This window comes from Macrosteles quadrilineatus, unplaced genomic scaffold (assembly GCF_028750875.1).
Source record: "Macrosteles quadrilineatus isolate MER2022 unplaced genomic scaffold, UCM_ALF_1.0 Scaffold_3__2_contigs__length_128488019, whole genome shotgun sequence".
In the NCBI taxonomy this organism is placed as follows: domain Eukaryota; kingdom Metazoa; phylum Arthropoda; class Insecta; order Hemiptera; family Cicadellidae; genus Macrosteles; species Macrosteles quadrilineatus.
Genome location: NW_026542596.1, coordinates 43,928,574 through 44,000,662, shown reverse-complemented (window position 1 = coordinate 44,000,662; position 72,089 = coordinate 43,928,574). Strand labels below are relative to the sequence as shown.

Here is a 72,089-nt window from a genome sequence, read left to right as displayed (position 1 = left end):
AGTTTATGAAGAAATATCCACTAATTGTAATAGACTGTTCTAGACAGAACGAAACAGTGAAGGAAGGAATTGTTGATATTAAATTAGAGATTGAAACTGCAGAAAATGTACCAGCAAATACATCTGCATATTGTTTAATAATACATGATAAAGTGTTTGAGTACAATCCTTTGTCAAATGAGATAAATAAAATGTAAATAAAAGATGAAAAACATTCAACAAGAATTGGTTGACTCTGCAAATCAAATACGAGAGAAATATAGAGCTTTAAAACGTGGCAAGTTTCTAGAGGCTGAAGAGAGGTTCCAAACATTCCAACCTTTAATAGAGCCATTACAAGAATTAAAGAAAATTGCCAAAACAGAGAGGCCTCGAATGGAGATACTCCCAATGACTCCATCTAGAATATCAATGATACCAAGATTACAACCAATACAACAATCCACTCCACAGAAATTAGATTTTGGTCTTTTAGCATCAGACTATTTAGGAAATTACCTCAGTAAAAGTAGTATGACAGACACTACATATGGTATTAGACGAGAAGCAAATAAATTTTTTATTGGAAATAAGGAAGTTGATATTGCCAATGATGATGTTACAGTTGCAAATAAAACCTACAAGGGGACAAAAGGTTTATGGGAATTGTTAACGTTAAAAGAACCTGAGAACTATACTCAGGCTGATTTGCAAAATTATAAAGAGATTTTGGAAGCTACAAATGGACATTTAAAGAGTTACAAAGATGGTGCACCAATTTCAAGTAATAGACATACTAAATATCTTAATATAATTAAACCTCTATTTAAATCTGTTGGTGAAGGTTTGAGACAAGTGTCTGGTAATAAAATAGACTATATTTATTGGGATGATCCTAATGAGCTTGTAGATAGGTTAAGACTTCTTTGGCTAAGTCGCCAAGCCAGTAACTCAGGAGTGGATAATGAAATAGATTCCATTATTGAGGAATTGAGAGAAAGTGGTATTATTTATTAAATAAAAATATGTTTATAGATAAATTTTATCGTTTATATAATCCATATAATAAGCCTGCAGAACCCAGGGCTAGTAGTGAACCTACTTTGAATTTACAAGACGATAGTTGGAATTGTTTAAACCGTAAAATTGGTAATGTTAAAGATGGAGAGTTTGTAGATGATGTATCAACTTTGGGTCAGACATTAACTAGAAAAGGTGATGTCTTTTTACAAGGTAAAACTAAATATGAGTTTTTAGAATCTAAGAATAAAAATTGGAATGCTAAAAAACAGAAAATTACTAATGTGGAAAAGGGTGAAAGTTTAGATGATGTGCCCACTTTACAACAGACTTTAATACGAAAAGAAGATGGTAAATTTGTACAAGACAATAATAATTATGAATTTTTAGAATCAGAAAATGGTGTTTGGAATGCTAAGAAACGGAAAATTACTAATGTGGAAAAGGGTGAAAGTTTAAATGATGTGCCCACTTTACAACAGACTTTAATACGAAAAGAAGATGGTAAATTTGTACAAGATGATAATAATTATGAATTTTTAGAATCAGAGAATGGTGTTTGGAATGCTAAGAAACAGAAACTTAGCAATTTGATAGACGGTACAGATAGTAAAGATGCTGTGAATGTTTCACAAGTTCCAAAAATGGAAGCAGGCTATTGGAGTTTTAATAGTAAAAGGTTAGTACGTGTTAAACCTGCCATTGATGACACTGACTGTGTTATAAAAGAACATACTATAACTTTTGATAAAAAAGAAAAATGTTGGGATGCCAAAAAACAATTTATAAGAAATCTACCAAAGGGGGAACATTTGGATGATATTTGTCTAATGTCACAATCTATGCATTACGATGGATCAAAATTTGTATATGGAGAAAACAAGTTTAATTTGATGGAATATAATCCTGATTTATTAGTTGCTGACCCAACATCTTTGAGTGGATTTAAGTATATAGATAATAGACCATATATACCAGAAAACTATGTATTTAAAAGAATGGAAGATAATCTTTTGATTGGGGCTAATGGTGATGTATTTAGAGTTACAGGAAAGGATGATGTTATAAAAAATGAATGAAATTGCATATGAACTTCATAAGCCTGCAAGAAAGAATTTCATAAGAAGGTCTTTTAAAGTATTGGGTATAAACGAAACCATACAAATAGATTTAATTGATATGCAAAACTATGCTAGAGACAATTCTGGCAATAAATATATTTTAACTTTAATAGATACATTTTCTAAAAAAGCTTATGCTGCTCCACTAAAGAATAAGACAGGGTTAGTGGTTACAGAAGCCATTAAAACCATTCTACCAAAGGGGGTTAAAAACATTCAATCTGACAATGGAAAAGAATTTTTTAATCAATATTTTAACAAACTAATGAAAAAATTAAATATTAATCACTATCACACATTTTCTACAACTAAGGCTGCAATTGTAGAGAGGTTCCAGAGAACTTTAAAGAATTGGTTATATAGGGAATTTAGTGCTCAGGGGAGTTATAAATGGTTGGATTTACTTCCAAAGTTAATTCGAAAATATAATAATAAGGTGCATAGATCTATAGGAATGAAGCCTAACCAAGTGAATGTTAAGAATAGTAAATATGTGCATGAGAAGTTGACTTCTAAAGTAGTGCAAGTTAAAAAGCCAAGTTATAAGTTAGGTGATAGCGTAAGGATTTCCAAGTATAAACATGTTTTTAGTAAAGGTTATACTCCAAATTGGACAGGAGAACTATTTACAATAGCAGAAGTTAAGAATACAAAGCCTGTGACTTATATCTTGAAAGATGAAAATGGCAATATAATCAGAGGAGGCTTCTATACAGAGGAGTTGTTAAAGACCAAGTATAAGGACATGTATTTGGTAGAGAAGATAATTAGGAAAAAGGGTGATTCATTGTATGTCAAATGGCTTGGGTTCCCAAGTAGCCAGAACTCATGGATTTCCACTAAGGATGTCCAAGGGAGCGCATCATGAGCCAGGAGCACGCCCGGTTCACGTGCAAATCTCGCACTGTCAAGTTGATGATTTTGAGAATATACATGTGGATGGATGTGGATTTGAAATAGTAATGGTTTTATACAATGGTATTGAACATTTATATAGGGGTGTATAGGCCAAGAGCCGGATTTTTAAAAAAGTGGTCAAAAAAAGCTCACCATTTCCAGACGTGTTTTTCAGTATTAAAAAAGTAAAAAATGTATATATGGGTGTATAGGTCGAGAGCTGGGTCCTTAAGAAAAGTGGCCAAAAAAAGCTCCTGGGGCTTCGGACATTTTTTTCGCCGAAAATTTTAAAAGTTCTGGGCCAAAAAATGCCGGAAGTGGGGTCATATTGCCCTATTATATCTACTCTTTTACACCCATATCAATTTCAACGTAACATTGTATGGCTCTGGAAGCATACCATATGCTGATAAAACTTTCTAAACTGCCGTTATTGGAAATACATCAGCGTACTTTAAATATTATCGACATCTGCTTGTAGCCTTCATAGTAATAACAAATTATTTCAGTACTTTGCATTGCAAAAAATTACTAACATCATATTCAACGTATGGGGCTTAGCCACGTCTCGATTTCCCTTCCGCAAGGTGTGCCCTACCCATCTCCATTTTCTTCTTTTTATCTGTACTTCATTAGTTATTTTTTGGCCCACCTTATTCTCAAAAGTCTTCTCAGGCTCTTGTTTACACATGTTTGTAGCGTATTAGTTATTGCTTTGCTAAACTTCAAGTTTCGCACCCATACAGCAGCACACCTTTTACATTTGAATTTATGATTCTTAGTTTGTTTTTAAGTGAAAACTGTTTGTTATCCAATAGTCAAGCCAACAGGCTGGACGGTTCGATGTTACCATACAACGCTGCAGTTCTGTATTAAGAGTCTATGCTTATTAACCTAGGAATTTTTAATACACCATCGACGTCATTCATACTGGAAAAAGTAGTTTCTCGTAGACAGGCAGAGATCTCAGTACTGACTTACATTCAATCCTATATACGTTTTTCGTCGGTAAGTAGGCCTACTTCAAGACGACTGTATTTCAAGAATATACCCATAAAGACCCAATGGACTATACAAATAAGACTTCAGTTAATATTTATTCTGGCTTAAGAAAATCAGACAGCACAAAAATAGACAATTCAGAAATTGGATATTTTGTAATTTAATAGAAAAGTACGTAACAATGAAGCTCAGGACGACGCGTCATTACATAAGTGTTGAATGACAACAAATTTCATTAAGTTCGTAAATTGTTTTGCAAAAAGCAATTCCGTTGTAGCAACGATGCCACGTGTAGTATATGTTGTCATAACCCAGGGATTTCTTTAAGCGGATTTGACATGCAACAGCGGACATAAATAGCCAACATTGTTTCAAAATACTCGCATTTCTACTAATTGTAAAAGTGTCAATTTCATTACTTAATCTAATTTATAGCTTAGAGGTATTTTCAACAGTACATTATGGTGTTTTTATAAGTGAAGACAGAATACAAAATGCATTGACCATTATATTACAAGAACAATAGCAAAGTCGTGATATTATAGTATTAATATTGTAAGATTAACCTTATGCCTCGGTGTGCTTTGACAACTTCATTTCAATCCTTTCTTTAAATTGTTTTGCCAAATTTAAACAAAATTTCATTGAATATATAAATAAAGTCTGCTTCCAACTTCTGCCCACTAAAATGTAAATGCGTGAAATTGATGGATAGTTTTGTAATCGTTTTATCTATCTTACCTACCTAACCTTATACAATATTACCCCTTATATAGTATGTAACTTATATTATTTTATGCTTAACTTGTTATTGTTACTACAATTAAAAGGTCCCACTGCTACCTTCCTAAACAAGAACATCCTTTAAACATGATTTACACTTTAAATTGATCATTCTAGGCTACAATGTATATACTATACCAATTACTAAATTAACTTATTTTTTACCTCTCGGTTATAAACACACAAACCACCGGATTTACGGAATGGAGAGCAGCTCCAAGTACCATAACTTCGTCGCAAGAAGTACTTCTAAAGTTATTGTCTCCATAAAGATTTCAATTTACCTCTATCACCTTTCTGCCTATATTTCCATATTCAAGAGAGCGCTGTGAATTTTGTGACTGTCCTATTATTATAAATATTCTTGACGTTATAGATTAACCATGAATGTATTTATAGATCTATGTTATATGCATTTCACCACCGTAAAGCCTATTAAGTGTATAATTTCAATAAAGCTTCAATCGTTATGGCCACTATATCACTGAATATACTTACTGTAGAAATACCTACTCAGACGAATTGTTTAATGAGTTCTCAATGGTATTACAGTACTTTCGTGTTTCGATGTATGTATGTATTGATATTTTAATTTTAAAGCCGACAACTTGATCTGTGACTTTTTTGGGTTTGAAATAAAATTAATCATACATTAGATCTTCATCCGATGAGTCAAATACTCGAGAGACATACACTTTACAAATACGAGACGAAAACATGTTGACAGAACAGACACGCGCCTTAATTCAACATAAATTTCTAAACGTATTGTTCATGATGTACAAATTTCTTTCTTATATCTATATAATTACTGTGTACATGTTGTTAGGTTCACTGTAAATTAATTGGTAAGATAGTTAATTCTCTGAATTTTTTTAAATTATTACCTTTGCGAACATATTTGATTTACTTAATGTTAACTGAGCGCGGAGCTTCTTTCACTCACTATCACATTATTATTAGAATATGTTTCACACATTTACTTGTTATATATTGTAACTTTGCGCTATGTAACCTAACCACTGATTTTCAGAGCAAAATTATAAAACCTAATGCAATTTTATAAAATATACATTACAATGGTATAAAAATGCAAATGTACATATTATAAAAAAATAAGTACCACATATCAAAAAAGGCACTGTGCACAGAATTCCTTGAAACGCCGTGACATCATTTCGGGCTTGTAGGAAAATAGTAGCACAGACTGTTGGGTTGAGTGGGCCATAACTTTTTGTTACGTCAGGTGAAATTATTTTCTTCCAACCTCTCAGTTTATTTTATATGTTGGTGGGATAATTTAGTCTAAAATTATAACAAATTTAATCAAAAAACTGTTGATTTTAACACACTTTTATTATGATTTTGTTATCTGCAAAATGGTATGGAATGTATCCATAAGCAGATATTAAGTTTTATCACGTTTGTAACACACCTTTTAGTCGATACTCCGTCAGACGGTGAGGCTTTTAACGGTCGTAAAGAATATTCGTTCCAATTACAATTGTTAACCTATACGGTAGCTCTGAGTTTGGTTGTAGATGATCCTCAATTAAATTAAGAAGTAACTCTTAGAGGATTCAAACACCTACCCGTCCATCAACAATTCTGTCTGAAACGTCATGTTGTAAATAGCACGTTACACAGAATAACAATGTAAATACCTTCAACCTAGTCAGCCTATCCAGTACCGTAAATACTGTAAGAAAAGGCACCGCACATTGTGGAGATAAGTTTCGTGTCTGTTCTAAAATCTTCACTTTGTACGATAGCCTTCTCTGGTACACAGGTAAGTATGATAGATATGTGTTTTAGAGGTGGCTATGACTTACCACAACAATTATTTAATGTTCTTTTAACAATGAGGACAATAACGTATGGTTTTGGATTATAAATACATGAAGCAACCGTTGCTATGCTAGCGTAATATTTGCAGTGTTTACTGTTTATTTAACAAAAATACCTGTAATTAAAATTTTATGAATATACTAATGCATTTAAATTCATAATAGATTTTATGAGTTTAATATGGTCTACAAAATAGATAGAAAGCAGTGCCTAAATCAATCTTATAGCTACAATACTAGTTTTAACTAGTTTTACTAGTTTGACATTACTAGTTAGGTATAGACCGTACTCTTTAACAATCCATTTTTCCAACAAATATTCCGATTGTGGCCTTAAAACACGAGTCAACAGTAAGACAATAACATATATTGTTTGCTTGACTACAAGCAATACGTAAGATTAACGTTAGTATTCATAACCCCCCCCCCCCATATTCATATTTTGCCCAATTACAATGTAAATAAATAGTTTTTAGAAAAATCTTCCAGTTCATTAAACATTGTATGAGAGGTATACACAGCACATTAAAAAGCTTAATAGCTTAAGTTGAACATGGTTCATCAATGATAATGAATGTGTGATAAGCTTCACGCAACTTAGTGTTTGTGGAACGTAAGTCAGTCGAATAGTCGGGATTTATTTACAATTCCATTATTTTTAAGAGTTGGATCAATTTATACTAATACACGGTGTTTTTTAGCGAATTTCCCATATAGGGAATAAGCTATTACCGTAGGTCTCATGGTAAGACCTAGACCCGGGACCGATTTACTTTTTCGTTTTGAGGTCCCCAGAGGCCAAAAACACCATCCGTTCAAATTCATATATATATATATATATATATTTTTTTATATATATATATATTTATATATGTGTCCGTTAGCGCGATAACTCGAGCAAAATTGATCCGATTTTGATGAAATTTGGTACAAACGTGTAAACCTACATTTATTCGAACGAATTCGCGAACCAGCATAATCTGACCATGGGATCAGGGGTTTATGGGGGGTTTTATGGGGTAAAAATGGGTTTTTCTCATTTTTGACCCTAAAAACATTAAATTTCTAAATTTCTTTTAGACCATTTTGAAGAGCTTAAAAAAACAAATTATTTAGTATATTGAAGTGTTTTTGAATGTTCATTGACTACGGAGAAAATTAAAAAAATTGTAAATTTAAAATTCCCATGTTATTCTTATGGAGAATAAATAAACTGTTCTAGTTTGCTTGTTTATGGATATATTTTAATCAAATTTGGCAATTTGGTTTATTTCATACTAAACTATCAATATTTCAATTGAAAAAACACACCTCAACATCTTCCCCGTAGCAGCAAACCTAACTACTCACTAAAATTAATGTTACAGTATTTAAATAGGAAATAAATCTGAACATTTACAGGGAATATTTTAGTAGAAATCAAGCCGGGTAAATGGAAATTCGCTTAGTATGCAGGTTTGCTGCGACGGGGGTATTTTTTTTTTTTTTTAACTAAGCTTAAATTACCAAGACAAGCCACTGATAAGAATATACACCATCAAGTGTATAAGTTGGCCACCCTGTTTCCTTTATTTGATTTGCATTTTGTTTCCTTAGTTGATATGCATTTTTTGCATTGCTGTCTACGAGATCTAGTGTTATTGGGGATTTGTTTTAAATACGATGTACTGTAACACGATTTTACCCTGTTGCCTATAGCACCCCATTGTTTAGATTAATTATTATTGCTTTGATTATGATAAAAGTTGTTGCATTCTCTGCATTGCATCTTTACATTTAATTTCTTAAGGATTGTTGATTTATTACGAGCGGAAATCTTACCAGGAAACTTAACTGCAAACCTTTCATGACAACAAACGATTGATTTTCTTATAACGTATTCTTCTACAGTACATATTATTTGAGTTAGAAAAACAAACACAATGTTTTTTTTTACAAGAAATTCCTAAAAACACTAAACCTATAGCCATAATGCGGGTTAATGAAAAAATGCATATCAACTAAACGGCAAGGAGGTAAACGAAGCATGGCTGCCAACTTATGAACTCGTGACGACCCTAAACAGTGATTTTCTGTTCTTTTCATTTGGATTGTTTTATAAAAAATAAAAATAAAATACCTCTATATGAAGCAGTGCATGATATTACGATTACAATATGCCCTCGAGCTGATGTTGTGCGTTCTGATTTAGACAGAAGGATGACACGGGAATGTGATGAAATTATGTCAAACTGGTCAATCCCTACATTTGACTTGTGACTACTTAGTACATGTAGAAGCCGTATAACTTGCACATTAACTTTTGATACATTTCGAGGAATACAATGTTTTTTCACACATTCGTTTTTTTAAATTGGGTCATAAATGGTCTGGTTGGGGCATCAATTTTCCTGTTCTATGTTTTATGTTAAATGTGATGACAATGTTTTTAAATTATAAAGAAACATTTTCTATACAAAAATCGCCCTCTATCTCTTAAAATGTTGAATTTTTCAAGTATCGAGTGTAAATAAATCTAAAATGTATTCTATGTTTTCCAAACATTTATTCACACGATCTGCACTTATCTCTGTCACTTCACTGAACGGAGCCAAACACAGAATGTGACAATATTCAATGTTCAGCTCCGAGACAATCCATTGTATATTGTATCTACCACGTACGTGTCAGTTAGATTACGTACTGGAAATAAATAAAACTATAAACTTATTACACTATTGACTTAACATTCCACTGTCTAAACCACACAAATAGTTTGAAGTTATTACTAGTAGTTGCTGTACACGTGCTTCTCATAGGGGTGAAAATACATTAGAGGTACACCTTGTTGGGACGTAAGTGTTTGTGTGGGCGTCGTTTGGGGCAGTAAAAGTGAAAGTGCTGCAGCTCATGCTGCAGGTACCGGCGACACCACAATGCACATGTTCACATCGATAGTCTCCGTTCACCGGGTAAAACGGTTCTGTTTAATCGAAGAAAGCCGGTCACCTCCTGGGTCGGCTAGAAAAGGCGAAACTCGTTCTCTCGAGTGTGGTGATTCATCACCAGGTGACCCCACGACCCCCGCTCTCTTTGTGTACACTTTGTGTACTCTTTGTGTATCTGATCCCGTCCGTCATTAGAGGGGTTATGTAAACAGGTGGATTTAACACTCTCCGTGGGGGGCAGGACGGCATGAATCATTCTGCCTCCACAACGCTGGATAATCCCCAGTTAGTCTTGGAGCAGACTGGGGCTGGACGAACACTATTCGTAATGGGCTCTTTAAATCTACTGTAAAAATGGTTACACGCCTGCTAATGACTGTAGAGGCACAAATCTATTGTACAGCTTATTTGAAAGAACATCTCTTTCGTTTATCTGTTAGGACTTGGCTAGCTGTCGACAGATTCAAAACAATTTTTCTTTATTGAAATGTAAGTTAAACATATAATATGTTCCCTATTATAAGAATCAAAGAAGAGATACAAGTAAACAAACAACTATAAATATAAAAAAAACATTGTTATAAAAAAAACAATTATAAATAAGTCTATCGAAAAGATTATATTTACTCTCTAGTTTCTCTTAAAGACCTATTATTCAAGGTAGATGTGTGGCCTTACGGGTTTCTCAAAAGTTCGTGATCCATGTTAGCTCTATATATATAAATATTGTTCTTTTACTTGTATCCATCAAATTCTTCACATTTTTAATTTTACCCATTCAGGGTCTATTCACTCAGAGGTCCTAGACACTAATGGAATATACAAGTAGCCCTTAAACATTTTACATATTAATTATTTATTTGGCTGTTATTATTTTTATTTTTATAAATATATAATTTATAAAAAAATATATTCATATATATTTATATCTTTATAAATATATTACTTATATATTTATTAGTTTATTATTTGGTTTGTCAGTGAATTTTGATACTACGGTGGAGAAAATCTCTTGGTGAAAATACATTTTCTACTTTTATAAACACAGTTTGAAAAGCATCGCGGCGAATGAATGGTGACGAGGCTAATGAATAACTAAAGAGGCTATATCGGGACCGACCGTGATGAAAGGTTTCCTAAAAACAAGTTATTTCTTTTATTAAATCCTGATGTTCCGTGTTTGTGTCACTATTCATTGTTATTCGCTTTGCTGTTATTTCACGTTCCTTTTTTTACTAGTTATCTCACCAGGACTAATTCCTTTTATTTTTAGCATATTTGCCATACGGCGAATAAGATATTACCCAAAGTCTTACAGTATCCTAGACCCGAAACGATTTAACTGTTTGTTTGAGGTCCCCACAGGCCGATGAAAAAAAATCAAGTACAATTCCTTTGGATAGTTTGGTTATGGGAGTGTTGAGAAGAAATTATGTTCTCAGAGCTAATATAACAGGAATAACAAATAACCTTTTTATAATTCCTCCTAAAACAATATTTTTCTATTAAATAATTTCCCTTCACTAAACAAACTATGTCTTTAGCCCAGGTTCAGAGTAATTATTTAACTTTTCATTAAGAGGGTGTTTCGTAGAACACAACTTTGAACGAATTGTAGACCATTTAAATTATATACATGGCTATGATGTTATATCAAATTCTCTAAGTGTTTTCCAATTTTGAGGTTTACATTGCATTCCTATTTTAAATTGTACAGTCCCAATAGAAAACTGTCTTGTAAGTTACACGGTCAAACTAAAAAGTTATAAATCTGAAAAGATGTACTGTCTTTTTTAACCATCAAGTAGGATATTTCCTATGTAAAATAATTGATAACTAGAATTACCTATCAGAGATAATTGTATGGTATTAGTTATTGTTATTACGTAATTAAACACCAAACTGGACGCCTATGTATCTGTATGTATACATCAGATGTACAAACTCGGACACTATAAAACAACAAACTGACCTATTGATAGTGCCATATATGACACAACTGATGTATTCATTGCTAGTTACCATCGGGTGAATCAATAAAATGATTTATAGCGTCGGAACTTCATTACAGTATGGTACATAGTCATGTGTATGATTATAAAATACACATAATTGATTATGTGTATTTAATAAAAATAGAGCTTTTGTTTACATTTTTAACAGATTTGTAGATTTTAATTAACAGATTTTCTTCAAATTACCCTTTTAGAAATCGATTAACATGGAAAATCCAGTTTTTAATCTATAAATCGTGGTTTTCCATAATCACCTAACTTTTCCTTAATGTCACTATGAATTCAATGTTTTATGTGATAGTAATAAACTTTTATTACTGACAGAACTTTTATTACTGACGCCGTGAACGAAAAAGTTTATCAATGCCATACGGAACAACATTTAAAAGCTATTCATTCAAAAGTACACGTTAGGCAAATCCCAATGTAAGCAATCTTCATTTCCTAGCTTTTTGAAACAGTACCTTGACTGCTAGTGATAATTTACAGCTTGGAAAATTACTCAAATGCTTTAAAATTCTGACAGTTTTATCAACTTTCTGCAAAATAATACTGATCAACAATTTGTTCTAAAGCTATTACCACTGCAAATATATTATGTAAAGTTTGAATATTAAAGGCTTTAAAATACGCGTAAAATACTTAATTATTGGGATGAAAGGGGCGAGATCCACTAAGCCACCCTCAATAAAAGGGATAATCTGATTTCAGGAAGTATTTCCCCGGACTCGGCTCTAAGGCTCCGTTTAGTGGCGATCTCTCTTAAGAGATAAATTGTATCAGAGATTGATTTAGCATTTTTCTAATGATTGCTTCTTGTCAATCCAAAAGTAAGAAAACAGTTTATTTCATTTACTATTGAGACCATCGATCTATATATACTAAAATATACATCATCATATGTCATACATACATATTCTACAATAAAACTGTAATAAAATCTAACTAGAGTACAAAATATAATAACTAGAGGAACTAGAGGATAAATAATAAAATTTGTGATTTTTTTTGTAAATCAGTATCTTGAGCTTACTGATTTAAACTATTAATGGCTAAAATTAAAGCCTATAATTTAGACCATTTTAAGTCGAAAACATATAAAACCCTGAACAATACAGAAAATATTGATTTGTAATCATAGAAAATCCTTATGAAAAAATGTTATGATGGTTGTTCACCTTGCGATAGCTTGAAAATCGTCCGATTTGAATAACTAATAGATTAAAAGAAAGCCGCTATTTAGTGAGTGGCCGGCTTACTAACTCCATTTAATGAAGGTTCTTAGACCGAAATATAATAGGATTATATAATTATAACAGGTGAAATACATCTTAAATTGAAGTAATCTTAAATTCAAAAATGAATCAAACTATGCCGATGTTTGATGTGAAATCTTTACGTGCATACCTACAATTTGAGACCTCAATCATGAATATCGGTCGGGTAGAAGAGCTAAACGAACTCGGCGAAGAGAAACCAAATTCAACTCCCATAAGAAATACATGGGGAGCAAATTTCGTTTACGTATTAGCCGAGTGGGATTATAAATACAATTATGCCGATGCTTGATGGCAAATTTGTACGTGCATTCCTTCAATTCGAGACGGCAATCATGAAAATCGGTCGGGTAGAAGAGCCAAACGAACTCGGAAAAGAAAAACCAAATTTAACTCCCATAAGGAATACATGGGGAGCAAATTCCGTTTTATAGGTACATTTATGATGTTGTTTGATGGCAAATCTGTGCGTGCTTACCTTCACTTTGAGACCTCAATCATGAAAATCGGTCGCGTAGAAGAACCAAACGAACTCGTAAAAGAAAACCAACTATTTTAAATATATAAGATAGAGTCTTTCCTTTTATTTAATATTTAAATGAGATTCCTTAATGGCACAGTATAGTTAAAGGTTAACTATCATTAGATTCTTCAAACAGTCTTCTAATGGAGTTACTTAAATAAAATAGACAATAACGGTGATTGTATCAGCAGTATTGGTATCAATATAATATATTAAAAAAGAGAGGTAATCTTTATTCCTGTTTTGTTCAACAGAGATTACTGAATTTATTAATTTTCAGTAATAAAGAAAAGCATTTCTGTAAAAATAATTTTCAATTGATAATTTAAACTTAGGAATGCTTAAAACTACTAACTCCATTTAATTGCCAAAATAGAACGTTGGATATACATTTTTACTTAATTATCTTTGAAAAATATTGATTTCCTTGAATATAGGATAATTATATAGGTTGATAGCTATAGTAAATTTTTTTTAAATCTCTATTTCTTCTACTTGGTGGCGCTCTATGACTTTGCTTTTTTCCATGGTTAACAAATCGGTTCTTTCAATGATTTCTCAAGATATACAGTACCATGTCAACTCATTTTTCTTATTTGGTAAAATATATAAAATTGTCCAGGCTTTCTCGATTTTTTACATTGTAATATGTACGATTGTAAATTAAAATAGTAAATATTTAATTTCAACGAAATCAGTAAATGTACCCAATGTGTAAAATGTAAACAATTAAGTTCTCCATAAGGATAACATGGGAACTTTTAAAGCCACTGGGGCAGAGCCCAAGGGACTTAAAAAAAATGTAATGCCAGTTTGCAAATTTACGCGACACGCTCCTTCCAATGAGACGTCAATGGATAAAATCGGTAAAGAAATGGCGGAGGAGTTCAACCGACAAAGTTTCGTGTAGCGTATTAATTATATAGATACGAACATACTTTTTAATACTGCTAATTACTTCATCTACAAAGATATAAACTTAAAAGGCTCATAAAAATAAAAATTAATAAAAATACGGAATATTTCATTGATTATCATGAACTCAACGCGTCCCACTTTATTTAATCAATACTTTTTTATACTATGCGACATTTTTAATCATCGTTAGGTAAACACAGAAAACCCTCAAAGAAGAAACTATACACTTTTATTCACACAACACATTCTTACATTTGGCATACAGTATATTAAAACAAAAAACAAATAACTCGTTTAACAACTTTCATAGTTAAATATACATTACAAAACAATTATACATTTTTTGTCCCGATTTTACACATTTAATTTTTTCACCAAATTGTATAAAAATATTCTAACATAGCCTAGCTAATCTTATTGTTATACATGATTTGGGTATTTCAAATCTTAAGAGTAGCGTAAGGTAGCTGTTATTTATAGTACATCTTGCTGGGTACTTTGGTAATTATTATACCAATCACACCAATAAATCGACTTCCAATTAAGATTTTAATTAGTTTAAATATAAAACAAATCTTCCCAACCCAACTTAACCACCTGTAGGTTAGGTAAGATTAGGTTATAGTTATTAGGTGTGGTCGGTATAAAACGTAAGTACCGATTGGTGTTTTGCTTAAATAAAGACGGAATTTTGTACTGAGGTATTAAGCTCATCGTTTTACATTCATTGGATTGACGCATTTAAAAATGTTCAATACTAAAAACTATTTATTGTTCAGAAACTGTATTCAAAACATGCCCAATAAAGAAATTAATTTTAACTGATTCCTTTCCCTGTGGTGTAGCTTATTTAAGTTATTGTTGTGAAACTCCCCAGCCAGTTTCTGTATGAAACTTAAGAAGAAAGAAACAACCACATGAAGCCAAATAGAATGATGATTAGGAATAATAGCAATTAAGAAATAATTTTCGTTGATGTACGATTTAATTTATGTTCCATTTTAAAAATGACTAAGATTGAGTAGGCCTACATAGCAAGATGACACTGTAGATGTCAGACAAACGCCTCCATCAGACGACTGGGGACAACCATTCTTCAGACAACCTCTCTTGTCTGCGTGTAGCAAGAGGCCGCTGTAGATGTCAGACAAACGCCTCCATCAGACGACTGGGGACAACCATTCTTCAGACAACCTCTCTTGTCTGCGTGTAGCAAGAGGCCGCTGTAGATGTCAGACAAACGCCTCCATCAGACGACTGGGGACAACCATTTTTCAGACAACCTCTATTGTCTGCGTGTAGCAAGAGGTAACTGTAGATGTCAGACAAACACCTCCATCAGACGACTGGGGACAACCATTCTTCAGACAACCTCTCTTGTCTGCATGTAGCAAGAGGCCGCTGTAGATGTCAGACAAACGCCTCCATCAGACGACTGGGGACAACCATTTTTCAGACAACTTCTCTTGTCTGCGTGGCCATTGTCAGGTTTTCGTGAGCCGCATTTCTTCTGTTTAGTCTTCGAAGAACCGCTTTGAAGGCGCTGTGGACGTCAACGTTGGCGAAGCAGAACAGCACAGAGACGCAAAACCCCTGCAAGAGGAATTTTAGTTATTTATTCCAAAATGTTAATATATACCACGGATATAATTTTAAATGTTTTGGGAAGAAATGATTCTACAGCCTCTGAACCAAATCAAGATATAGGGTTTTAGTAGAATTTGTAAATGTGTATAAACACTGGATCACTGTTTATAAGACTTGGGAGTGGTGTAAAATGGTTTACAGCTTAAAGTATTCTTTGCTCAATGCAATTGGTTATTTGCATGATAACCTTTAAAGGTTGAAAGTACAACGAGCAAAAAACGAAAAGGAAAACAGATTTGAAATGTAAAATGGAAACAAACTCGATTTGTCATGGAAATTTATTCATCATCAAGTCGCTGAAGTCATTTATCAATGTATATTGTCCCCTTTATGTATATCACTCTTTCATAAGTTTTGTGGATTTAACCGATTTTACCGACTTGTGCCAAACCTTGTGACAATTGAAATAAAAAAAGTACCGATTTCTTAATAGCACTAAGTAAAACCTTCTAAATAACTATGTAGGTGAATATGTAATCTTGGTTACATAATCACTTTAATGGTTCCACTATACTATTGAACGAATTACTCTTAAACTTATTCCTCATCCAAACACATAATTGACTTATTATAGAACGAATATCAAGAAGTACCTGTGATGACACCATAACGGCGGAGAATATCTGGTACACCTTCTCCCACGAGGAGTGTGGCTCTGGACGGAAGGGGATGAGGATGTGGTGGATGCCGAAGAGTGGAACAAGGATGAGCGCTGCCCGGACCGCCTTGCGTAGACCAATGGGAGCAGGGTTAGCAGAGTTGCAGTGGAGTTTGGTGAGCAATACTCTAACAACGTTGATAAGAAAAGCTAGACTCGCGAGCATCGACAGACACACAGGAACTGTCAGGATCCACTGAGTGTAGCTGTCATTCATCCAGCATCTAGACAGATACAGTTTGGTGAGCAACACTCTGACTACATTGATGAGGAACACTAGACTTGCGAGCATCGGCAGACACACAGGAACTGTCAGGATCCACTGAGTGTAGCTGTCGTTCATCCAGCATCTAGACAGATACAGTTTGGTGAGCAACACTCTGACTACATTGATGAGGAACGCTAGACTTGCGAGCATCGACAGACACGCAGGAACTGTCAGGATCCCCTAAGTGTAGCTGTCGTTCATCCAGCATCTAGACAGATACAGTTTGGTGAGCAATACTCTAACTACATTGATGAGGAACGCTAGACTTGCGAGCATCGGCAGACACACAGGAACTGTCAGGATCCACTGAGTGTAGCTGTCGTTCATCCAGCATCTAGACAGATACAGTTTGGTGAGCAACACTCCGACTACATTGATGAGGAACGCTAGACTTGCGAGCATCGGCAGACACGCAGGAACTGTCAGGATCCCCTAAGTGTAGCTGTCGTTCATCCAGCATCTAGACAGATACAGTTTGGTGAGCAACACTCTGACTACATTGATGAGGAACGCTAGACTTGCGAGCATCGGCAGACACGCAGGAACTGTCAGGATCCCCTGAGTGTAGCTGTCGTTCATCCAGCATCTAGACAGATACAGTTTGGTGAGCAACACTCTGACTACACATTGATGAGGAACACTAGACTTGCGAGCATCGGCAGACACACAGGAACTGTCAGGATCCACTGAGTGTAGCTGTCGTTCATCCAGCATCTAGACAGATACAGTTTGGTGAGCAACACTCTGACTACATTGATGAGGAACGCTAGACTTGCGAGCATCGACAGACACGCAGGAACTGTCAGGATCCCCTAAGTGTAGCTGTCGTTCATCCAGCATCTAGACAGATACAGTTTGGTGAGCAACACTCCGACTACATTGATGAGGAACGCTAGACTTGCGAGCATCGGCAGACACGCAGGAACTGTCAGGATCCCCTAAGTGTAGCTGTCGTTCATCCAGCATCTAGACAGATACAGTTTGGTGAGCAACACTCTGACTACATTGATGAGGAACGCTAGACTTGCGAGCATCGGCAGACACGCAGGAACTGTCAGGATCCCCTGAGTGTAGCTGTCGTTCATCCAGCATCTAGACAGATACAGTTTGGTGAGCAACACTCTGACTACATTGATGAGGAACACTAGACTTGCGATCATCGACAGACACGCAGGAACTGTCAGGATCCCCTGAGTGTAGCTGTCGATCATCCAGCATCTAGACAGATACAGTTTGGTGAGCAACACTCTGACTACATTGATGAGGAACACTAGACTTGCGATCATCGACAGACACGCAGGAACTGTCAGGATCCCCTGAGTGTAGCTGTCGTTCATCCAGCATCTAGACAGATACAGTTTGGTGAGCAACACTCTGACTACATTGATGAGGAACACTAGACTTGCGATCATCGACAGACACACAGGAACTGTCAGGATCCACTGAGTGTAGCTGTCGTTCATCCAGCATCTAGACAGATACAGTTTGGTGAGCAACACTCTGACTACATTGATGAGGAACACTAGACTTGCGAGCATCGGCAGACACGCAGAAACTGTCAGGATCCCCTAAGTGTAGCTGTCGTTCATCCAGCATCTAGACAGATACAGTTTGGTGAGCAACACTCCGACTACATTGATGAGGAACACTAGACTTGCGATCATCGACAGACACGCAGGAACTGTCAGGATCCCCTAAGTGTAGCTGTCGTTCATCCAGCATCTAGACAGATACAGTTTGGTGAGCAACACTCTGACTACATTGATGAGGAACACTAGACTTGCGAGCATCGACAGACACGCAGGAACTGTCAGGACCCACTGAGTGCAGCTGTCGTTCATCCAGCATCTAGACAGATACAGTTTGGTGAGCAACACTCCGACTACATTGATGAGGAACACTAGACTTGCGATCATCGACAGACACGCAGGAACTGTCAGGATCCCCTAAGTGTAGCTGTCGTTCATCCAGCATCTAGACAGATACAGTTTGGTGAGCAACACTCCGACTACATTGATGAGGAACACTAGACTCGCGAGCATCGGCAGACACGCAGGAACTGTCAGGATCCCCTGAGTGTAGCTGTCGTTCATCCAGCATCTAGACAGATACAGTTTGGTGAGCAACACTCTGACTACATTGATGAGGAACACTAGACTTGCGAGCATCGACAGACACACTGGAACTGTCAGGACCCACTGAGTGCAGCTGTCGTTCATCCAGCATCTAGACAGATACAGTTTGGTGAGCAACTCTCTGACTACATTGATGAGGAACACTAGACTTGCGAGCATCGACAGACACGCAGGAACTGTCAGGATCCCCTAAGTGTAGCTGTCGTTCATCCAGCATCTAGACAGATACAGTTTGGTGAGCAACACTCTGACTACATTGATGAGGAACAATAGACTTGCGATCATCGAACAGATACACAGAACTGTCAGGATCCCCTGAGTGTAGCTGTCGTTCATCCAGCATCTAGACAGATACAGTTTGGTGAGCAACACTCTGACTACATTGATGAGGAACACTAGACTTGCGATCATCGACAGACACGCAGGAACTGTCAGGATCCCCTGAGTGTAGCTGTCGTTCATCCAGCATCTAGACAGATACAGTTTGGTGAGCAACACTCTGACTACATTGATGAGGAACACTAGACTTGCGATCATCGACAGACACGCAGGAACTGTCAGGATCCCCTGAGTGTAGCTGTCGTTCATCCAGCATCTAGACAGATACAGTTTGGTGAGCAACACTCTGACTACATTGATGAGGAACACTAGACTTGCGATCATCGACAGACACGCAGGAACTGTCAGGATCCCCTGAGTGTAGCTGTCGTTCATCCAGCATCTAGACAGATACAGTTTGGTGAGCAACACTCTGACTACATTGATGAGGAACACTAGACTTGCGATCATCGACAGACACACAGGAACTGTCAGGATCCACTGAGTGTAGCTGTCGTTCATCCAGCATCTAGACAGATACAGTTTGGTGAGCAACACTCTGACTACATTGATGAGGAACACTAGACTTGCGATCATCGACAGACACGCAGGAACTGTCAGGATCCCCTGAGTGTAGCTGTCGTTCATCCAGCATCTAGACAGATACAGTTTGGTGAGCAACACTCTGACTACATTGATGAGGAACACTAGACTTGCGATCATCGAACAGATACACAGAACTGTCAGGATCCCCTGAGTGTAGCTGTCGTTCATCCAGCATCTAGACAGATACAGTTTGGTGAGCAACACTCTGACTACATTGATGAGGAACACTAGACTTGCGAGCATCGGCAGACACGCAGGAACTGTCAGGATCCCCTAAGTGTAGCTGTCGTTCATCCAGCATCTAGACAGATACAGTTTGGTGAGCAACACTCTGACTACATTGATGAGGAACAATAGACTTGCGAGCATCGGCAGACACGCAGGAACTGTCAGGATCCCCTAAGTGTAGCTGTCGTTCATCCAGCATCTAGACAGATACAGTTTGGTGAGCAACACTCTGACTACATTGATGAGGAACACTAGACTTGCGATCATCGACAGACACGCAGGAACTGTCAGGATCCCCTGAGTGTAGCTGTCGTTCATCCAGCATCTAGACAGATACAGTTTGGTGAGCAACACTCTGACTACATTGATGAGGAACACTAGACTTGCGATCATCGAACAGATATACAGAACTGTCAGGATCCCCTGAGTGTAGCTGTCGTTCATCCAGCATCTAGACAGATACAGTTTGGTGAGCAACACTCTGACTACATTGATGAGGAACAATAGACTTGCGAGCATCGGCAGACACGCAGGAACTGTCAGGATCCCCTAAGTGTAGCTGTCGTTCATCCAGCATCTAGACAGATACAGTTTGGTGAGCAACACTCTGACTACATTGATGAGGAACACTAGACTTGCGATCATCGACAGACACGCAGGAACTGTCAGGATCCCCTAAGTGTAGCTGTCGTTCATCCAGCATCTAGACAGATACAGTTTGGTGAGCAACACTCTGACTACATTGATGAGGAACACTAGACTTGCGATCATCGAACAGATACACAGAACTGTCAGGATCCCCTGAGTGTAGCTGTCGTTCATCCAGCATCTAGACAGATACAGTTTGGTGAGCAACACTCTGACTACATTGATGAGGAACACTAGACTTGCGAGCATCGACAGACACGCAGGAACTGTCAGGATCCCCTAAGTGTAGCTGTCGTTCATCCAGCATCTAGACAGATACAGTTTGGTGAGCAACACTCTGACTACATTGATGAGGAACAATAGACTTGCGAGCATCGACAGACACACTGGAACTGTCAGGACCCACTGAGTGCAGCTGTAGTTCATCCAACATATCAGAGGGATACAGTGTTTGAGTGGCCACAGTGATTTCCCAAGTAAATAAGTTACAAAACTAACACGTGTGATCCTTGTCTGGCTGGTTGGTTTGTAACTTCTCATTTAAACCGTATGCAAGTGATATTATCAGAGATATAGTAATTTAAAACCAGATAACAGATTTTAACTAAATTTACTTCCAGAAATACTTGATCGATATCTTACTGGTAAGTATCCTCGGGCGTCTGATATCTGACGCTGGCGTAGAGAGCAGTGATGAGCACGGGAACGCCCCATCCCAGGAAGTAGAACCACCTCATCGCCCAGTTGTCCTTGACGAATACGACGACCAAGGCGAGGTGAAGGTGCAGACCCTCGCAGAACATCCAGAAGTAGTTGGCCACCATCAGGTACTGTATGACGACATGCAGCACTTGACAGAAGCTCTGTGAATGGAGGAGGAAACGTGGGATAAGTGGAATATACTGTAAGTGGAAAACAATCTTGACGGTGGTAAAATCTGTGAGCGAACGTTGTTTGTAGTACGAGTTCAGTAAGGAAGCAATTACGAAGTTTGATTGAGATTATGAAACTCTTAATACTTATAACGTTTTGAAACTTTGGAAATCATTTAAACAATTTTTAAGGTCTTTAAAAACAGTAAGTTACAAGTATATTTAGTGTTGAACAATAAAAAATATAAACTGACATGGTTGTTTAGTTAATCACCCTTTTTATTTGCTAGTAAATTATAGTACAATTTCAGTTTTTAACATTCAAAATAATTCAAGCATAATTTTAATACTACTTCCTCAAGCATTTTCTACTTACTAAATTCTGACTGATCACTGAAGGGTTTCCAACCACTTTGTGGTACCAGACCAACCACGCGAGATCATTACCAGCGAAACTGAGGAACAGATGGACGTGGATAGCGATCCTGGTACATCGTAGACTTCTGTAACAGAGATTAATATGAGGTTATTATTAATTGAGGATGATTAACTTAGAGGTTACAACTGATCACTTAAGGGTTTCCAACCACTTAGTGTAGACTTCTGTAACAGAAAGTAAAAGTTTTACATACAAAATTTGGATTAATTGCTACCATACAACCTACCTACCTACAACGTTAGGACACACCACTTTTTTCTTATCCCTTAGTATATATTCTAAACATGTTTTGTCCTGTTTTTCGAATCTGCAATTTTAATAGATATTTAATAGGATTGTCTAAGCCTGGGTAACAAATGTGTGGGACGATGTAGATATGACGTGACGATCAATCACTACTGAGAGACTTATGTAGATCCCAACATTAGCATTGTAAAGCGCGGGTTTGTAGTTTGTCACTCAATCTGTAAATGTAGCACTACATTTGTCTACATAATATCGTCATTGTATATTGTTGTGTCTTTAATTAATTTCACACTTAAAATTTTGATAAATTTGGAAATCTATATACAGTATTTAATTACGTAAGGCGATTCTTTGCATCCGAATTGTGGGAGACTGGGAAGTTGTAGAACGATTGGAGAGGGTCCAAATTAAAGTTAACTATTTCTTAACGGCAGGAAAATGTGGAAATTCTCTAAATGAATACAAAATCAGATGTAACGTAAAATGTTCTCCTATAAGGCATTTAAAGTTGATTTTTGTTTACTTAAATTACAGACTATATTCTGTGCTTCAATACAGCTGATCGTGATTTATCATTAATCCAGTACGCAATAGCCTAGTATAACATTTGGATTAATTATTTGCCAGTCAATTCTGTATTGCACCGTATCTGTATACTATATGAAACTAGGGATAATGTTACATATATTTGAGACTTTTTCATCATATATTAGAATGTTGAAACCAATGTTACGTAGTTTGTAAATTTGTGTAAATACTGTATAAGCACACCCTATTATACTTTTTATAATTTTTGGCCCTTGATATTTTTACCTACACATTGCCTTAAAGTCATTTAAAATTAAATCATGTCGTGTCAAACGCAAAATAGAACCCGTGATGATTAGATGTCCACCTCTTTGATGTCCACACCATTTAATATTGACACGAATTACAAAACGGTTTATCCTTGGGCTTTATATCAATGTAGATTAACAATATGCACCATGATGAACTTTAAACGGTTTTAGGACGATTACAAATTATTAACACCATCTTATTGGAGAACCAGGCCGAAATTATTTTTATTTACACAAATTTTGTTTTCTGCTGATTGTTATTCTTCTTTTAATTCCCTTTAAAATGATATAACATTCACATGTTTAATTCAGATGTAAGCCTTTGGAAAAAATAAAACAAAACATCGCAACAGCTAGTTTTCAGTCAGCGTAGCTTCAAAAGTGGAGGTAGTATACTCATAACATTTAAAAAAGAAAATGTCGAGGAATAGGTACAAAGCTGCTGAAAGTATCATGAAGTAGGCTAGAGAAGCTATAAGAAAAAGAAGGCTCATGAGATAGTCGATGAAGAAGAAGCATTATGATCCTCAATATGGACAGGCCTATTTTAAGATAAATATTGCTTGCAGGATGCTACAGGGTTGTACCCTGTTTTCACCGCGTTTTCCGATAGTTCAACTTTTTCATAACAAAGGTACACGTAACTGTGGAACTAATTGACCTAGAGACTTGAAATTGTTTATATATAATTGTTGTGTTATAAGTAACATTTAGACCCATTTTTATTACTGTCACATTGCTGGTTTTGAAGAAAAAAATTTATGTCTTGTAAAATTTATAAACTTTTTGTGTCTTACAAAAAAGAAAATTTAATGTAATACTTAATTGAAAAATTCTTAAACTTGTCCCGACATAAAGGGATGATAATTATAGCCTAAAACTTTGAAAGCCATAGCTTTACACCTTTTGAAGGAAAAAGTACATAAAGATGGCAAATTTATCATTGGCGAGATAGGCCGTTCCCGCTTCCCTAAGATACTACTTGGTTACATAATGAGTAGCCATTTATTAGAATTGTAGTAAGTTTTAAAAGTTACATTAATTTCTACTTTCATACATTTTAGAGGCAAGTGAAAATAAATATAAAAACTATCTGCAGTTCCTAATGTAGTAGCTATTTCAAAACAAAGTGTGTAGAGAATGTTGGTACTACTGTTGTGAACTGTTATTACTCCTTTGTGGTGTTTATTTGCTGAAATAACACATTGTTTGCCAACACAGACTGTTAATTACCACAGTAATGACATCGTTCAAAGGATCTATTGAAGATTGTAATTCAATTGAGTATGATTTTGAAATGCCACTGTATCATTAGAAGATTATTGTACATTTATTTTTAAATAACCATTTTAATATTACATTTTACTATGGTAGGATTTATTCCAAACTCATTTAGTGGATTGGGGAATTGTTAAAAAAGGGTAGATGACAATTGGAACTTCTCCCTATACCGATTGTACCGATTGAGCGAGTAAATATGTTTTTCTTGTGTTGTTCTTAGAACAAAGTTGTAATTATTATAAATAAAATGTACAACTTATTTTATACAAACTAGTTACCACTTGCATTTAAATAGGAAATATATTAATAGTCCAGTCAATGAATGATCTAAAAGTAGGTGTAGAGTGCGTGAGCAGGTAACTAAGCGATTCCTTCAGAAACTTGTTCAGGGGGCTTAGGGTGTTAACATACCAAAAGTCCTGACTCCTAGGTGGTGAGCCAGGGGGTGGAGGGGGGGGAAAAGGGGGGGAAAAAGGTACGCATTTTGGGTTTTTTGATTATATCTCGAAAACTATCAACTTTTTGTATATTATAGTAAATTATAAAATTGAAGAAGATTAAATTTTCTACAAGAAAAGTATATAATGTGTTTATTTTGGTTCAACAGATTACGAGTTATAACATATTTAATTGATATCTTATTAAAATACTCCTTCCATAAGAAATACATGTAAATTAGTATGCGAAATGGGGCGAATCCTATCCGCCCAAAGGAAATATAACTGATATTCTGGAAATCTTGACCAAATTTCCAGTAATTTGACACTTAAATCATGAAATTTTGTCAAAAATTAAAGCGAGGGTGAGCGTTTCAAAATGGGATGATTTAAGGTTTTTTTTATATTTCCAATAAAAAAACACCAAAACTCGACATTTTGTTACCTTGCCCTCACCTTAATTTTGGATCAATTTTAATGATTAAAGTGTCAAATTACTGGAAATTTTGTCAAGATTTCCAGAATATCATTTGTATTTCCTTTGGGCGGATAGGATTCGCCCCATTTCGCATACTAATTTACATGTATTTCTTATGGAAGGAGTATTTTAATAAGATATCAATTAAATAAGTTATAACTCGTAATCTGTTGAACCAAAATAAACACATTATGTACTTTTCTTGTAGAAAATTTAATCTTCTTCAATTTTATAATTTACTATAGTATACAAAAAGTTGATAGTTTTCGAGATATAATCAAAAAACCCAAAATGCGTACCTTTCTCCCCCCCCTTTTTCCCCCTCCACCCCCTGGCTCACCACCTAGGAGTCAGGACTTTTGGTATGTTAACACCCTAAGCCCCCTGAACAAGTTTCTGAAGGAATCGCTTAGTTACCTGCTCACGCACTCTACACCTCATTCCTCGACTGGACTATAACTATTGTTTTTAAATACTAAATTTTTAGTAAACTAAATCAATTTACCTGAATGTAAAGAATATGATGAGAGAGATGAGCAGAGCAGCGAAGGAGATTGAGTATCCAGTGATGTAGAGATTGTTGACAATCTCCCTGAACTAGAAACAAAGAGATTTTACATATTTGTTTACATAAAAAAAATTAGATCGTATGAAAATGACTATGAAAAGTATCTAATCCCGTGATAAAAACGGGTTTTTCTAAAATAGATACCGAAAGTGTTTATTTCTCAAACAATTTTTTTACAAAAGCCCCAATATTTAACTGATTCCCCCTTAAAAACTAAAAATATTACTGCAGAATTATTTCTTAGAAATACACGAACCTAGCTCATCAAGAAGAAATAGATAAATACGTGTCTACTAGTAGAAATCTGTGTTTGGGCTGTACAAATATCCAGAAACATTTAAGGTTATAACTCGCACCATTTTAACAACATGAACTAGTCATTATGTTTAGGTTAGGTTAGGTATATAACTATATAATGTTGAACTGAAACAGGACCAAGCTCTTTTCATTCATATCTGTTGAGTAACTTAAAAGTGGAGGGACAATTTCAATCTCTGTGAGTTTCGAACATGTAAAGTTATACTTAAACTAGCTTCAAACTGAAAACATTGAATTATTACAATCAATATAAATATTTAACCCTTTATATTTTAAATTTACTAGCTGACTGTGTGAAGCATTATCACTGAATCCTTCTCAAATTCCACTTACAGTTAGTACACTGCGCAGTAAGTGCATCATTGATTTAAGAAAATAAACTAACTTCAGGAATAGATATGGGTTTATATTTTAGATGGTTAACCTTTTTTAAATAGCCCTTAAATGTTAAGATATTTATGTTTTTACATATTTACAGGACCTCTTTCAACACTATGTTTAAAGTAATAATATGGCTATATACGGTTTTTGTGTTGATGGCTTTGTTTTTACACAGACACTGTTTTTACTGAAAAGTGTGCCACAAAAACAAACAAGCCACAAAAACACAAAGCCACAAAAACAATATAAATATTTAAACCATTAATATTTTTACCTACGACCGTTTTTTAAAGTAGCCATTTCAGTTTCACTTCTTAGAATTAAAAAGTTTCTCATAACAGCATTGTTTATTTCCATAACAGCATAGTTTTACTCATAACAACACGGGTAACGGACCAATGAGGTTCAAGGATTCAGAGTGAAGAAGTAAAATTCTAATGATTCGAACTTCAACTAATCAGCTGACCACGCCAATTTAATTGTTGAGTGGTGAATTTAATGTTTGATACAATGTTTCGATGCATCACTGTCATTGGCAATGAGAGGTTATAAACGAAAACATAACCTCTCTTAGAAGTTATGGGTAGTAATTTTTAGTAATTAAAACACTGTCATAGGTAAAGTAGTGTACGCAACTCGCGTAAATAGTGTTAACGACACTCGTAGAAGTTTTTAAGGCACGAGCCTTCTACTCGTGTCGTTAACACTAACTTTACGCAATCGTTGCGTAATAGTATATTTCGTACCTAGGGCCGAAAATGAGGTTTTGCCGGCTCGAGATAATTTTTAAGTTCGAGACGAAGTCGAGAACTTAAATCTATCGAGAGCTGCAAAACCATTTCGGTCCGTGGTACGAACGCTATTTTTCACCACACTATACCCTATTACCACTATTCACCACTATAATAATGCACACTGATAGCCAACACAACTATAATTTTAAGGTTATGTGAAGAAATAATTTGAGGAATCAGCAAAAATAAAAATAAATAGTTGCTAGGCAACGGTGACAATAACACAATTCTATTGCAATACTATGGATTTTGATTGTGTATTTAAAATGCATTCATGTTTTAAGTAAGTAAGCGGACAGCTGATTTTGCGGCCCCGGCCTGTAAAAACCTGCTCGGTCCCCAAATTACGATGACAGCTGGCGTGGCCAGCAAAACGTAACTTTCAGCCACCAATTAACGTATGTAATACAGCCAAAAACATCATAGTGTGGTGAAAACTACTATTACCTACGACCGCTTTTTAAAGTATCCGTTTCAGTAGGCCTACAGTTCCTAGAATTGAAAAGTATCTCATAACAGCATTGTTTACTTTCATAACAGCAACAGCATAGTTTTACTCATAACAACACGGGTAACGGACCAATGAGGTTTAAGGATTGAGAGAGGAGAAGCAAAATTGTAATGATTCGAAATTCGTCCAATCAGCTGTTCAGGCCAATTTAATTTGTTGATTGGTGCAATTTAAATTTTCTACTCGTGTTGTTAACACTATCTTTACGCAATCTTAGAGTAAACTACTATAAATGCATTGTATCACCAGTGCAAAATATAATACGAGTAGCTTGGAATTATGTCAATACGAATTATCTTGCCACAGAAAGTACTTTAACTGACAATGAACTTTCATAAAGTTTAGGAACAGTTTGAATAATTAAATTGTGACATATTTCATAAAGATAAAATTGATTTTTAAGGTCAATTACTGAATAGTTTTGACATAGGTATAACCTGACGTATTATAGTATTTTGCGATATCAAAACCTTAGACATTGTAAAATTTTTTTTGTAGACTATTGTAAATTGTCTTTTTTGTTGGTTCACATAATATTGGAAACAGTTAGCCTGGCCTACAAGAATTAGATTATAAATACATTTGTGGAATTGGAAAAATATATGTTCAGCAAAAATATTTATGAAAAAGGATTTTTATCATTTTCCCCAAATTTGGTCTGAGGATAATTGGAGTTTCACTCGAAATCCATCAATATTTTACATTTTTGTAGTCATTTTCACCGATGGGAACATATCTGGGTGTATTTTAACCCTGAACCTAAAAATGAGTGAAGGATGGGTATATAATTGAGAGAGATGCCTTGAGTAGCTTTGCTAAGACCAGCTTTTTTTAGAACCATGTAGGGTCCAATGATCTAGGACAGATATGTCTAGCTCAAACCACAAAAAAGTTGCTCAAAATCGAATTAGCAACCTGATTACCAGGCAAATACTTCAACCACCCAGATACATTAAATTGAGTTTGATTGTTTGATTCAAGAGTTTATTAGTTAAATTATACTAATAAACTCTTGAATATTTACAACTCATAATTAAAAAAAACTCGCATAGTACATTGTGTAGTATTTACCGCCAGATCATGTAGGTCCACACAGGTAGTGTAGTTAGACCAAGGCCTTCCTGTAGAAGGATGTCTGAACCAGGTCCCGTTCTGTAGACAGCTGCGATACGCCGTCCCTGAACAGATTAGAGCCATACAGTTATACAGCTATCAAAACACTTACATTGATCACATTTATCACATTATTCATTTATCACATTGATACAGTACCAATTTACGCTCATCATATTCCAATTATTTTTAATACTTTGTTGTACCTCCAACCAACGGTTTACCAAGTAACATGTGACATTATTTTCAAACTTCCTTTCACTGAAATCTCCGTATTGAGCCATTTCAACCGTTTATAATACATTTTTGGATTGAATAACGAAAAATGTCATATAAAAAGTGTGGTTTAGGTTTTATGAGTTAAACATTTACCAGAATCAGTGGTTTCATGCTTTTTTGCGCAAAACACAGACCAGGAAGGGTGTAATAATCACTTATAATAATATAATATTACGGATAACGGATATTAGCAGTGTTATAGTCATATTTTAGTCATGCTTGGGAAATATCCAAATATTTACTACACATCAAACATCTTTAAGAGTAAGTAACTAATCAAACATTTTAAGACTAAGTACCCTTGATTATTTTGTAGTCATGTTCTTATCTTACTATATCATGATTAACGGTTGCAACCAAATTACCAACTATGACTAGAACGTATCCAATTGGTATTGTAAATGACTATTCAATGAAGGTTTTTGGAAGTTAGAAAGTCTTTATTTCCAGACCAGACGCTTTAACATTAAACCTAATAATAATTCTAAACATTAAACATTCTTAGTGTAGTTGGGAACCTATTGAATCCTGGAACTATGTAATAAACATTTATCAAGGAACGGCCATTTCCAGTCGAGCGATTGTTATAACTTGTACACAAAGGTAATTGAATTTTTCGTCTTTTGTATTGATCAGGAATTTTGTCCAATACATTCTATTGTCAAGTTCTGCCTGCAGCAGAAATGAATTGCGGTTCAACAACGCAGAAGGTATTTCACACAAGTTATTTTTTTTTAATCAATATTTGGAATGTCTAAATCGGCATGCTCTTTTAAAAGAGTGTACTTAATACAGTTTGCTGTATTAAGACATCAATAAGCATTCAAAGACAGATTTTAGCAAACAATTAAATAATAATTTGCAGAAATTTAAATAAATATACATATAAGAATGAATTTTGAAAAATTTTTTTGTTATCAAGTGGTTATTAATTTACAACTCCTTTCTGGGAAAGATTTTCTCAGAAGCTGAAAAACATCATACTTAACAAATAATTCACCTACTTAGCAGTGTCAATCTAGAAACTAATTTAAAGAACACAGTCCGACGTGAATGAATGAATGAATGAATGAATGCATTATCTCTTTATTCCAACAAATTATTTACAAAATATGTACACAAATATTTAAAGGAAGAAAAAAACTTGTGGTTTTTTACGTTGCTTAAAACATATGAAGAACGTGTTAGAAGCTCATTGGGAGTTCATTGTTCAGTGCCAGACCTAAATACGCAGCCCTTTCTACCAAACTGAAGATCTACCTATCATTGGCAAATAAAGAAGTCCTTCCCAAGAACTCTTCAAAACACGTTCTGCCAAACCGAGAGTTTGTTACACAGGAATTGAGGCCATTCATAAATAAGAGCTTTGAGGACCAGGCAGCAGTTTAGTAATATAACATGCAGCTTCTATAGGAATGGAGTTCCGAAATTTTCTGAACGGTTTACTTTTAACACATAATGGACCAGAAAGAAAATAAATTGAAGACTACTGGAACAATGGTTTTATGGGTCGAAATTGGGTTTTCCAACTTTCACCCTATAAACATAGCATTTTGTAATTTCTTTCTGAACCATTTTGAGGGGCTAAAATACAAATAATTTAGTAAAATAAAACATTGTTGTATGTATCAACATTACGGAAAATTCACAAAGGTGTAAACTCAAAATTACCATGTTTTAAGGGAATACTTTAATTAATTATTTAATCTGAAATAATTTAGAGTAATTCCAGCCAGGTAGATGGGAATTCACTTAGTCTGCGTGTTTGCTGCGGTGGGGATTTTTGTATCCTATACATAATCCATTTTAAGATACTGTTACCGTATATGGGATAACTATAGATGACATCTTGTAGACCTAGTAACTAAAAAAGTTTAACTTGGATACAATCAACCAAAATAATAGGTACATTACTAATTTTATATATGCATTAAGTTTATGTAAGTTTGCAGTTGAGTATATTTGTAGACATATCAACTCACGTGCTGGATCAAATCCTGTGACGAATTTAGGACAAGGTACCGTGGCACGAGTACCAGGGGGCGTTGCATCCCAACAGGCCCAACCGTCAAACACTGTGGGGCACCATGGTTCTGCAACAAAATATACGTCAAATACTATTGGGCATCATGGTTCTGTAGCAAAATATACGTCAAACACAATGGGGCACCATGGTTCTGCAACAAAATATACGTCAAACACTGTGTGGCATCATGGTTCTGCGACAAAACACACGTCAAACACTATGGGGCACCATGGTTCTGCAACAAAATATAGTCAAGCACTGTGGGATACCATGGTTCTACAACAAAATATCCGTCAAACACTGTTGGACACCATGTTTCTGCAACAAAATGTAGGACAAACACTGTGGGACACTATGGTTATGCAACAAAATATACTTCAAACACTATGGGGTACAATGGTTCTGCAACAAAATATACGTCAAACCGTAATGGGTATCATGGTTCTGCAGCTAAGTGTAGGTCAAACACTGTAGGGCACTATGGTTCTACAACGTAGTATACCTCAAACACTATGGGGTAAAATAATTCTGCAACAAAAGTTGTCAAGAGTGGGGCACCATGGTTCTGCAACAAAATATACGTCAACCACTGTGGGTCACTATGATTCTGCAACTAAACATAACTCAAATAAACTCAACAAAATAATTTATGATGAATTCTTTATACTTATGGATGTTTTCATATTAAATTTCCCGTATAAATAGAAAAACTCTGTTTTCGTGTTCTGTGTGCTGTAAACCAAAACAAAGTCTGTGGTGTTTGTTTAATCATGATGGGAGAGGACGCAGCGTTACAAATTGTTTAAGCGAACGTTTCTCGTTTCTTCAAAGATTAATTACACTTCACTTCCACCCACTCTGACTTATCTGTGGAAATGTTTTTGTAAGTTTTGATTGAAAATTATTAGTCATATGAAAACCTAATTTTAGTTATAGAATTTTATTTTTTACAAATTAACACATTTCTTTGGAAAATATTGTAATTTACAAGATGAAATAAGTAATAAATATATTAGTATACAAAACAGTCAAGGATTCCTTTGATTTGATTTAATCGTATAACGAAATTCAATATCTTATATTCCAATTGACAGTCCTACGATAGATTTTTTAATCTAAAGCCGGAACCAAAAACACAGCAGAAGACTTTCATATTTTATTAAATAAACTAAATTCAAGTGGAATTCCAAGACCACATTAAACTTTCCAATAAGATACAATGTTGAGGTTTCTTAATTGTCCAACTTGATTGGTATCTAACTTGGGAGGATTTGGTAGTATGAACAGATTTCTCGCTCCTTGCATCTTCAAGTGCTATCCCCTACTAACAGTACACTTGTTAGTATGGGCTGATCATACTCTACAAATTTATAAAGATTATATAAAATCCAAACAGTCTGCATTTTGTTGTTAAACTATAATTAGTTGTCCACCTGTCGTACAATGTAGTTTTTGATAGATTTTATATGCCAACAACGAAACACGCATGCAAATATAGAATAAATATAGGTATATATGTTTTTTAACTTGCAAAAGTATTTTTTCATAACAAAGTTTATTCATCCATTAAGTTTTGGGGACTGCTCGTACTCTAAAAATTTATGAAGATTATAGTAGACATTCACCAACAATGAAACACGCATGCAAATATAAAACAAATTTCTTTTTACTAGCAAAAGTTTTTTTTTCATAACAAAGTTTACTTGTCTAGGAACATGAATTTTACAAATCAGTACTCATAGAAACAATCTATAAAACTAGCAGGGGATTTGGTATTCATAAGTTAGAGGTATATGGCTGTAAGGTTTAGATGTATATTTATTGATTCAAACCTAAATGGTTTTAAACCTTTGTGAATTGTGGTACTCGGGAGAAGACCTCGTCAATGACTTAGCGAAAATAGTAGTTTTTCGAACGATTGCAGCAGTTTTTCTTTGGGACAAGCTACAAGAACACCAAGAAGGATTGAAATGTAGTTCAATCTTTATTCAGTATTTTCAGGAGTTTCACGATACATCATTTATTCTCAAAGGCAAAGATATGATTAGTTATGTGATTGATTTGCATTACTACAAGCATATACTGTAGGATTACCCGTTATATTTAAATTACCTCCAGCATTCTACAATGAATTTAAAATTCACAAAAACAAACTCACCATCAACAGTATAAAACACAAGTTCTTGTCGCTGTTGTCTCCGTCTGTCGTCACAGTCTTGCTTTAGTCTCAACAGAAACTCCACATTTGGGTCTATCGTGGCGTTCACATTCTCCGTTCTTTCTTCTTCCGCCATCTTGAACTATCTGAAAACATATTTTTCCTAACTTATTGACAGTAGAATAGAATATTGCTTGAATGCAATAAAGTAAAACCCCTATTTGGGAATACAACTATTTCTACAAAAACTCACACTACTTTTCAGATTGAAGTTTCTCAAATGGTACAAGTTTCAAACATTCAGTAGCTGTGTGGTTATTGTATGATGGGAGGACTAGGGCTTTCAACAGCTGACGCAACAGTTTGTATTGGAGAGTTTAAATGTTATCTGAGGGCAAGTTTGTGGTTGTGATCTGCAGAAAACTAAAGGCCACCAGTGTTATATTACTTTTATCGTACAATCTACAATTTGTACATTATCATCTGATCACACATCCTTAGATCAACAATAATTCAATGTTGTCTTCATAGTTCCAAGGAGGCTCTTGAATATTTTTTTCATTATTCAAATTACAATATTACCCCTACAAATTGTAAGTCAGGGACCTGGAATTTAGGTAGTAATGTTTCAAAAATCGTTTATTACACTAATTTTTTGAAGCACTCATGTATTCCACCTAAACAACATAAAAAAGTTGACTTTTATTAGGCCCCTAATACGTGTACGCTTGAAAATAAGTTGGCAGTACTAAATGATACTACGACTACGATCAGCTGATGCGGTGTTTCTCATTTCGTCCAACACTTGGATTTAGAGAGTGTTTGAAAGACTAATTATTTCTATGCTTTATAGTAACTGTAGGAAAAATAAAATGTTTCACACGAGCGCAAATTGCCTTTTCTGCACTCGAGAAACTTTTCAGACTCGCCTGTGGTTCGTGCCACTTCGCACATTAGTAACACAAAAATTTATTGTATGTTTTTGTTTTATTACATTTTATGCACAAAGATAACGTCATTCTTAATGTCACACTTAATTATTTATATGAAACTTATATTTTACCACCCACACAGTTACAAAAGTAATAAACGGTATCAGCATTCTGACACATACTTTCTCCCATACGTTTGTCAACAACCATTATCATGTGTAAACGGTGAGAGTGAATATACGGAAATGGGATTTGTACAATTATCTTCAGAAATTAAAGGACTATATCATACTAAATTTTTATCAAAATTGTTCGAGCCAATTTTGGGAAAATCTGATTTTCCGTTATTTTATTGGGTTTTTATGGGGAAATAACATAATTTACCATTATTTTTGAACCGTAATTTTTACAGAAATGGGATTTGTACCATTTTGTTCATAATTTAAAGGGCTACAACATACTAAATTTTTATCAAAATCGTTCGGGCCATTTTTTAGAAAATCTGATTTTTCCGGTTTTTTATGGGTGTTTATGGGAAAATCCCCATTAAAATTCAAAATTTCAAAAAAAAATAAAAAAACAAGGTTTAAAGAGCACAGACCAGTTTCCAGCGTAACCAAAAAAATCCACCTTCGCACAACATTTAATTGACTTTAATCATACAATGGGAAATATTGATGGATGACAGCTTGGAAATTCTACACACTTGCAGAAAAGGGAAAAAGATGGACACTCTAGAGGAGTATGAAATATACAAAAGTTTTAACAACGTTAACAACCGTGAGACTATATTAAATGAAAAACTACAGTTAAGTTCCCACACCATTTTTAATTCACTCATCAATAACTCCGTCCATCCTACAACAGCTGATCCTTGCCCAATATCTCTTTCTCTCTCACACAACTGATAAGCATAAGCTGGTCTAGTCTGTCCCTTGCTACCTGTGCGGTCGGTCATTTTTTGTTAGAACAGGCCTGTTTTTTAAAATGTTTCATTGTTTTATGTATTTATTCGTGTCCGTACTGTGTTTATCTTCTGACGATGTTATCAACTGATCAACTCTACACTATGTGTCTGAAGCTGACGATGGTGTTTTAACACCAAAACATGTCCTGAATAGACATATTTTATTGAGCTGTGACGGGAATTACGTAAGTAATTTAGTCTTACATAAATAAAACGCCTAGAGATACCATGGATTAGAACCTACATACCAAATTTCATCGAAATCGGACCACAGGTGTAGTCTCTAGCTCTGTACACACACAGACACACGCACACACACACACAGACATCACTTCGAAAACCACTTTTTTGGGTCCAGGGGGACCCAAAACGAATATATCCACTCAAAACTCAAACTCGAAAATTTTGACGAAAACAATACTTTCTCCATATACTATGGTATAGGGGGAGAAAGTAATAAGTAAAGTTTTAACTATTTTGCAAAATGCATTTTTTTGATCGCTTAAAATATATTTGTATGGTTAATTAGCTATGTAATAATTTATTAATAGCCAAATGTATTCCACGGTTCGAATTAAATAGATCTTACATGGAATAAAGTTTAATATAGAATATTGGAAGTTCCAATACACAACATATTGTTCAATAGCCGAAGCAAGGAATGCGGAACATCGGAGTGTAGTAAGGCTAAGAACCCTCGCATGTTATATATTCGCTTCACTGTGTACAGTCTTACATGATTTGATCATATATAAAAGATAAAATACTGCGTAGGGATGAAGATATACATGGAATGGGTTATCTCATTCAAAGTTTAACCCCATATTTTAAAGGAAATCCAGCTTATTGAATAAACTGTATCAACAATCTAACACATACTTTCTCCCGTTAGCTTGTCAACACCCTAATTATGGCACATTGGTAAATGGTAACATTGATAATTTATAGGGATAGTGACAACAGTTAAAATAACCTTTGTACCATAATATTTACATCAATGGGGGTTGTAAAATTTTGTTAAAAGTTAAACGGACTATAACATACACACAGTTTAAAATTGGTCAAGTAGTTTTTTATCAGATTTTCTTCTCGTGAATTAACTTTGAGAACATTTTATTTTTTCATTATTTTATGGGTTTTAATAAAAAAAGGCACCGTTTAAATAAAAATGAAAATAAACCCACATACCAAATTTCATCAAAATCGGACCACAGGTGTGATCTTTAGCTCTGTACACATCCATGCACAAAGACATACATCACTTCGAAAACCACTGTTTTGGGTTCAGTGTTGCGCAAAACGTATATTCCGCCCGAAACTCAAACTCGAAAATGTTGACAACAACAATCCTTCCTCCATATACTATGGTATAGAGGGGAAAATTAAAAGTACAGTACGTAATTTCAATAAACATACGGAATATACCTGTCTAATAGAAGTGCAGTATTGTATTGAAACAAAATACTAACTGTGTGTGTTAAAAATAACTCGTTATTTCTCGTGTTATTAATATTAACAAATTACGAAGGCTCTTTTCAATCAAGCTGTATGGGTTGTTTGCAACAATTGTTAGCGCGTGGAAAATCTAGTGGTTCAAATGTCATAAACAACTAAATGGCAAATAACTATGTTACAATGCTATTCTCAGCGGCTCACATTAGACTACAAAATACACATTTTCTACTGAAAGAAGAGTTAAATCTGCTGTTTACAACAATAGCTGTTGACAAAGTTAACCATAGACTTCTCCAAAGTTCTCTTATGACAGACAAAGTAAATTGTTTGACAACGCAGAGACTACAGCAACCTTTACTGACTGACACTGTAACAACCTTTGATGTGTACAAACGTTGTTGGACCAAAATAGGAAGCTAGTTAGGACAAAGTAGGAAGCTAGTTAGGACAAAGTAGGAAGCTAGTTAGGACAAAATAGGAAGCTGAATAAACACCGTAGTAAAAAATGTCCAACATGTCAGCAATGTTGGGCTTCATGTTAAAGTGAGTTAAGTACCGCACAAGTCGCTGATTTGAGACACATTTACATACAGCGCACGTTTGATAAAGGTTGCCTAAGGGTAACAACCCTTTGTGGCATGTAACTGTGCTGTTTGTAGTCAATTAGGGGATACAAAATAAAAATGTTTGCAAAAATAAGTACAGAATAACTGAGTAGACTTTTCGTTATTTTGCCTCATGGAAATATGTACAGTATTTTAGGTAATCGATTAAAATAGGCAGAAAAAATGTATTGTAAGTGATTTCCATTAGGATTAAAAATACAACTGTGTTGAGGTACTAATTAATGATTACATATGCTTGGACTAGAAAATATATATTTTTAATTTTTTTAATAACTGAATGAACAACAGGACAACAGTATTATGCTGCAACAGTTGTCAGGCCGGGCTTTTACGGTGATTTCCCTATAAAAAAGTAACGCATCCTAGACTTCGTTGCGGAACCACCACACTAAATTTATTGTCAGTCGGGGTTTCCATAAAAACCAATAGTCTCAACAATTGATTTGCGTAATATTTCATATGTTTCAAATATTGGTTTTTTTATTGTGTAAACATTTTTTAAACATATTTACACTATTATTTAATTTTCATTCAATTTACGAACAAAATTTCAATTATACTACCGTTTTTTTGTACAGGTAGCTACCACTTATATTTTCTTCTGTTATTTACTTAGACTTAATTAAGCAAACAAAAAATACTTGAAGTCTACTCTTTGTATGCTATTGTAAAATCTAAACCCTTGTTTAACTGTATTTCATGAGTGGTTTCGACTGAGTGTTCTGATGGTAAAATACTAAATTTCACATTCGGACGTTTCTCCAATGCAAAAACTGTAAGAAAGAAGCAGAAAATGGATCTTTAATGATCCTTCATAACCCAACAAAAAAGCAGGAAATGAGTTTGGTGAGTAAAGAAAGCAATTTCCTCATAGGAAAATTATAGTTTACTGGGGTTTTCAGGAATATCTTTAATGTCCCGCGTTAGCTTTGGCTATTGTTGTATTGTAAATTAGTGTTTTCTCAGTAGAAAGAAATTTTGTAATATGGGTTAAATCGGAGGTTTTCAGACTAAAGATAGAAAAGAGTTAATTTCAAAAGTTATTCGTTATCACAATAACAAACTAAATACTAAGGTAGTATTTTATACAACTGTTTATTTTCCTTAAAAGCATTTAAGTTCAGTGATTGGATTAAAAAAAATACTGTGCACATGAGCCGAAAAAATTTATACCGAGCATTCTTTATCTTTATACTTTATATTTGCTTAATTAACTTTGGCGTTTCTGCAATAGTGGCTAAAATTTAATATTTAAACATGTAGCTTTGATGGATTGGGACCATTTATTGTTAAATAGTTTGAATTTCAAACCAATAATTCAGCCGTTTGTATCAGTGCCCACGCACAGTAAGCCTTGTACCATATTACCCACGCAAATATAGTAAATAATTAAAAACAGTTAATAACACTGAAAGTTACAGTAACACATGGTTTCATGAATTGAAAAACCCTGTCTATGGTTAAAATATGTTAAGATTGTATTATGTTAGTCGAATTATAAGTTTTAGACAAATAAAAAATAAATAAAAAAATTACAACTATGCCTAACATTTGACTTGGTAAAATAATTCCCGAACTACATCATAATACTTAAATGCAAACCAATGTTTATCTTCTGACTCATCATATATTTTGCCGTAAGTGAATGCACCATAAAGCCTTTTAGGGGGAGATTAGATTAGATTGATAGCGGATAACGCTATCAAATATTGAGACTTTTTAACACCGATTAAGTTTCTCTTGATCAAATAAATATCGTCGTTATATATAATTACGTAAATTTAAATATTGAAGTTTAAATAAAATGCACATATTTACTACTTTCAGTATATTACTATGAAATAAATGTTTACTTTTACTAAGTTATGTATGTTAATATTATACATTAGAAGTATACAAATGTGTGAAAATAGGCATTAATAAAAAGTTTTTAATCCATCATACTATTTTAAAGTGTAATTAAAAAAATATTAATTATATTAAAATATATATATATATATACAGGGTGTCTCACGAGAGGTGTCTCAAATTGATTACGGAAAAACGGCTTAACTTACAAGGATGAAGTAAAATTATTTCCCGATAAATCGACCCCAAGGAATAACGTAAAAATATTTTTAACTTTTTCCCACTACAGGGTGTGCCAAAAACTGAGGGTCACTAGTTCGAATCTCGGAATTTTCAAATGTAAACATATGTCATGTTATACATCATTTTAAAGGTATTTGATAGGCAAACATTTTGGCGAAAACAGAAATAAGTTATCTTTTCCCGTTTCAAAATGGCGGCAGTTTTTTTTGGAAAAAATCTATATTTTTTTAATACTCTGTTTTTCCTATACAAATGCATTTATCCCTTCTCCGGTTGAAATTTCTTACTCGTTATGAAATTAGCTTTAAAAAATTCCAAAAAAAATTATTTTTGAAAATTTGCAAATGCTCATTTTTCAAAAATTTCAAATAGCAACATATGTCAAGTGGCACATCATTTTATAGGGCTTTTAATTCCTAACAACTTCGTAATTTACACTTACTTCGTATCTCTTTTAGTTTTTGCGTAAATAACAAAAAACCTAATTTTCCCATATCAAATGAATGTAATTTGGGTTTGACGTGGTTTAACATTTAATCTAATTGGGCCTTTAGTGTTAAACCCAAATAACATACATTTGATATAGGAAAATTAGATTTTTTGTTATTTACGCAAAAACTAAAAGAGATACGAAGTAAGTGTAAATTACAAAGTTGTTAGGCATTAAAAAACCTATAAAATGTTGTGCCACTTGACATATGTTGCTATTTGAAATTTTTGAAAAATGAGTATTTGCAAATTTTTAAAAATAAATTTTTTTTGAATTTTTATAATTTCAAAAAACCGTTACTTGTAGCATATCAAAGTAAAGCTAATTTCATAACGAGTAAGAAAATTAAACCGGAGAAGGGATAAATGCATTGGTATAGGAAACACAGAGTATTAAAAAAATATAGATTTTTTCCAAAAAAACTGCCGCCATTTTGAAACGGGAAAAGATAACTTATTTCTGTTTTCGCCAAAAGTTTTGACTATCAAATACCTTTAATATGATGTATAACATGACATTTGAAAATTCCGAGATTCGAACTAGTGACCCTCAGTTTTTGGCACACCCTGTATTGGGAAAAAGTTAAAAATATTTTTACGTTATTCCTTGGGGTCGATTTATCGGGAAATAATTTTACTTCATCCTTGTACGTTAAGCCGTTTTTCCGTAATCAATTTGAGACACCTCTCGTGAGACACCCTGTATATATATATATTATAATTATATTATATACAGGGTGTCCCGGAACTCTCTACCAATATTTTAGGGCATTGATCCTGGGTAAGAAACATAACTAAATATCATATTTAAACTGTCCGGAAGTCCTTAGTTACTCACACAGCCGCCATTTTGTTTTCTTCAGTTTTTAATTTTTTTCTAAAGAATGGTTAAACATACGAAATGGAAACTTTTCACAAACATTAAGGACAACTAGACAAAGCTACCAAAGAATTATCACGATTTTTCAAATTCATAAAACAAAATGGTGGCCATTTAAAATTTTTGTAAAATCAATGGTTTTTTAGTTATTTAAGAAAGAAAATTTTAAATGACCGCCATTTTGTTTTATGAATTTGAAAAATCTTCATAATTTTTTTGTAGCTTTGTCTAGTTGTCATAAATGCTTGTGCAAAGTTTCCATTTCGTATGTTTAACCATTCTTTAGAAAAAATTAATAACTTAAAAAAACAAAATGGCGGCTGTGTGAGTAACTAAGGACTTCCGGACAATTTAAATATGATATTTAGGTACGTTTCTTACCCAGAATCAATGTCCTAAAATATTGGTAGAGAGTTCCGGGACACCCTGTATATATATTATTATATTATATATACAGGGTGTTTGGTACTCAGTGTGAAAAAAAATTTTTGGTGTAAGTACAAAGTAAATGCAGTATGATGATGCATATAAAATGTCCCAAGTCTAAAAATTAGCTTCCCAAAGAAATATTTTATGTTTTTCAAAAATAACTATGTTTTTAAACTTAATACAGCTATTTCTCAATTACCTGTAAATGGATTTGAGTAGACAATGTCATTTTCGTGTTCTACATTAAATTTTGAATAAGAATAATACAAAATGACAGAGGATCAGTTGTAAAAACTCCATCGTAAATAGATTCAAAGATAAAAATTAAGATGTCTGATAAAAATGCAAAAAACATTGGTCAATTGCATTTGTTCACACCCTGTATACAGGAAAGTGTCGGAATATGTTAAAAACTGCTCCATTTTATAAGCTTTCCAACCATATGCTACACTATTGAGGTTTAGATATTTTTTTGTTTATTTTAGTTGTTTGAATGCCAGAAAACAGGGAACTTTTTTACTGTTTTTACTGTTCAAGCTGAAACAAAAATACAACTTTTGCTTAATACATGCTGACTTTCTATGTTTTAAAAGATAAAGACGCCATGCTTTGTAGTCTTCAAACCACGAAAGCGTACATAAGCAGACAGAAAGCTCAATGGTGTAGCATATGGTTGGAAAGCTTATAAAATGGCGCAGTTTTTAACATATTCCGACACTTTCTTGTATACAGGGTGTGAACAAATGCAATTGACCAATGTTTTTTTGAATGTTTACCAAACATCTTAATTTTTATCTTTGAATCTATTTACGATGGAGTTTTTTCAACTGATCCTCTTTCATTTTGTATTATTCTTATTCAAAATTTATTGTAGAACACGAAAATGACATTGTCTACTCAAATCCATTCACAGGTAATTGAGAAATAGCTGTATTAAGTTTAAAAACATAGTAATTTTAAAAAAAATAAAAAAATTCTTTGGGAAGCTAATTTTTAGACTTGGGACATTTTATATGCATCATCATACTGCATTTACTTTGTACTTACACCAAAAAAAATTTTTCACACTGAGTACCAAACACCCTGTATATTGTTATTAAAAAATTTAAAAATATAATAACCTTTATAAGGAAGATAAGTATTATTTTTTTACAGAATACTGTCATAAATAGGCAGGTTGATATAAAACCTTTCTTTTCCTTTTCATTGATGAATGAAATATAATGTCTAACTATAGAAGTCATTCAGAGGCAATATAAATGTTGTTCGAAGTTTTACAATGTTGTGCAATTTATCAAACTGACGCCAAACAATGTGACGTCAAAGATATATTACCTCTTTATTCAAAAGTAAATATTTCTTGCTATACTGAACAATATGTTTGTAAACAATGCAAGAAAATTAGTACATACAGTAAAAAAAATGATTTTAGGATATAATTAGGTATGTAGTTGACTAAATAAGTTAAAATGTTAACTGATAATTAGCTGGATTATATAGTGATAATCGAGGACGCGTTATTGTTTTTGGTTAAATGGGGTCAATTCAAGAGAACTATTTTACTTAAAATTGTAGATTGTGATTATTATAACTACACCAAGCACGCAAAATTGTGATTTGAAAGTGAAGATAAACAACCCCTAACATGAAAACGCATTTAAGTCAAAATGCTTACCAAAAAATAATCTGATCTAAACTCTTAAAGTAACGCTAAAAAACAATTGGTCCATGCTTTAAAACCATTTACTTTTGTTTTGTGTTTTATTGCCAATTAGTTCAGGTTTTTTAAATATCATATACTTAGTATCAATACAAATGTTAAATGAGTTTTTATTAGATTTTGTAAAGGAAGTTCACCGAGTAATCATTATCGTACAGGCTTTACGGAATTGTAAAGATAAAAATGTTCAATGCATAAGAGATTATGAAAATTGTTTGCAGGTTTTCGTTGCAAATACTTTGATAAAATTTAAGTATTATTTAAGTATTATATAAAATTTAATATCAATTATTTGGTAGACCTAGCATTACCAAACTGTGTATAATCAAACTTTTAATTAAAACATAAATGTATACATTTTGTGGAGTAAATTTGTGAAATTATCCTTAATGAAAGAAATTACCACTAAAACCAGGATCTAACCTCAATTTCCTGGAACCGGCAAAATCCTAAAATATTACGATTGTCTTTCTGCACAAATAATTAATGTAAGTAGCTTTCATGTTGCTTGTAGTTTGTTAAAATTAGAAACTAAAAGATTTTCTAGGATTCCTTTTTGGTGTTTGATAAAATATTCATCCTTCAACAATATCTTGTTAAATGACAATGAAGGTTAACAACGTAGTTTTTTAAGAGAAAATTATATTTACTTTTGAAAGCGATTACTAATTTATATTTTACAGCGAATTGTGTCGCTCTAAAATTAGTCTTTAAGATATTGTAAAGGCAAATCAAACAAAGGAATAAAGTACTTATGTTAAGTGCCGATTCTGTTTTCACAAAAGCTCATTTTAAATTACTTTCATGAATGAATAAGTAGAGAGACTAACTTGGCGAGGAAAAACAAACTTTGTTATTTCTGAAACAGCCGTTTATCGTTATTAAATTTTCTCCCATAGTTTCATCGTTCATCAATCTATATTTTGACATGTCATCTTGAAGGATAGATTTAAATTTTCAATAGCGTTTAACTTATACATTTTGGTTCTTGTTAAAGCCCCAGAACTGCAAAAGATTTATTTAGGCATATTTTGTATTTAATTGCAGACATTACAAATCTTAGTACCTATCCAGTTTTAGTGAATAAATAGGTGTTACGATTTATAATTAATTTACTCAGGAATTAATTATTATAACCATTTATAAAAATCATAGGAATCATGACTTTTTTAATACGGGAATTAATAAAAGTAAAAGCAGTTAGGAATTGAATAAAAGAGGTATTAGGGCATTATACGTGTGCCGTTGGTAGTGTCTTTACAGATTCAACATTTATTTGTTCCTAAATGTTGAAGCTGTCACATCATCACATCTAGGAGTAGAGAGTCTCCCTTTTTTCAACAATGGTATGTTTATGAATGTTACTAAATATTTAATTTTACCCTTTTATTAATCTTCATTTTACACATCACACAATATGTATCTTCTATAAAAACATATTCAAGCCCATTTATCAAATATATCACTTTTTTGTCATCATTTGAGATTATAAAATTAATATAAATATTATCAATATTTTTTTAAGTTTTATTTTGTGTACACGATTAGTTTGAAATATTGTCTAAAATTTGAATATTAACCAAAATCAATACATATGTTACAGGTGAGTGAAAATTTGAAAGGGAATTTTGTGCAAACGAGAAGAGCTTGGTCGATAAACGTTTTAGTTTAATTAATGCCATCTTGTCAATCTTGATGAAACAAACTGCACCTATCGATAAAGTGATTTTCATGATTTGATTGAAAACACGTTTTCCTTTAAATCATTATCTATTTTACAGCTACTTCTAAATTTAGTAGTAATTAATTGCTTTAATTTTAAGAATCATAAATAATATCCAGTGAAGATCAAACATATTAACTTCGCCCCACGTGTGTTCTCTGATTTTTATAATAATTAAAAATAATATGAAAAATAATGTTTCCAAATGTATGTGCAAGATTAATATATACTAGAGGTCGTCCAGTGGTCGAAGACTCGACCAAAAATATGTGATGGAGAGACTATTTCCTTCCTAACTGTAAATAAAACATGTGATTGGAATTTCTCCATTTGTTTTGATTTTCTGTTTATATTTCGTTGTTATTTCGTCACCAACATGTCAACCCATAGGGCCCATGTTAATTTTTTTTTATTATAAATTTATTTTTTGTGCTTATTTTTAAGCTTATTTGAATATATAAAGGGATTCTGCACATCTACAGGAACATACTGTATATTTCTAACAATATGCGGAGATTTCCCCTGCGATACACAGGAGCTGAGAAAAAAGGTTTTATAGAAACATACTTGCCTATTAATATATAGATTGACCAACTACAAAAATTGTTTATATTATGTTTTACTTTTATTGTTACAAAGTGATAGCCCCCCCCCCCCCCCCGTTTATTTAAGGAGGCATTATATTTTATTATAATTTTGCATAATCATATATCCAAAATGTTTGATAACTGCGTTGCGTTGCGTTGATATAAAATATAAATTCTAATAAAATATAAGTAGTAAGAGCTTTAGTGGACTGTAAATAATGTATAAATAAAATATGCTTATGAGGAATTAATGACATCAGTCGGAATAGCAATGAGACCAATACCCCCCCAACCCCCCCCCCCCCCCAATACCATGACATTTCTTATTAGTACAGTCCTTATGAAAGGTAGTAAATCTATCAATTTATCAAATTCTAATCAAATAAAATATGATAACAATGGTATTTGACAAGGCAAAAGAAAAATGGCCTTTATAATTATTTCATCAAGCCTAGAGGCTTGATGTAATAAAATAGCTTGACTATATAAAAATTTCATACGTTAATACGTTAATTTGAACATCGCTATGCAATAACAACACATTTCATTATACAAATATTTTAACAATGCGCTCAAGAGGAAAATCCGTCTTTTATTAGGTTAGAATACAATATTTAAGTTTATGATTTAGAATTTTTATGTTGAATTTGGCCCTTTTAATTTTCTTTTCTATTGACATGGATCTACTTTGTTTTTCAACAACATTTTGTCATTTTTAGGAGTAAAGGTAAAAATATCGTTAGAGATATTCGAGGAAATTATAGATAGTAAATATTTTAATGTTACCAAAACTATTAAGCAAATTTAGATGTTCCTTATAAATATCATTATTTTTAACAAGACCGCCAGAGTATGTGGTATGTTTCAGCAGGGTTACATGGTAAATGTATATTATAATTATGTTGTACAAGACTCGCCACTTAATGTGCATCATAGTAAAAGATCTTGTTAGAAGTACTCAGCTATGTATACTCTCTATTGCCTGCCATTTGAATATAAAAACTAAATGTTTTATTAATCGTTATGATCTATTTATATTACTTGTTTACATTTAATCAGTTCTTAAAAAAAAAACATGTTACTCTTTTTTTGTAAAATCTTAACAATCTTACAAACTACTGTATTACTAATCAGATCTAAACGTGATTTTAGCTTGCTGATATTTTGTTAATAAATGCTTTCATTTCTTTTCAGCACAATACACAATACTTTACATATTATCTACCACATTTGTTAGATGGTACAATCTATCATTTTAAAATGATCGATTAGCTCTTTGCGGAGGTAGATTCCCGATTCAAATAAGATTCTTTATCACCTTGGAAAACTAAGTGTGTTTTGCTATATTGGTTGACTTAAGATTGAAATACCAAAGAAGCTATCTAGGCCTAACAGAGAATAAATAAAAAAAAAAGTTATTTGGAACTGAAAGTTTGTTTGAATATGCATACAAGTTAACCGTTGCAGGTTTTAAAAGCATTTGTAAGCTAAATAATCGTATAGAGCCGTTTTTTTAAATTCCTTTTAAGTTTTTTATTCAGCATTAAGAAATTATAAGTGAAGCTCTGTGTTTACTGTTGTCTAAAACAATCAAAAGGGTAATCCAGCACATAAACAACAATGTTTTAAACTTGAAAAATATTCACAGTGCAAAGGGCGCAAATGGGAGAAAGTATCTGTCAGATTGACGGTTTACTTTAAATAAATGTGCATGTGAATTCCTGCGATTCTAGGAAAATGTCTTCTTTGTAATAAATATAAAAATCAAACTTTTATAAAACTTATACACATTTTAGTGCTTATTTTCACCGTGAATCATATATTTCGTTGTGAAAACTAGAACCTAAATCAATCAAATTAGAAGATTTAAAAATATTTTGTATATAACGTTCATCTAAAATTTATGATAGAATCCAAATTATGTAAGTTGAAAGATATAAATGTTGAAGTTTAAGGCTTACTTCTTAACACAACAGTTTGTTTTAAGTTCAAGGTACAATTTGATTTACTCTTTACAAATAAATAATTTATTTGTAAACACACATTAAATACTCGATATTGATACCACTTACACAACATTTCTAGCCAGTTTTTGAATCGCATAATTCATTGCAAAATGTAACTTTATCTTTTCATTTAAATATTGATTTTTTAACATAAGACCTCGACAGAAAATAGCAACGTTTATAATAATATAAAATATTATTTAACAAAAGCTTAAATTTTAAAAGGTTTATTTAGCGATCCCCATATTATAAAGAAGGCGAAAAAGCATAATTGATTATATTTGATAATATGCACATATCCACCTAAACAGGTACCAAATAACAATAACATTTTTTTTAGATGATTTTGTAAGCAATTTATTACTTACATTTCCAAACTATTTCCAAAGAGGTTCTCACAAGCAACACAGCACTAGGGTAGTGAACACCACGACGGCACGGGCGTTACTGAGCGTTAAAGGCTTGGTTTCCTAGACCACGCCAGCGCGACCTGTCCGACGCGGTGTACACTGACGCGGGCGTGATGTCCACTGTCCGCGGGCGTGGTTGTGGTTTCCTAGGCGCGTGATTTATTCGCGGGCCCGGCGATGCAGCGTAGTGATATGTGGTCCTCGTGTGGAGAGATGGCTAAGATTTTGGCTGCAGCTTTGTTGCTTGAAGAAGAAGCTGAGGAAGAAGAATTGATGTTGGCATTATGCTTAAGAGAAGATCACCATACAATCTTTAAACGAAGACCTGATGAAGGGTGTTACCAATTGTTGATCAAACGTCATTTGATAGACGACGAAACCAAATTTAGGGAGTATTTTAGACTTTCGCAAGAAATGTTTAATGAAATTTTGAACGTTATAAAGAATGATATTGAATTGGAGCCCAGCAACAGGGTTGCAGATCCCATCAGTCCTGCCCAAAAGCTTTGTATAACACTGAGGTTAGTGGTGTATTTTCCATAAATTCATAGATAATCAATAATATGTTAACTGTATAATATGATCATGTGTTAACTACTATGTATATTAGAAAACGAATACGTTGGTTACCTTTAAATTTTACTACATTTTTCACGCTCACAGCACGCTTAATTTTATTACATTTTATACTGAAATGAAAGTATATTCCACTGTTTCTTTCTTAACATATTTTTCATTGCAACATCACATACCTCGTAGACATATGCTGAAAAATAATTTAACTAAATTAAATGTGGGGAATTACCAAGTAATTGGAGTAATATATAAATACACATTTTCGTTATTAACCTTTTATTTTAGGAAAATTATTACAATAGTTATTGTAATTATGTTTGTAATTAGGCTATAATTTTTATAATTAAAAAACTGTAACTGGACAAACATTCAAAGATTGGACGAAGAAGTCTATAGCAATTATTTGTCCTAATTGCATTAATGAACAATCACAAGATTTACAGTTTGATGAATGTTTTTGGAATGTTTGCATCTATGTCATCAGGGCCGAAAATATAACTCTGATTAGGGTTTGTTGGAAATGTGGGTGGCAACACCACATCTGCTGAATCCCCAGAACTCAATGTATGGACTGTTAAATTAGGTGTTACAGACCTAGAGGTAACTGTAATCACGTTTTCGGCAGGCCTAGTATTTTCTTGCATGGCTTTCAATTCCAACTCACTCACCACCTGACAAACCTTTAGTCGAGCTTCTGTAATGATATGAGGGGGAAACTGCTTCACGACCTCTGCCATACTCAGGAAAAACATATCAACAGGATGGTCTTTCTGTGGGGGCTTAGTTTCATTTGACAACAAGTTACTCAATAGTTTTGACCGTTCCAGCCGTCCAATCTTTATCTCGTCAAGTACCTTTTCTCTTACATTTTTCTTCTTACCTTTATTAACACCTTTGGCTACGTTTTCTGCGTCAAAAGCTTCATCTATATCATCATCATTATCTAAATCAAAGGAGTTACGTCTAAAGAGTACATCTTCTGCAAACCCTTCTTCATTCATCACTGTGTCTTCGTGATGGCTGATTACTGAAGCGTCGGTTGCCTGGTTCTCTTGAGAGCTTGAAGCGTTGGTTTCCGGTTTCTCTCCTTGATTAGAGGTATTGACAACTTCGACTTGACTTGTCGAAGAAGACGCACTGGACAGGCTTGTTACCACGCTGAAAAAAATACATCAATAAATCACATATAAAAAAGAAACGTTAATAAATCAGCAATAACTCGCCGCAGCAAACCTGCATCTGGAATAAGCATGCAATCCGCCTAATATAACTGATAGTAGCTTAAGTTAGAAAAATTAAAATGGCCGTCGTTTGAACAAAAATTTTAAATATTTTTTTAAACATTAATTATTTTATTACTACCTCAGACACGAAACCAAATTTCATAATGATACCTTAGACAGTTTTGAATGCATGAAATGTTTATGGAAAAAATACAAAATGGCGGATATCTCATTAATAAGGTGTTTTTGGAAAAAGAATATTCTTATTTACTCTTTATTTTGATCCATAGAACCATTCCCAGAGTTTGGCACTTTACTTACTGGACACCCTGTAGAACATTTAGTTAAGTATTATTGCTGCAGAGAAAACTAACTTATTCTATAATATTTACAAAGAACAAACATAATCGTAATGCTAATTAAAGACAGTTTTCTTACTTTCTTTTCTTCGTACATTTCTCCAGGAAGTTTAAGTTTTTATTAATATATTTGGATTTCTGGAATGCAGGAGATCCTGTTTTTGTTTTCTCTTTAAGACGATTCATGTTTCTTCTATATGTGTCTCTGATGGTTTTCCATCTCGTGCGACAGTCCTCCTCTGAAATAAAACACAACCTGTAAAAAGCATAATGCCGATGTCGAGAGCGTAAACCGAACCGTGCTATGTACTTGTGATAAATCAAACACACAATTAAAAATGTTAATTGAATATTAAATACTCTATCTTTTCTAAAAATATTACAATGATATTAACTGTTTTAGGTACATGGCCACTGGTGAAAGCTTCAGATCTCTAGCCTTTCAATTTAGGATTTCGCATTCATGGATAGGAGTTATTATAAAAAAAACAGTGAAATCAATATGCCAAAGATTGATGGACAAAGCACTTCCAGTCCCTAACAAACAGATGCTTAAAGATACAGCCAGAGGATTCGGCCTTCGATGGAATTATCCCAACTGTTGCGGTGCAGTTGATGGTAAACATGTTCGAATCAAGTGCCCTGCAAACTCTGGATCACTGTTCCATAATTTCAAGGATTTCTTTTCTATTGTGCTGTTCGTTTCAGTTGATCATAACTACAAATTTTTGACTGTTGATGTTGGAAACTACGGAAAAGAGGGAGATGCAGGTATTTTCCCAAAATCTGAGTTGGGTAAATCCGTGATTAATGATACTTTTCCTTTCCCAGACCCCGCCCCACTGCCAGGAACTACCCTTGGTATTCCTCACGTACTTCTAGGCGATGAGGCATTCAAACTAACAACAAGGTTTATGCGCCCATACCCCAAGGAACAATCCGGTGTAGATGAAGAGAAGGCGGTTTATAATTATCGACATAGTAGAGCTCGCCGTTGCAGTGAAAATGCATTCGGAATAATGTGTCAGTACTTTAGAGTGTTTTTTACGCCTATCGCTTTACATCCCAGTGATGTAGATCATCTAGTACTGGCGGCTTGTATTCTGCACAACCTTATGAGGTCAGCCAATATCCCGTGTCCAAGAGAAGGAGATGATGTAGCTCTATCCCTTCCCACAGAAAATCTTTTACCACTGCAACCAATCAGAGGAAGAGCCCCCAATCCAGCCTATGAAGTCAGAGAAGCTTTCAAAAACTACTTCTGTAGTGCAAATGGTGCAGTAGATTGGCAGATGGACCGTGTGCGTCTTGCACAATAAATAGCCAAGAAACTTAAATAACCCTTCAATTTTAAATTTTTTGAATGTAGGACGAATATTTTGTATGGAATAATACAATGTATTTATGTTGGTTATTTATTCAATATACGTATAATATTGGAAAAAAATATTAGTTTATTATTTATAATGAATATTACCCCCAAATGCATAACATGTTGGCTGTAAAGTTATTCCATTAATACAATTTTAAATAAGTTTAAAATTATAATTACAAAAACTTACCGTTTTTCCCAAGCTCAGTTGAAATTTTCTTCCAAACATTTTTCTTCACAAGAACATCTTTGTAGTTTTTTTGAGATAAGTCAAAAATTACAGGATTTTCTCGCACCAAATCGATGAGTGCATCATCTTGTTCTGAAGTGAACACCTTTGACTCCATCTCAAGTTCCACTAATAACTTAATTAAGTAAACTTGCTCAATATGACCAACCAAAAACCAAATAACGCTGACTTGTGGTTGGCGCACCGCGCTGAAATCAACTGAAAGATATCTCCGGCGTGGTGCGTCGGGTTGTCGCGTCGGACAGGCGCCGCCGCGTCCGCGCCCACGTCGTGTAGGAAACCACCCTCATTGCCGGCTATACTTTAGATTCTGGCGCGATGACGTAATCACGCTCTCTGTCCGGCGTGATTCGTCCGGCGTGGTCTAGGAAACCAAGGCTTAAGGGCTGCGACGCGCGCACCCTGTACATGTACAATACTTGGACTCAGCTGAGGCACAACTGCGACACGTCTATAGCACAATACTTGGACTCAACTGAGGCACAACTGCGACACGTCTATAGCACAATACTTGGACACAACTATGACAAAAATACATTGACAGGTCTATAGTACGTTTCAATACCTTGATCGTATAGATCACTTTCACTATCATATTGTGTTACCAGTTGCTAAAATCCATCAAATGTAAAATATATATTTTAGAGGCCCCCACTTTGTATGATGGGGGTTGTTATTCAAATTATACTCACTGTAAAAGAATATGATAACTTAGATAAGATAGTTTATAAGATAGTTTAACTAAGATAGTTTATAACATCATTGACTTAAAAGGCAATTGATTATTTGTTATGGTTTTTTACTTCAAGAGGATTGAAAGGAATAATTCAAAATTAGGTAATGTTTTCCATACCATTTGAAATACATTGTTTAGTTATTTGTTTCCTAGAAAGTTTATAAAATAGGATGAAAGTTATATATATCGTGTAGAGCGGAGTCGGAGATTATTAGTTGTCCGCTTGTCTGTTTTTCTGTGTTTTGTTACTCTGTGCCTCTGTGTGTTAGCATCAAAAACTGAAAAAACCGTTGCACTTATAGCGTTCAAATTTTGCACAAATAGTTATGTCATCACTAGGGAGACACCATTAAAATTATAGACGATTCCGTTCAGAAGTATTTATGAAACCCTAAAAATACATGTTTTAATTTGTCCTATAAGAATAACATTAGAAGCTACCTTCTTCTTCTTTTTATTTGCTTACTTTTTGCGACCAACAATTTCGTTGTCTACTTAAGACAAAGAGAACTACTTTTCCTATAAGCTCTTTCATTCATGGAGTAAACAGTTTGACGTCTATGAATATATGCCATTACAATTTCACAACTTTCAGAATAATAAATAGAACTTTACAATATTAGTCGGCAGTTATATACAATTTGTGTTCTGTATTTATTATATATATATATATATATATATATATATATATAGTACTAAGCAGCTTTTTACATTGTTCAATTTAATGTTGGCATTGACTATTAAATAGTCAAAGATGTTAGTATATTTTTATACTAAAATGCTACGCGAAGGGAGGGAAACAGGTCCACGACGTAGGGAGTGGTGAAGGAAGTGGTAAAGGTGAACAGTGCGGAGTGTGGAAATCCTTTGTGACAGTTGTATTTGTAATATAAAAATGTTATAGGAAGGGTGGGAAACAGGTCTACCACGTAGGAAATAGTGAAGGAAGTAGTCAAGGCGAGCATTCCGAAGTGTGACATTCAGATTAATGAATCTGCAATTCTAAAATTTTTCTAGATATGTAATTTAATTTTTCATTAAGCGGTACAAAATACTTCCCCTTTAAATCAAACTTTTATTCTTAACCCTTTGGGTTTTTAAAGCAAACATTTGAGTATATTTTATCTAATTTAAACGTACATTTTGATATATAAATCGGTTTGCACAACAAACGTGTTTGTTATTTTTACAAGTGATGGATTAGTTTGTGTTGAACACACAACCACGTCGTTGAGTCTGGAGAGAGAAACACGACTGCGTCCGTAAAACTGTCTACAATGTCCACATTGTGCAATCTACAACTCTTCTGTAGAAGGTTTACTTGCGAAGGAAGCAAACACAACATCTGGTCTTAGTGTCTATGGCAATTAATTCATGCTATTTTTATAATCCGTTTTACTGTGACAGATTTAACTCCAGATACTTATTGGAAACCTTGAAATATTTTTATTTTTACTTAAAAATATCACCCGAAATCCTAAAAGATCTAAAATTAAGTCTATTTTGTCATTTTTAATTATTATGTTATGTGTATTTTGGTTTTCATGCCGTTTTTATTCTTCAAACTTTCTTTCCATTTGTCAAATCACATTATCTCTTCGACAACAAAATATAATACAGTAAATATCAGTGAACAACAGTTACAAACATTATTAAGTATATTCTAATAACAACTAATATGTTGTTATAACGCATATTTTTTACAGTGGGTTAAAAATATCACGTTGCTGCATGCTCTAGTCTCATTGTAAGGTGTGGCGACAGCACTAGTATACTAAATAAGAGTGACCCCTTTTTCTATGGTATAATACTAAGGTAACATTTTCATACCTATATTATTTAAGCTCTCATGAAAAATATGAAAATTATTCACATAATACATCATTACTCTTCCTGAACCACTAACCAAATATATTATGTTACCAAAGTTTCAAACTGGTTTTCTAAAGAATGTGACATCATAAGGAGGGAATTATGTACAAAGGAATACATAAAATAAACAGCCTAGATGACGTTATTGCTATGAAGTCGATTGTTAAGTGTTTTATCAAAAAAATTAAAATGTTTACATGGACAAAATCCAAACAAAAGCAAGAATTTGATAGGGAAGGTTAATTTTTCTAACGGAACAAGGTCTCTGGGTAACAAAATAACGTAATTTATTTTTTGTTAAGGAATGGAAGAGGTTCATATTTTGTAAAGTGTACGACTATCCTCAGTACTGTCCTGATAATTAGACCAATTAATTATTAACAAGGCAAAAATGTGGTCCGAATTCCACTATAAACTGTAGGTCCCTTAGTTGCCATTAGGTGTATGGGCTATTAATTAACATCTGTAGTAGTGTCAACGTAACAGTTGACCGCCAACAGCTGTCGGGCAGATGTTAGCAGATGTTACAAAGTTAATTATTTTAAAGGGCATTCGGAGGAAATTACGTAAGAGCAGGTGGTTTTGGTCGTACGTCACTTGTGACGTATGTGGGTACTGTTTTAATTGTTTAACGAGCGAAACACAGTTTATACAATTAAATCATGGATTTAGTTAAATTCATAGTCAACAGTACTGTGTAGTATTCTAGTAAGGTCAGCGGGGCGCGGCGCGTTGCGGCATGGGTGACTCACTGCTCGCCGCGGAATTGGGTTAGTTGGACGGAGGAAAGTTTGGTCAGGGTCGCGGCCACGCCCGGCCTTGTTACTCAACCTTCGCGGAGCTGTACCCAGATTTGGATCGTATCCACACAGTTCGCGTTTGGACGTAGTGGCGGAGTGTTGCTATCTGTACGGTGCTGTGTCTACCGTTAGCTGTATCGTGTGCTCGCGTGTGTTTTGGAACTATGTGATATAGCAGCTTTATCTTGTACCCACAAATGAGGTAGGTCTAATGTAAAACCAAATATAATTCTTATCTTATGTTAGAGGTCCTAAAAAAATAACGTAAAATTAAATATTGTTTATATATCTTTAGAAAAATTAGTAGTAGTAGTATATTACGGGTTTTGGAGACCATGTTTATATTTTGTTAAATAGTTTGACAGATTAACCTTTGTGGTCAAAATATGTTTATATAATGGAGTCTTTAGAAAGACTGATACCTTTTGTACGTAAATTATACCCAATTCCATGTGTCCTGACTTGTGTGAATCAAATAAATTAGCTTTCCATCTTCAACGTCAGGAGGATTTGATACGTTTAATTGTGTCGGAAAGCAAACCTCTAAAAACTTGTTGTCATAAAAGAAAATAAATGTTTTACCATTTTCGTTTTGTCTTTGTTCTACTAATTGATAATGTTTGTTTTGTAACAGATATTTAAATGCTACTTTTTCTGTTTCTATTGGACTTACTATTTGAGGAAGCTTCATTTCTTGACATATGGCTTCGGGTGATAATTGATTAGAATAATTTGATCCTGATGCATTCCAATGTAGTGGTAATTTAATTTGCTTCTGAAACTTTAGACGTAGTGACATTGACTTGCGAAAATTGCTAGTTTTAGAAGTAGTAGATTTCTTTAAATTTTCTTTTATTCTCTTTAGTTTATCTTGTGTGATTGTACTTGGCTTATCCATAGTTAACATCAGAACAGAGCTAGCATATGTGAACAGTCTTCGTTGAAGGTTCGACACTGAATGATGTGATGTTGGAGGTTTGGAGACTTCCTTACTTAGTAGGTAGAATTACCCGACAGTAGGGAAATTTACCCGCGAAGCAGGGTAAACCTCCCGACCGGCCCCCTCCCAACTGGCTCGCGGATAAAAGTAGTGGCAGCGAACGGACTGTAGTCAGTCTCACCCAACTGGCACAGCTGACTGGTTGAGTGTAGACTGACTGACTTTTGATTAAAACCTTTCGTTAGATTTGGCCAATCTAACTTAATGTTTTAGTCAAATAGCATGTGCTGCATGTTGTTTTTTTTAGCTTGTATCTTAGATGGTTTTACTTTATGGAGTGCATCGTGTCTTTGGTACTTGAATTGCGCAGAGTGTTGTATTTTTTCTAATCATGTGATATTTCAGCTAACAAAGGATAAAGAAGTCCCCCATTAAAATGAACACTCTTTTGAGACTGTAAATATTCTATATTTAAAATTTAAGTTGACCATTTTGTAATTAGTTGAGAGGTCCAACGGCCTGCATACTATTCTGCATTTGGTTAAATTAAGTTTTAAACTTTTGTTGTCATTGGTAGTTTACTTATGTCAGCTAACAATGAAAACTTTCTTGTGACTATAAATATTCTATCTTTAAAATTTAAGTTGACCACTTTGTAATTAGTTGAGAGGTCCAACGGCCTGCATACTATTCTGCATTTGGTTAAATTAAATTTTAAACTTTTCGTTGTCATTGGTAGTTTACTTATGTCAGCTAACAATGAACCCTTTCTTGTGACTGTAAATATTCTATATTTAAAATTTAAGTTGACCATTTTGTAATTAGTTGAGAGGTCCAACGGCCTGCATACTATTCTGCATTTGGTTAGATTACATTTTAAACTTTTGTTGTCATTGGTAGTTTACCTATGTTAGCTAACAATGAACACTTTCTTGTGACTGTAAATATTCTATAATTAAAATTTAAGTTGACCATTTTGTAATTAGTTGAGAGGTCCAACGGCCTGCATACTATTCTGCATTTGGTTAAATTAAATTTTAAACCTTTGTTGTCATTGGTAGTTTACTTATGTCAGCTAACAATAACACTTTCTTGTGACTGTAAATATTCTATATTTAAAATTTAAGTTGACCATTTTGTAATTAGTTGAGAGGTCCAACGGCCTACATACTATTCTGCATTTGGTTAAATTAAATTTTAAACTTTTCGTTGTCATTGGTAGTTTACTTATGTCAGCTAACAATGAACCCTTTCTTGTGACTGTAAAGATTCTATATTTAAAATTTAAGTTGACCATTTTGTAATTAGTTGAGAGGTCCAATGGCCTGCATACTATTCTGCATTTGGTTAAATTAAATTTTAAACTTTTCGTTGTCATTGGTAGTTTACTTATGTTAGCTAACAATGAAAACTTTCTTGTGACTATAAATATTCTATCTTTAAAATTTAAGTTGACCACTTTGTAATTAGTTGAGAGGTCCAACGGCCTGCATACTATTCTGCATTTGGTTAAATTAAATTTTAAACTTTTCGTTGTCATTGGTAGTTTACTTATGTCAGCTAACAATGAACCCTTTCTTGTGACTGTAAATATTCTATATTTAAAATTTAAATTGACCATTTTGTAATTAGTTGAGAGGTCCAACGGCCTGCATACTATTCTGCATTTGGTTAAATTAAATTTTAAACTTTTCGTTGTCATTGGTAGTTTACTTATGTCAGCTAACAATGAACCCTTTCTTGTGACTGTAAAGATTCTATATTTAAAATTTAAGTTGACCATTTTGTAATTAGTTGAGAGGTCCAATGGCCTGCATACTATTCTGCATTTGGTTAAATTAAATTTTAAACTTTTCGTTGTCATTGGTAGTTTACTTATGTCAGCTAACAATGAAAACTTTCTTGTGACTATAAATATTCTATCTTTAAAATTTAAGTTGACCACTTTGTAATTAGTTGAGAGGTCCAACGGCCTGCATACTATTCTGCATTTGGTTAAATTAAATTTTAAACTTTTCGTTGTCATTGGTAGTTTACTTATGTCAGCTAACAATGAACCCTTTCTTGTGACTGTAAATATTCTATATTTAAAATTTAAGTTGACCATTTTGTAATTAGTTGAGAGGTCCAACGGCCTGCATACTATTCTGCATTTGGTTAGATTAAATTTTAAATCTTTGTTGTCATTGGTAGTTTACTTATGTCAGCTAACAATAACACTTTCTTGTGACTGTAAATATTCTATGTTTAAAATTTAAGTTGACCATTTTGTAATTAGTTGAGAGGTCCAACGGCCTGCATCCTATTCTGCATTTGGTTAAATTAAGTTTTAAACTTTTGTTGTCATTGGTAGTTTACTTATGTCAGCTAACAATGAAAACTTTCTTGTGACTATAAATATTCTATCTTTAAAATTTAAGTTGACCACTTTGTAATTAGTTGAGAGGTCCAACGGCCTGCATACTATTCTGCATTTGGTTAAATTAAATTTTTTAACTTTTCGATGTCATTGGTAGTTTACTTATGTCAGCTAACAATGAAAACTTTCTTGTGACAGTAAATATTCTATATTTAAAATTTAAGTTGACCACTTTGTAATTAGTTGAGAGGTTCAACGGCCTGCATACTATTCTGCATTTGGTTAAAATAAATTTTAAACTTTTCGTTGTCATTGGTAGTTTACTTATGTCAGCTAACAATGAAAACTTTCTTGTGACAGTAAATATTCTATATTTAAAATTTAAGTTGACCACTTTGTAATTAGTTGAGAGGTCCAACGGCCTGCATACTATTCTGCATTTGGTTAAATTAAATTTTAAACTTTTCGTTGTCATTGGTAGTTAACTTATGTCAGCTAACAATGAACACTTTCTTGTGACTGTAAATATTCTATATTTTAAAATTTAAGTTGACCATTTTGTAATTAGTTGAGAGGTCCAACGGCCTGCATACTATTCTGCATTTGGTTAAATTAAATTTTAAGCTTTTGTTGTTATACCTAAACACAGACTCTTTCCTCACTACAACAGAAGGAGAGATAGAGCATGTTTGCTCCATCTCTTCTTTTGGTATTATTTTAAATGACCTTGACCTACTTACAGGACTTTGAAAATATCTTGGAAAAAATATAAAAACGGTAGTAATGGATCTGCCTTGTATATGTTTGAATCCGACCGGGCATATATTCTAGCTAGGGACCTACTATCGCTAGTTAATTTACATAAGCAGGTGCAGCGTTGTTCTACCCCCACCACTCAACCCGAGCGTATAAAAGGGCTGCGAGCAGACGGATGATTGTCAGTCTTGCACAACCGGTGAAGCTGACCGGATGGGCAAACTGGCTAAAGACGAGACCCTTAGTTTAGAGTTGGTACCACTCTAACCTAAGGTTCTTGTCACTTAGTAGTTATTTTAGAAGCATGTTGATTGTAGTATTTGTTGGCTTGTAGTTAGAGGGTGTTTTGCGTATTTGTATCTTTGGTAAGGGTGTTGTATTTCTTAATTATGTGTTGTTCTATTTCAGGTATCAAAATAATAAAGTCCCTATTAGTAATTTTATTTTCAATTTGAGTTGATCATTGTATGTTACAAAGTTCTAAGTGACATTAGTAAGTTGAAAACGTTCACACAAAACAAAAACATGAAACCAATAGTAAATTCATGACATAGAGTTCTCTTTGACATACACACATTTTTATGGGGACAGTTCGTTGACTGCGCTGCTCCGGCTATTGCTAATGAGTCTTTGATCAATACCATGAGGACAGTCCTTTGGCTGCGCTGCCTCTGATCAAAAAGACTGATACATTGGTCTTTAGCCAATTCAGACTTACACACAAACATGAAAATAAAACAAACACTAAGTTCCCCCACTACAACAAAATGAGATAGATGACATTCACACCTTTTTAAGGGGACAGTTCGTTGACTGCGCTGCTCCGGCTATTGCTAATGAGTCTTTGATCAATACCATGAGGACAGTCCTTTGGCTGCGCTGCCTCTGATCAAAAAGACTGATACATTGGTCTTTAGCCAATTCAGACTTACACACAAACACGAAAATAAAACAAACACTAAGTTCCCCCACTACAACAAAAGGAGAGATGGAGCTTATTTTTGCTCCATCTCTCCTTTTGGCATTATTTTGAAATGACCTTGACCTACTTACAGGACTTAGAAAGCTTCCCTTAAAATACATAACAAACACTAAGTTCTCCTATTACAACAAAAGGAGAGATGGAGCCAATTTTTGCTCCATCTCTCCTTTTGGCAATATTTTTAAATGACCTTGACCTACTTACAGGACTTAGAAAGCTTCCTTATAGTACATTATTGGGAACCGAGAACAGTTCTTTTAAGTTAACACCAACGGACACAACATTTCCCCTCCAACCACAAGCTTCCCCCCTCCACCCACAAGCTTCCCCCCTCCACTTGAGTTTTGCTATAAAAGGAGGTTTGCTTCGCAGGCAATCATCATTCAATGGTCTGAAGTAGTCCTAGCTAGCTGAGTCAGCTCCAGTTACTATTCACTGTTTCATTTGCTATCATGGCTTACCTTAGAATTCCCACTAGACCCTCGAAAGTAGTTTCTTCATCTTCAAAGTCTCTTCCTCGATCTATTTTAATTTCATCGCATGCGTCAGATCCAAAATTGGTTCTTCGAGAAATACTACAGTCAGAAGGTGCAAGTCCTGGAGCAGAAGAACAATACACCTTCCGGACCAGTGGTGATCAATCTCCTCCGCTGATAGATATATTGTCTTCATCTTCATCTTCACAATCAAGCTTGTCTTGTTGGGTCGCCGGAATGGTCGCCCCCGGAAACATCACCCCCCAGGCTAAACGTGACGTCACGAAACCAGACAACCAGCTGGTATAAAATCTATGTCCGCGACCGGAATCGTTCCCCCCCAAGGGCTTGACAAGTAATTTATCAAAATCTAGTTGATATGAACTAATTATGTTATTAATTTTAATTCAAACAAGTAGAAACGGAAAGGTCTTCCCCGGCAAGGTATCCCCTATGTACACCCCGGAATCGTCCCCCCCTGAAACGCTACCCCTAGTAGGGCTGGGCTGCTCGGCAGCCTACCTGCTGCCCGTCCTCCTCAGTCCATTGTTCTGAGGGTCGGCCGCTCGTTCATTATTATTGTCACTTGGACAACAGCTTTTCCACAGAAGAAAATTGCAGACGCTGTGGTGGAATATCAATCAGTAGATTTAGATGTGTATAAACTTCTAAGACAACTAAATAATGCGAGCAAAGATTGACTTTAAAAAATGATTCTTTTATACCGGTACTTAATTCATAACCAACGATAATGCGTAAAGTATACATTTTTTCTGTTGCATTAAATGGTAGTTATACTTATCAACATCAGTAAACTTACCTTACACCCTATGGTAATTGTTAAGCAACACATTTGTTAAAAATATAATCATTTCTAAATGTATTAAAAATGAATCGCATTGCTTTAGGTTTGGCCCCGATTTAATTAATAATTTGAAAATTAGAAACAGATTATTAAATAAGAATAAACATAATGATATCTTTTAGGGGATTAATCCCTTAAACTTATCGAAATAATTAATTGTTAGTAATTACAAATATGTAAATGATACTATTCTAAAGGTTATGCCAAAAAGTACCTTAATTCAGAAACAGCCTAGGCTAGTTTCATATCACTGGAATAGAGTCAAAATATAATGAAAGTATAATCAAAATATCAGAATCACTTTAAATCGAGAAGAGGACTTGCAATCAGTGTTGATATACCAATAAATTAGTTTTGTTATAAGATGTATATGTTTAGAAAACCTTTTTGCTACTGAAGTTTGCAAAATTATGTTTCATAATTACTAAGGGGAAAATATACGTGAGTTCAAATTTTTAATATGTAATCAAAATTTGAAATGTTGAGCTGTAAACTTGTATTACATCACTTAACCGATAGTAACATTCGTATATACTTCAATTAATGTATCACAAAGTGCCAATGAAAACCTTTTAAAAATGCCCAATTTTGGTATTTTATAATAGGTATTAAAAATACCCCCGACACAGCAAACCTGCAGACTAAGCGAATTTCCACTTGCCTGATTGGATTTACGCTAAAAAGTCTCTGTAAAAATATCACATTTATTCCCTATTTAAATAACATTAGTTCAATATATATCAATATCAATATCAATTGATATGGGGACGCCACCTAGGTGCGTATTTTAACCCAAATATGAGTGTAGAATGGTGTGAGATGATCTGTGTAGCTTTGTTACTGACTAAGATCAGCTGTTTCATTAGCCAGGACCATTTATTTAAAGCCCAATGATCAGGAACAGCTGGGTCCAGTTTTGAACCATCAAAGTATAACGAGTACTTAGGTTTGCTGCAACAGGGAGGGTAAAAAGGTGTTTTTTTTTTGTAAAATGATAATAGTTTAGTATGAAATGAATGCATTTTCCAAATTTGATTAAAATATGTATATAAACAAGCAAACTACAACAGTTTACTTATTCTAAGTATAACATGGAAATTTTAAATTTACAGATTTTTGGAATTTTCTCCGTAACAATTAGGCGCATAATTAACGCTTCAATATACTAAATTATTTGTTTTTTAAGCTCTACAAAATGGTTTATAAAGAAATTGCTAAATTTTAAGTTTTTAGTGTCAAAAATGGGAAAACCCAATTTTTACCCCATAAAAAACCCCCATAAACCCCCGTTCCCTTGGTTCGATCATGCTGGTTCGCGAACTCGTTCGAATAAACGTAGGTTTACACGCTTGTACCAAATTTCATGAAATTTATGAATTTGAACGGATGGTGTTTTTGGCATCTAGGGACCTCAAAACGAAAAAGTAAATCGGTCCCGGGTCCAGGTCTTACCATGAGTACTACGGTAATAGCTAATTCCCTATAGGGGAAATTCGCTAACACAAATTTAGGATTTTGTAACAAAGTTTGGAAGACAGGTACTTAAATTGAGAAATAAATACACACAATGAGTACTAAATCGTCTAATAGGCCTATACATTTTAATTATGGAAAGAAAATACAAAAATATAACTGAATAACAATTTAATATTCTACAAAGTGTCAAGGAATTTATACAGTACCGGTACAAACTTCATTTACAATATAATTTAAAACAATAAAATATATCAAAATCAAAATCAAGAGCACAAAAAGAAGAAAAAAGCATAAAGATAAATTTTTTGTGTTACGCACTTTAAATTTGTGTGTTTCGTTTCTTATTTTTGTTTCTTTTTATAAATACACATTTTGCTACTGTAGTACCTTTACCTATTTGGTAGTGTTTGGACACCTTCTTATATGGGAAAAGGTTGAAAAATATGTTGATAATAATTCAAATTATCAAATCAAATACTTAGTCATTTTAACTACGTAAAAAAATAATGTAAGTAAATAATTAAATATATTTTCTTAAATTGTTTTTGGCAACAAATAAATCATTAAAAACCTGGTAAACATTAAAGACCAAGAGCACAACAAATAATTAAAGCAAAAAGAAAAATCATTTGTGTCCTAAATGAAAAATGGCTTTAATACAAAAAATAACGTTTTACTAAGTTGTAGAATATGCCTACGGTTATCTGTAAATATCAACCTATGCTCTTTTTTAAGATTTCCTTCTGACTCCTTGCGGGATGTCTCCATTATATGACAGAAAACTGACAGTCTTTAAAACGTTGTTTTTAGATGTGGTGTTTATGTACCAAATCTTATTGATTTATCTATTGCCGTTTTGAAAATATTAAGCCCATGCGGGACTTTATAAATACACCCTGTATATGTGACCGTGAGCGCGGTAACTCGGGCAACAACGCTGCGAGTTTGATGAGATTTGTTACAAACGTGTAAGCCTAAGTTTATTAGAACGAGTTCGTGAACCAGCATAATCGGACTATGGGAACGGGTGTGTCTGAATTGCGAACACCTCCAAAATGCTGGAGATTGAACATAAGTCGCCAAGATTGCGCACAAATATTCGGAATCGGGGAAAATGGATGAGTCACTGTTTCTTGTAATTTGTGGAAGATTTAATACAATTGTTTTAAATGTAATGTTTTAAGACTTGACTTGGCATGTACAAAAACGCAAAGAGTGGAAAAGTAAACGGATAAGCAAGAATTCATATGGGTGGGTTTCATCGATTTCCACTAGAGTGTGCAATTAATTGTGATATATTATATTTTTAAACGTGACAGAGTTTTTTTTTCATTTCAGGATTCTGAATCAACCACTTTCGCGATTTCGTGATTTTTGTGTTGAAATAAATATAATTTTCTAAGGAAGGGAATGTCAATGCCATGATTTCATTTTTTTAAGTTTAATTTTTTTAGTCTAGCAGCCGACGCTAATAATTTTTAAAGTCGTTTCAGTGCTGTTTTAACTAACAGCTGGTTTCAAACTGTCATTGACGTTTTTATGTTACAAGTAGTTTACTTAAATATTGATCGTCGGTGTTTGCCCGCATACTGTTTCAATTTTAAATGTTGTTTTTTCCTACCGTAACGGATCTTCGTATTCAGGAAATCTGTAGATTTGATTTGAACTATACATCTCTAATACTTCTACCCTTGGGTAAAATCAAGATTTGTCTGAAATCAAATCTGTGTAAGTAGGCCTATAAGTTTATGCCATGAAAGTTATGTCATGTTTGTAGAATGTGTGTAGTCTATATCGATATACCAAAATTTCGAGGGTTATAAAAATGTGAACCGGTGAAGCAGGTCTCTAGAAAACACTGGGGAAAATCCCCTACCATATTTTGAGCTGATTTTATTGTTAGTGCAACTTCAGAGTATACTTTTTACAAATTACATTATCATTTTCAAAATCTGTTTAAAACTCAATGAGGCGTTCTGTTCACAAATTAACCCCTTCCAAATTAATTAAGTACATAGGCTAGATAACACTGATAATTATGAATTATGTTAATGTACGAATTATGGTAAAAATATGAAACTGACTTTAGTAAATAACTAACTAAACTTTTCCTTGACTATGTTAAACAAACGTATTTGGCTAAGGTATTCTTGGGAGGGATACCTGAAGTGGGGAAGTCTAAGCTATTTTACAAAAAATACTTCCCGCTATAAATACAGTTGTACTCTACGAATTAATAGTCTGCAAATTACAGACGAATTCCATAAATCAATACTCTGAGAATAGTGGATACTATACTTAGGATTATGTTCTCTTGCAAACTTTTAAGTTATACGTATTAATATTCTGCGAACTACAGGTAGATATAAATGTGTAACTTTCAAAACAATGGGTGACCGTTTATGGAATAACTGTACTACTTCAATTTCAATTTAGTTATTTAGTTATGATATCAGCAGTGTGAAATCATGAAATAAAGTGAATGTGACACTGTTGCTTGCTTCTCTGTCAACGCAAACGTAAACAGTGTGAGCTTTTTCCTGTTTATTGCCGAAGAAACTAACCAATATTTACTTTCTAAATTCTTTTTACGGGAAAGAGTCCTTCACCAATATCAAATCAGGAATATTCTCAATGCATTTATTTTTACCATAAAATCCAGAGAATTATTTAAATGTATAAAAATTATATACAGCATTTATTGCTCAATGTTTACAATTTAAGAATTAGGAAATGTGAAAATATGTTTGTCAAGTGTGTACTGACTGTATTATGATGTTGAGTGGTTGAAGCATGCTCATATTAATACGAGTTGATTCCTTACTTAATTGTCACTATTACTATAAACATTTTATTTCATTTCCACGTGTTTCAAATACATTTTATACGTCAAAAACTATATGTAATTTATACATCATTTGATGTATAAAATTAAGGGGAAATGTCTAGAGAAAGCACAATATCAAAGTGTTAATTTGTATTTATCTTAATATCCACAACGTTTGCGTAATAATACCAAATCCTTCCCATTCTTGCGAGTTCAGTTGAGCGGTGGTAATATGGGACAGTCTCTACCCTTGTGAACAATAGCTGGCTCGAGTCACGAGCCCAAGCCCTACAGCAGGTATACCGGGGGTGATCATGACAGGGGGGGACCTTTCCGGGGTGTGCATTTTGAAAACGATCGGGGTTAACGTATCCGGTTAACATAAATTCTAATTAGAAAATCTGGTAATTGTATATGATAAGTGAATATAATTATCTAATTAATACGCAAACTAAAAAATAACTCGTCATATCGACGAGTGCATGCTGCAGCTGAAATTGAGTGTCCGCGGCCGGAAACATCACCCCCCGGTCTCTGACGTCAATATGACGTAGGGGGGTGATGTTTCCGGGGGCGACCTTTCCGCGTCCCCGTCTTGTTCATCTACTTCGGAGTCAACCTCGTCTGATTCATCTGCATCTACAAGCTCTTCCTCATCCTCTGACTGCACTGTTGCTGATGTTCTACTAACACCTACTGCCACTAGAACTGCATCTGCACCTCCAACTTCTACACCATGTATTTCTTCCTTAACAACTCCACCTTTACAATTCACTATCCCACCACCCATCATATCCCCCCTAAACGACTCCCTACCAGCCACTTCCAAATCCTTTGGCCACTTACACACTTCTCCTTCAGATAAGTGTAAACAAATAATTGCTGATAGGAGGAGAAAATTTGCACACACCCTCTCCAAGTGTCGATATGTTTTTAAAAAGGGTGTTAGTAAGGGGGAACACTGTGAAAAGGTTTGTGTTTTGAATAGTGATATGTGCTCCATTCATTCAAAACACAATAAAAGCACAGAGTCTTCCAATAAAATTAAAGAACTTCCCAAAGCAATCCGGGTAAGAAGAATGAAAAGGTGTACGAAATATTTCTTTGTCAGATGTGTATGGTTTAATAACATCATTATAAAACGTAACGATACAGGAGAGCATTTTTCTATTAGATTACCAAGAGATGTTGTAAACCCTGAACATCCGAAAAGAACTGACTACCTTATTCGGGATGCTAAAGGAAGATTGTCTTGGAAATCTTCAATTTCCAAGATCAAAAAGACACGGTAATTTTTTCCTTTTAACATTTTACATTACAAAAGATTAACACAGTAAATTCAATTTTTCCAAATTCTTAAAAAAAATGTGTGAGCAATTTGTTTAATTCTGATACATCATTGTGTAAAAAAACATGGTGCAGAATTAAATGAATTGTTCACACATTTTTTTTATTACGTTACAATGACCTTGACCCACTTCTTAAACTTAGAAATTTCTGCAATATTTTAAAATAATGAAAATATCAATTTCCCCCACTACTAAAAGTAAGGTGGTTGGTTTAAACCCAACCCTCACCCCCAACCAGTACATAAAGGTATAACAAACGTGAAAATTGAAGAATAGCCTGTATTTACGTTAGATTATAAAAAAATTGGGGATTGGGGTGATGTTATTAATTTAATAGTAGTAGTAGAGGGGAGAGAGGGGAGAGAGGGGAGAGAGGGGAGGGAATAGTATAAATAGGGGTGGATGTTCACACCTTTCATCAGTATGCTGCTGCTTCTTGAATAGAGAACATCTACAACATGCTACGCTGCGCCATTTGTCAAGCCACATTCGAGGATGAAATAGATCTTCTACTTCATGAAATAGTCGATCATCCTACAAATGAAGAGGAATTGGAAGGATATCAAGACTTGATTGAAGAATTGAATAAAATAGGACAAGGAGAAGAAGAAGAACCGACACCATCTACTTCAAGAGATCGAGGAGAAGAAGAACCAAAACCATCTACTTCCATGCTACGCTGTGCCATTTGTCAAGCCACGTTTGAGGATGAAATAGATCTTCTACTTCATGAAATAGTCGATCATCCTACAAATTATGAGGAATTGGAAGGATATCAAGACTTAATTGAAGAATTGTATAAAATAGGACAAGGAGAAGAAGAAGAACCCAAACCATCTACCTCAAGAAATACAGAAAAAGAAGAACCAAGACCATCGACTTCAAGAGGCCAAGAAGAAAAAGACCCGAAATCATCCACTTCAAGACCAAGTGTTATTCATTACGCACCTAAACTTGAAACTTCACCTTCAACCGCTACATCTTCAACAAATGTGGAACTACACGCTCATGCTCTACCAGGTAAAGTGGTAACACATTTCAAAATTGACAATGCCACATTAAAACTGGAAGAATTTATGTTTAGTGCAAAAGGACTAGTAATTAAAACGTTGCAAAATGAATTACAAAGATTAAATTTTATAAAGTTTGGACTATTGCTGGACGCTATGTTTACCAACATGCAAAATGAAACATCACCTAGAGGATTTTTAACAAAAAACAGAACCATTGTGTTTGCTTCAGATATTGAATTAATTGTAGATGAATGTTTTGAAGAACTTTTGACGAAATTGCAAGAACATGAAGGTAGAGGATCAGGATGGACTGTATTGAACATATCAGGCTTGGATGTAAGAGTGCATAAACATGGATATGGAATGAGAGGTAGTAGCTATATTCCTCTACCCAAGACAATTGCAGGCACTAAATCATGTATTAATATACAAAATGATGATAATGAGTGTTTTAAATATTCAATGTTGGTGAAATATATAAAAAATAATCATCCAGAAAGGATAGGAAGAGAATATGAAGAGGTGCAGCACAATTATAATTTTCAAGGAATAAGCTACCCTGTGAAAATTAAGGATATTGCCAAATTTGAAAAACAAAATCCAACTGCTTCTGTAAATGTATATGGTTTGGATTCATCAAACAATGTATATCCTCTACGTATAAGTTCACACGAACTAAATAATCACACCGACTTATTATTAATCACCAAGGGTGAAATATCACATTATGTTTATATTAATAATTTTAATAGACTACTTTCATCACAAATGTCAAAGATGGATAGAAGTAAAACAATTTGCAAAAGATGTTTCTGTCATGTGAATAAACCTTTGAGAACAGGAGGTTCTAAATGGTTGTTGGAACATAAAAGGTTATGCAATGGAAATGAAGAAGTCAAGATTAACCTACCACCAGCTGATAGAGCATTTGTACAGTTCAATAATGTAGTTCATCAATATAGAATTCCTATTGTGGTGTATGCCGATTTTGAATCTACTCTACTACCGTTGGAACATCAAGAAGAGGATACGTCAAGAAGAAACAAGTACCAACTACATTCACCCAACAGTTTTTGTCTACTCATCAAGTCAACGCTTTCCGAAGAATATTTACAAGATTATGGACTGACAGCTGAACCTAAAGTGTATCGCGGTGAAGATGCAGCTAAACACTTTGTTGACGAGCTGTACAATATAGCTGAAAAAGTAGAGGCAATTTATACACAGGTAAAACCTATGACACCTATGTCACCCGATGAAGTTCAAGAATACGATTTATCAACATCATGTTATTTGTGCAAGAAAACATTTACAGAAGATAATCATAAAGTGCATGACCATGACCATCTGACTGGAAGCTACAGAGGTGCTGCGTGTAACGCTTGTAACTTAAACTATAAAATTCCTAACTATATTCCAATTGTAATGCACAACTTAAGCGGCTATGATGGACATTTTATAATACCTGAATTAGGAAGGGACAATGGTAAAATTGATGTATTAGCCGTAACGATGGAAAGGTTTATAAGTTTTTCAAAAAAGGTTGGTAAAATGAAACTCAGATTTCTTGACTCCTACAGATTTATGCCTTCTAGTCTTATGAAACTATCAGAAAATTTGACAAGAGAAAATTTAATAGAAACAAGTAAAATAGTAGACAACAACAAATTGGATTTAGTTCTTCGAAAAGGAGTCTTCCCTTATGATTACATCGATGGATTGCACAGATTTGACGAGACATCACTTCCTCCACCAGAAGCCTTTAGCAACAAGCTGAACAATTCAGAAATATCACCAGAAGATTACCAACATGCATGCAGAGTTTGTAACGAACTTGATATGGAAACATTAGGGGATTATTCAGATTTTTATGTTAAACTCGATGTTACTTTGCTTTGTGATGTGATGGAGGAATTCAGAAACACCTGTTTAGGAGCATACGGATTAGACCCTCTTCATTCTTACACCTCTCCAGGATTAGCTTGGCAGGCTATGTTAAAAGAAACCAATTGCAAACTTCAACTTTTAACAGATATTGATATGGTGCTTATGGTTGAGTCCGGTGTCAGAGGAGGATTGACTCAAAGCGTTGTAAGACATGTAAAAGCCAATAATGAAGATCTGCCAAACTACAACCAGCAAGAACCATCAGTTTATCTTGGGTATTTTGATGCAAACAATTTGTATGGATGGGCAATGTCCAACCCCCTTCCATATGATAACTTTAAATGGATAGACCCAGAGTCAATTGGAGATATTGTTCAAATTCCAAAACATGGTGTTAAAGGATATATATTAGACTGCGATTTCGAATACCCAGAACATCTACACGACCTTCACTACGATCTTCCTCTTTTACCAAAAACTGAAATCTCGCCAACTGGAAAACATCCTAAATTAATGATGAATTTAAATAACAAGCAAAGATATGTAGCGCACTTTTGGACTGTACAACAAGCACTTGAATTAGGACTTCGTCTAACCAAAGTACACAGAGTTTTGGAATTTTCTCAATCTTGCTGGCTGAAACCCTACATCGATTCCAACACTACAAGAAGAGCAGCAGCAACGTCAGCCTTTCAGAAGGACTTTTTTAAATTAATGAATAATGCCATATTCGGTAAAACTCTGGAAAATAAAAGGAAACACAAAAATGTAAAACTTGTAACAGATGCTAGGAAATTGGAGAAAAATTGTACAGAAGCCCAACTTTGGATCATCAGTAATCATTAATGAAAACCTTGTTGCCGTATCTATGAAGAAAACTAGTATAAAAATGGATCGACCTTTGTATATAGGAATGTCAATATTAGATATATCAAAAACGCACATGTATGATTTTCACTACAACAAGATGGTTGCACATTATGGAAGAGAGAACATAGTTATAACTTACATGGATACAGATGCTTTTATTTACAAGATAATTACTCAAGATATGTATAGAGATCTTCGCACATTTGTATATAAAGATGAATTTGATTTTTCTGACTATCCTAAAGATCATCCAAACTACGATCAAGACAGAAACAAGAAAGTATTAGGGAAATTTAAAGATGAGGCTAACGGAGTGTTACTTGAAGAAATCGTGGCACTTATATCAAAATTGTATGCTGTGAAACTACATGATGACAACATTATAAAAAAGGCAAAAGGTGTAAAGAATTTGTATTTGAAGAAAAATGTACTTTTTGAAGGCTACAAGCAAGTGTTGTATGAAGATAAAGTTTTAATTGCACACTTTAACACAATCAGGAGTTATAATCATCAACTGTACAGCGTGACAGAAGTTAGGAAGGCGCTCTCCTGCAACGATGACAAACGACACATCCTACCAGACCGGATCCACACACTTCCATTTGGTCACTATTCCCTTAACCCTATCGACTAATTACCTTTTCATCGTCCTACACCACTTATCCTTTCTCCTTTCCGTAAAATTGGGGGAACACAGCATTGCCCGCTGTGTTCCCCCTTTTTTACACAAGGTTTGAATGACCTTGACCTATATAAGGAGATGTAAGAAAAAATGAAAATCATTACTTTGCCAACATTGACAGTGAAAACACAACATAACTATATAAGGAGATGCACGAAAAAATGAAAATCATTACTTTGCCAACATTGACAGTGAAAACAACATAATGGCTTTTAAAGAAAACATTGTAAATGAGCTACACAAACCTGCAAGAGTAAACTTTCCAAGAAGAAATACAACTGTAAAAGGAATAAATGATTTGTATCAAGCAGATTTAATTGAAATGCGGCCATATAGTAAAATAAATAAAGGACATCATTATATACTTACAGTGATTAACTGTTTTACCAAAGTTGCAGATGCATTACCATTAAAGGATAAAACTGGTAAAAGCGTAACACAAGCCATGGAAATCGCTATAAAGAGAGATAAAAACAAAATGAAACATTTACAAACTGATGATGGCAAAGAATACTTTAATAAAAGTTTTTCAGAGTTAATGAAAAAA

The 72,089-nt window shown here is 33.9% G+C and overlaps 2 protein-coding genes across 2 annotated transcripts; both read right to left on the bottom strand.

Moving 5' to 3' along the window:
- Positions 1 to 15,607: 15,607 nt before the first annotated feature.
- LOC128988980 (calcitonin gene-related peptide type 1 receptor-like) lies at positions 15,608 to 47,896 on the bottom strand. Its single transcript, XM_054410816.1, has 9 exons — positions 47,831 to 47,896; positions 33,558 to 33,703; positions 31,356 to 31,466; positions 29,053 to 29,159; positions 25,915 to 26,006; positions 22,066 to 22,192; positions 21,460 to 21,680; positions 16,550 to 16,838; positions 15,608 to 15,902 (listed from the first exon to the last, which is right to left on the bottom strand). Exons 2-9 carry the CDS (start codon positions 33,691 to 33,693, stop codon positions 15,762 to 15,764), a joined length of 1,224 nt encoding a protein of 407 aa, XP_054266791.1. The 5' UTR covers positions 33,694 to 33,703; positions 47,831 to 47,896; the 3' UTR covers positions 15,608 to 15,761.
- Positions 47,897 to 48,885: 989 nt separating this feature from the next.
- On the bottom strand, positions 48,886 to 51,749 carry LOC128989152 (uncharacterized). Its single transcript, XM_054411021.1, has 3 exons — positions 51,593 to 51,749; positions 50,110 to 50,269; positions 48,886 to 49,606 (listed from the first exon to the last, which is right to left on the bottom strand). The coding sequence occupies exons 1-3, from the start codon at positions 51,747 to 51,749 to the stop codon at positions 48,886 to 48,888; spliced, it is 1,038 nt and encodes a 345-aa protein (XP_054266996.1).
- Between the last annotated feature and the right edge of the window lie 20,340 nt (positions 51,750 to 72,089).

Bases quoted from the DNA above. Each gene is read 5' to 3' on its own strand.
- LOC128988980 (XM_054410816.1), bottom strand. From the start codon at position 33,693: ATGGCGGAAGAAGAAAGAACGGAGAATGTGAACGCCACGATAGACCCA. The intron at 31,467-33,557 runs GTGAGTTTGTTT...ATTTTGTTGCAG, and splicing joins TGTGTTTTATACTGTTGATG to AACCATGGTGCCCCACAGTG. The intron at 21,681-22,065 runs GTAAGTAGAAAA...CTCCATTCACAG, and splicing joins CAGTGATCAGTCAGAATTTA to AGCTTCTGTCAAGTGCTGCA.
- LOC128989152 (XM_054411021.1), bottom strand. From the start codon at position 51,749: ATGGAGTCAAAGGTGTTCACTTCAGAACAAGATGATGCACTCATCGAT. The intron at 50,270-51,592 runs GTAAGTTTTTGT...GTTTTATTTCAG, and splicing joins AACTGAGCTTGGGAAAAACG to AGGAGGACTGTCGCACGAGA. The intron at 49,607-50,109 runs GTAAGAAAACTG...TATTTTTTTCAG, and splicing joins AAATGTACGAAGAAAAGAAA to CGTGGTAACAAGCCTGTCCA.